The 72,089-nt window shown below is 35.3% G+C and overlaps 3 protein-coding genes and 2 pseudogenes across 3 annotated transcripts; 3 read left to right on the forward strand and 2 right to left on the reverse strand.

Annotated features, from left to right (window-relative positions):
- The first annotated feature begins 16,276 nt into the window (after positions 1–16,276).
- Positions 16,277–17,230, forward strand: LOC112605549 (putative olfactory receptor 52P1). The gene has a single exon (XM_025355116.1). It carries the CDS (start codon positions 16,277–16,279, stop codon positions 17,228–17,230), a length of 954 nt encoding a protein of 317 aa, XP_025210901.1.
- Positions 17,231–22,754: 5,524 nt separating this feature from the next.
- LOC112605904 (olfactory receptor 52K1-like) lies at positions 22,755–28,269 on the forward strand. The gene is made up of 3 exons (XM_025355809.1): positions 22,755–22,866; positions 26,930–27,825; positions 28,264–28,269. The coding sequence occupies exons 1-3, from the start codon at positions 22,755–22,757 to the stop codon at positions 28,267–28,269; spliced, it is 1,014 nt and encodes a 337-aa protein (XP_025211594.1).
- A 9,162-nt stretch (positions 28,270–37,431) lies between these two features.
- Positions 37,432–38,382, reverse strand: LOC112607173 (olfactory receptor 52A5-like). The gene is given in 1 exon segment (XM_025358281.1): positions 37,432–38,382. A coding segment is annotated over 1 exon segment (951 nt).
- A 1,340-nt stretch (positions 38,383–39,722) lies between these two features.
- LOC112606950 lies at positions 39,723–40,264 on the reverse strand (annotated as a pseudogene).
- Positions 40,265–55,943: 15,679 nt separating this feature from the next.
- Positions 55,944–64,510, forward strand: LOC112605905 (annotated as a pseudogene).
- Positions 64,511–72,089: the final 7,579 nt, after the last annotated feature.

The following is a 72,089-nucleotide window of genomic DNA, read 5'->3' on the forward strand; positions in this document are numbered from 1 at the left end:
ATGTTGGCCTGCCCTACTAGGTTGGGGAAGTTCTCCTGGATGATATCCTGAAGAGTGTTTTGCAACTTGCTTCCATTTTCCCCCTCACTTTCAGGCACCCCAATCAGACGTAGATTTGGTCTTTTTACATAATCCCATACTTCTTGCAGGCTTTGTTCATTTCTTTTTCTTCTTTTTTCTTTTGGTTTCTCTTCTCGCTTCATTTCATTCATTTGATCCTCGATCCCTGATACTCTTTCTTCCAGTTGATCGAGTCGGTTACTGAAGCTTGTGCATTTGTCACGTATTTCTCGTGTCATGGTTTTCATCTCTTTCATTTCGTTTAGGACCTTCTCTGCATTAATTACTCTAGCCATCAATTCTTCCACTTTTTTTTCCAGATTTTTAGTTTCTTTGCGCTGGGTACGTAATTCCTCCTTTAGCTCTGAGAAATTTGATGGACTGAAGCCTTCTTCTCTCATCTCGTCAAAGTCATTCTCCGTCCAGCTTTGATCCGTTGCTGGCGATGAGCTGCGCTCCTTTGCCGGGGGAGATGCACTCTTATTTTTTGAATTTCCAGCTTTTCTGCCCTGCTTTTTCCCCATTTTTGTGGTTTTATCTGCCTCTGGTCTTTGATGATGGTGATGTACTGATGGGGTTTTGGTGTAGGTGTCCTTCCTGTTTGATAGTTTTCCTTCTAACAGTCAGGACCCTCAGCTGTAGGTCTGCTGGAGATTGCTTGAGGTCCACTCCAGACCCTGTTTGCCTGGGTATCAGCAGCAGAGGCTGCAGAAGACAGAATATTTCTGAACAGCGAGTGTACCTGTCTGATTCTTGCTTTGGAAGCTTCCTCTCAGGGGTGTACTCCACCCTGTGAGGTGTGGGGTGTCAGACTGCCCCTAGTGGGGGATATCTCCAAGTTAGGCTACTCAGGGGTCAGGGACCCACTTGAGCAGGGAGTCTGTCCCTTCTCAGATCTCAACCTCCGTGTTGGGAGATCCACTGCTCTCTTCAAAGCTGTCAGACAGAGTCGTTTGCGTCTGCAGAGGCTTCTGCTGCATTTATTGTTTACTGTGCCCTATCCCCAGAGGTGGAGTCTACAGAGACAGGCAGGTTTCCTTGAGCTGCTGTGAGCTCCACCCAGTTTGAGCTTCCCAGCAGCTTTGTTTACCTACTTAAGCCTCAGCAATGGTGGGCACCCCTCCCCCAGCCTTGCTGCTGCCTTGCCGGTAGATCACAGACTGCTGTGCTAGCAATGAGGGAGGCTCCGTGGGCGTGGGACCCTCCCGGCCAGGTGTGGGATATGATCTCCTGGTGTGCCTGTTTGCTTAAAGCGCAGTATTGGGGTGGGAGTTACCCAATTTTCCAGGTGTTGTGTGTCTCAGTTCCCCTGGCTAGGAAAAGGGATTCCCTTCCCCCTTGCGCTTCCCAGGTGAGGCAATGCCTCGCCCTGCTTCAGCTCTCGCTGGTCGGGCTGCAGCAGCTGACCAGCACCGATCGTCCGGCACTCCCCAGTGAGATGAACCCAGTACCTCAGTTGAAAATGCCGAAATCACCGGTCTTCTGTGTCGCTGGCGCTGGGAGTTGGAGACTGGAGCTGTTCCTATTCGGCCATCTTGCTCCGCCCCCCCCAGATATTCTTACTTATATTTGCCTCCCCTTTTCTAAAACATATATTTTGACTCATTAATCCCATGACTAATCTTCATAGCATTTATCTTGAAGGGGCTGTGCTGGTTTTGACATAAATGTGAAATATATTAAGGCACACAGATGTGTATGAGGTAAGCTGGCTGGCAACAAATACAAAAATACATAAACTGATAACTCTTAAATCCTAATACAAATCAGAAAAATATACAAGATGGAGATATAAGAAGATTTTATTAACTATTTTACTCAAGGAAAATGTAGGGTTGTTATTAGATTATTTGGGTCCTCACTTATGTTTTGAAAATTTAAGGCTTGAACAAATAATAATATGTACAGTAGACTGATTTAAAAAATTCCACCTCAAGGGTAACACGGCATTCGGGTTACAACATTAGCACTTTTTCAATTTCTAACTAAAATGCATTTAATTGTTTACCAAAAAGTAAAGAGTCCAGAGTAACTTGGAAAGTAAGAAAAATTAGTCAAATGATTAGAAACCTGGAAGCCATTTCCACAGTGTAAATAAAGCTATGACATAAATGTGTCTGGCCAAAGATCTATGGTTGATATGCTTATTCAGTTTGTGAAATGAGTAGAATCATCATCCATAATCCAATTAGGGAAATAGTTTTCACTCCATCTAACTTATAGTAAAAGAAGTGGAGTTTAAAACAGCAATGACTGTTTTGTTTATAAAAATGTTTTTCACATACATTTTTGTTTTTATTTTCTATAAGTACAAAAGAGTAAAAAATAAGAACAGCATAATACTGTAATATTATACTTATTAATCAATAAAATAAGTTAAGAAAATTAAGATATATATGATAGAAGAATGCAATGGAAGAAATGTAATTATTTACTGAAAACTTACTATAAATGTGTAAAATTTAATAGCTTTTTCTAATAATCTGTTAAAATTATAAGCATTCAGCAAGGAATACATTTTTAAAATAAGATTTTTCTTTACAGTAAAAACACTATTTGAAAGTAAGATAGCATGACACATCCTACGCAAAAATGTAGCAACTGTGAGCACAATTATGTGTAACACATGTAGAAATTGTTAACACCCTGACAGGGGCTGGTAAGAGCAGACACTTGAGAGAACAGAAACACTTTCCTCACTCTAACTAGATTTGCTGTCCTAAAACAACTCCATAGCTGAGCTGTAATTAAACAAATGACAATAGGTTTAACCTAGCCAAATGTTTATAGCTTCCTAGGGAAGGTTAAAAGTCAGAGAAACAAGAAAAATTTTTAAAGTACTTTATAGGTAATACATTGGACTAGATTTTAAGAATACTAAAACGTATTATAAAGCAATATTATTTTATATAGTAAAGTAGGTGAAAGAAGAATCCACAAATACTTCGCTGTAACAGAACATGAAGTACAGAACAGTAGATACATAGAAGTCATAGTGAAACATTTAGTGATATTAAGTGATATTTTCTATTATTTGGAAAAATATGTATTATGTAATAGCCATCTGGGAAAATTTAAAGCTAAATGTATGCCTAATTTCTTAACCCAAATACAAATATTCCAATATTCCAAAATAACCTGTAACTAGATGAATATTATATGCGTAAAAATTGAACTTTGAAATTAAGGAACTACTGTTGTTTAAAAAAAAGTATTTTTGAATAAGCTATGCCTTCTACATGAGGACAGAAAACAAGAATTTATAAAGTGAGGATAAATACATTGACCACATACACTCCAGTTATGAGGAATATCAAACTATTAAAATATTTAAAATTTAACACTTGACAAGAATTAGTTTACATAGGGAATGCATTATATACATCGACATGGTAAAAGAAAAAATAAACCCACTGGAACAATGCAAGATATAAATTGGCTGTACTTAGAAAATAAATTCAAATTGTTGACAAATATTAAAGAGGCTCAACTTCATTTAAAATTGAACAACAAAAACTTTTTAAACATAGGTCAAAATTATTGCATATTTTGTTTACAGTTGGAAAAATATATATAATTATCAATATCCATTATTGCTGAGGTTTTAAGATTCTACAGAGAGGTACTTATATGTATTTTAATGTGGATATAAATTAATGAAATATTTTTGAAGGTAAGTATGTCATTGCTACCCAAATATTAAATCATCACACATGTTCACTCTGAAATCCCTTATTTAGGTTAGATGGGGAATGATTAAAATAAATACTATTCTAAATCTTCTATCTCTTTTGCGTTCGTTCCCTAAAATACACTATTATAGCAATAATACAAATATTTTATGGCTTCTCAGAGATTCAGAATGATGCGAAATCTTCTAGTAACTAGAAAAACTTTTGAGTTGTCACCCTAAGTGTTAGTATAACCAGAATATATTTTCCAACCTGTGCTCATTCCAAGTCTAATGAATTAGAATAATGGGCTCATCACCTACATTATCTTAACAATTAACTACAATTCTAGCCTTATGATATTTATTATTTTATATAGAACTTGCATGTATATGTTTCCATATTCATCTATGTTTCCTACAGGGGAAGTGTCATTTTGTTCACGTTGTATATTTTGCTTCCAGCAATTTTTTGAAACATGGTAGAAATGTGATAGATATTTGTCAAATTAGGTATCAGTTGAAAAAAATTAAAAGTTTTTCTTTTACTTTTCTGTTGTTCTAAATTTGAATCTTTAATTTTATTAATGTATATGAAATTATAATTTATAATAAACATAAAAACAGTGAAGAAAAGAGTAAAGTCTAGCACTTGTACTTTGTTTGTTAAAGAGACAAGGTCTCACTCTGTGGCTAAGGCTGAAGTGCAGTGGAGTAGTCATAGCTCAATGCAGCATTGAATATCTGGGATCAAGAGAAATTTCTGTCTCCTGTGGAGACAGAATGTCTCTATATTTCCCAGGCTGATCTCAAACTCCTAGTCTCAAGCAATCCTCCTGCCTCCTCCAGGATTTCCAAAATACTTAGATTTTACTCATGAGCCACTGCACCTGGGTGAGACCCCTGATTTTTAAAGATGAACTTTTTACTTTAAAAGCTTTCCCATAAAGGGACATTAACAGTAGTTTACTTCATAGTATTTTCCCAAATTTTATAAGATATTTGAACTAGATAAACTTAGAAATGTTTTTATTTTCTTCTAAATGGATTCCATATTTCCCTAATAACAAAATGTAACAAGAAAAAGGAATCAACAAATGGCTTAGTAAGTTACAGAAATACTTCCCCCAAAATCTCTTAATCTTATCTGAATGAAGGTTTATAGCTCTGTTTTTCATTTACTCTTTCTCAACAAGATCTCTCAAGGAAATAAGCTTAACTTTAGTTTCAGAAAATAATATGTGGAAAGAAGGCCATGATTTTTCTCTGTACCCCAAGATATCCAAAATTTCACCTGTGGCAGGATGGTCACTGGCAAAGAAATAGTTTTGAAGATTGAGATGATATTTTCTGTCACGGTAAACATCACAGAGGATTTGGATCTGGTCAGCTTATATTCCTTTTGAATCAAACTTTAATCCCTATTTATTTGCTAAAAATGTCTACGTGAGCTAAATGTGGCAAAATTTTTATAGTCGAAATTTCACAAAACTAGTTCTCTGTAGCTCACAACATAACCTGGTAAATTACATGGAATTTATGTGAAACCAAGTGCAGATTTAATGATATCAGAGAAAAGTGTCTTTCAATCAACAGGGTAATTGCCATAAAATATCTTAATTCCTTTCAAACACTAATGCCTCCATATCGCTTATTCAAAATAATGTTAGTGTCATGTGATGTGCATAAAATTAGGTTCTTATATTTATATTACAATCAAATCTATAAAAGAGGCTACAGACTTGTTTCTTTAATTTCAGAGGATATTCACATTATTCCCAGGAAGAATAACTATACCCAAATAAAAGGAGTACAGCATAGTAGAGGACAGTCTCTGACCGATCTAATACCTGGCACCATCACTTACTAGTGTATGTCTTTTGATGGACTCTTAACTGCTAATGTGCAGCAATTTTCTTATCCATAAAATTTGGATACAAATAGGACAAAATTTAAGGCTACTGTAAAGATTAAGTAGTATACTGCATGTAAAATCTTCAGAATCACTGTAGACAACTGTATCAGTTATTTTATTACTACTACTACAAATTATTATTAATATTAATACTATTACATCTTAAAGATGAGAGTGATACCAAATTTTCTCCAACTACATCTACATTCTCACTTTTAATTTGTTCTATACTTTCTTTCCCAGTGAACCCAACTCAGTTTTAGAACAATAGTGCGTATGTGGTGAATACTGGCACTTTCAAATGGACCATGTAACACTAAGGAAACCATTGATACATATCAACATGGGTGTGTTTACAAGGAGAATTTCTCTAGAGCAAGTGAAAAAAAAATCAGAAAAGCGGGGAATACACAAAATAATGTGCTGAAATAGAATAAAGGTAGGACTTGGAGTAAAGAAGAAAAACAAGTGCCTGAAACACCTTTACATTTTCCACTCTGCATCCCCAATCCGGTTTTGTGTCATAAGTACACTGGTAATCATATAATTCAAGATGGTAATTTCTGTAAATTTACTCAGAGTTCATCTGTCTCTTTTGGATTCCTCACAATATAAATCATCTTTTGTTTTCCAAAAAATTGGTTGACATCTTAATTTCACTGGGCAAGATGGAACTGCCTTTGGGGCACACATTCTCCAAGAAATACAGATAACCCTTTCCACCCAAAGAGTCTGTGGAGTTTGAATCCAGGAGTCACTGATGCTCTTCTGGACCTCACTCTTATCCCAGACTTGCTTCAACTCTTGTATGTATCATCTGTGAGTCAGATCTTCTGAAAAACAGGAAAACAAAACAAAACAAAACAAAACAAAACAAAAAACACTTGAAAAGCATTCTCTCATTTTAGCTCTAACCACAGACAACTCAGGCTTGAAACCACAAATCTCATATATTTTCACTGTGAGTGCCTGAATGCAGACACTAGTTATGGTAAAAGGGCGTTATGGGATATTTTCAACTCACAGCTCAAACAAAATATATTAGGTAACTTTTACCTTTAATGCATCAGCAAGGAAGTAACAAAATTTATTAATAAAGAAAGAGGGTTATAATGGTAAATGAACATAGCTTTATACCATAAGCAACTATAACATTGAATAAAATACATGAATAATTTTTTTTTTGAGGGGCAAATGATAATAGACAGTTCTGGAATGGAATCCTTTAAATAAAAACACATGAGGAAAGTTTCACATTCACAGATGACTCAAGGAGAGGATCCCTATTCTACTAGGTGGCAGTGTTGACCTTGATATGACATATGCTCTCTGGACCAAGGGCAGAGTGACCTTTACATGCCATGTGCTCTCCAGACCAAGGGCGGTGAGAGACCTGGAAATGCCATGTGCTCTTCAGTCCAAGGGCAGAGAGTGACACTCACCGTGGAGGGGGAAATCCTCTGTTTCTATAAAATCACAAAGACGCCTTCCTGTGAGCTATCTCCCCAGTTATTAAGACATTCCCCGATCTTGCCAAACAAGATTACTTCCCTGAATGGTAAAACTTTCTGTACAATGCATACACAGACAGGATAAGAGATATGATGATCACAGACAGGAAAAGAGAAATTTACAATGGGAAAGTTGTAGATCCTGTTGCTGACACCCCACTGGGGCAGTCGGAGGCTGGGGTCAGTCCAGAAGCCTTTGGATAACACTGGGGGTAGCCCCGGCCAGAAATCCACAGCTGCCCCAAGACTTCTTCCATTCCTACACAATGACTATTTCCTCCATGAAAGGAAGCTGGTTCGAATGTGGCCAATATGCCTAGCAACCAGTGGGTATTGGGGGGATCCTCCATTTTCTCCACAGTAAACCTGACATCCGAGTCTTTAAGGATGCCAACCTTGATAATTGTATTTTAAAATGACTTATGGGGGCCCATTATTGATTTCATTTGATACTAAAATGGGGGCCGAGATCTTTGGAATGAAAGGACAGATTTTGAGGTTCACTCAATACTTACCACACCAATGATTCTACCTTCCATTCTCGTCTTGATCCCTGATGAGAACACCCAACTGAAACAGCTACATTGTCTGGGGTATATACCATGGGGTTCGTAGTCTCTTGCCAAGAAAGAATTCATGACACGGACATATGTGGGTAGGTTAAGGAGTGGAAAGTTTAATAGACAGAAAAAAGGATAGAGGAGAGCAATTCCTTGCAAGAGAGAGAGGACCGAAAAGGGGGAGGTGGCAGACTGCAGCAGGTTTATAGGCAGGCTGGAGAAGGCGGTGTCTGATTTACATAGGGCTTACAGATTGGTTCAACAGGTATGACGTTTACATAGTACTTAATGAAGGCTAGTGGCCCCACCCTAATCTTATTATGCAAATGAGCTTTCCAATTGATCAGTGCCATCTTGTCTGGTCTCTACATGTGGCTGACAAAGAGAAGGGAAGATGGAGCCACCATCTTGAACATGTCTAAGTCTCTAGTTCCTGCTGGCATTCGCCTGTGCAAACTTCCAGCTTGCTTGTCTATATCTGCAGCTCAACTTTACAGGCTGCTGCTTGTTAGAAAATATTTCAGGGCTGCTTTTCGTTAGAGAAAGCCTTACCGAAGACTCTCACACCCTTACTATTTGCCTAAGTGATTTCTTTTTAACTCCTATATCAGTATGTAGAGTGCTGATAAGGTTTGGCTCTGTGTCCCCACCCGAATCTCATGTGGAGTTGTAATCCTTCTGTGTTGGAGGAGGGGCTTGGTGGGAGGTGACTGAATCATGGGGGCAGGTTTCCCCTTGCTGGTCTCATGATAGTGAGTGAGTTCTCACGAGATCTGGTTGTTTTAAAGTGTGTGGCACTTTAAAACCTCTTACTGGCTCTTTCTCCTTCTCTGATATGTGAAGATATGCTCCCTTCCCCTTACCTTCTGCCATGATCGTAAGTTTCCTGAGATCTCTCGAGTATATCTCGATCTTCCTGTATAGCCTGCAGGACTGTGAGGCAATTAAACCTTTTTTTTTTTTTTTTTTTTGCAAATTATCCAGTCTCAGGTAATTATTCATAGCAATGTCAGAATGGACTACTCCAAGATTGTTCCAGTTTAGCAGCATTTCTGCCTTCACAAGAGTAGTTTCACAGGAGTTGTGCTTAAAAAAAAAAAAGTCTACCGACTCAGTAGGTAACAGAATAAATGATAGATGAGGAAAGAAAATGGGAAGAAATGTTGGGTGATAGGGAACACAGTGTGATTACAAAAATGGATGGACATTGTAATTGGAACAAGCAAATGGAGAAACTAGGGTGGTAGCATGATGGAAAAAGTTTAATCTGAATACATTTTGTGGACATGAAAAGAATAATAGAAGTTCAAATGGAACTATAGAATGTTTGAACCATGTAACAAAGACTTTTACAAATTTGTAACTGAGATCCAGAAGGTATGATGGGACAGTATCAAGGAGCATGAGGAGGGTACTATGAGCGTATAACTGGGAAAAGTGCAGAAAAGGACTCCTATGGGAAAAGCAACATAATGGCAAACATTAGCAACTTCCAGATTAGAGGGATATTAAGATCATGCAATAAGTTTTGGATAAAGAAAAGGATTTTGGGCAAGATTTTTTGTTTTTTGAGAAAAAGTGAGTATTGAATAGTAGTGGTGGTAGTGGTGGTAGTAGTAGCAGCTAGTGTTAGGTAGGGGAGAGAGTTAATGTTTGTACATAGGAAAATATTTTTTGTCATTGTCCTATATTTTTAAGTGCAGTGCCCATGAATAGTTCTTGTTTAATACATAATGTTAATTTACACAATTTTATCTTCTTTCTATTGTCAAATCTTTATATTTAACTTTCTAACTCAGTTGAAACAGAAGGAAGAAGGTAGTTCATCTCTTTTCATTATTATTGTCTACGCTATCCCTGCATTCATGACTTTGGAACATTTTTTGTGCCATCTCATTTTACTTATTTGGAATTTTCTATCTTTTTAATTTATATTTAGGATACATAACTTTTGTTAGATATATGTATTAGAAATAGTTTTTAAAGCAATGGATTGTCTTATTACTCTTTTTAATTATGTTTTTTAAAAAAATTTAGATTTTATTTTGGAGACAGATGGTACATGTGCAGGTTTGTTGCAGGAGTATATTGTGTGATGCTGAAGTTTGGATTGTAAATTCCATCACTCAAGGAGTGAGCGTAGTGCCCAATAGGTAGTTTTCAACCTGTGTTCCCACCTTCCCCTACCCTCTAGCCATCCACAGTGTCTACTGTTCTCATCTTTATGTCCTTGAATGCCCAATGTTTAGCTCCCACTTATAAAAATGAGATCATGTGGTATTTTATTTTCTGTGCAAGTGTTAATCATGCTTAGGATTATGACCACCAGCTGTATTCATCTTGCTGCAAAGGACATTATTTCATCCTTTTTTATGGCTATATAGTATTCCATAATATGTATGTACCACATTTTCTTTATTCAATTTACTGATGATAGGCACCTAGGTTGATTCCATGTCTTTACTGTTATGAATAACGCTGCAGTGAACATATGAGTACATGTGTGTTTTTGGTAGAAAAAATTATTTTTCTGTGGGTATGTACCCAGCAATTGTGCTAGGTTGAATGATAGCTGTGTTTTAAATTCTTTGAGAAATCTCTAAACTACTTTCCACAGGGTCTGAACTAATTTACTTCCCAACAACAATTCATAAGCCTTCCATCTTCTCTGCAGCCTCACCAGCATCTATTATTATTTTACTTTTTAATAGTAGCCACTCTAACTGGTGTGAGATGTTATCTTATTGGTGTTTTGATGTGCATTTCTTTGATGATTAGTGATGAAGAACACTTTCACATATGTTTGCTGGCTACTTGTATATCTTGTTTTAAGAAGTGTGTGTTTGGCTGTGTGTCATGGCTCACACTTGTAATCCCAGCACTTTGGGAGCTCAAGTGAGAGGACTGCTTGAGGCTAGCAGTTTGAGATCAGCCTGGTCAATAGAGTGAGATCCAGTCTAAATTTAAAATAGTTGTACATGGTGGTGCATGCCTTTGTCCCAGCTAGCCAGAAGGCTGAGGCAGGAGGATTGCTTGAGCCAGGGAGGTCGAGGCAGCAGTGAGCTGTGTTAGTGCCACTGCACTACAGCCTGGGTGACAGAGCCAGATCCTGTCTCAAAGAAAAATAAAAAGTGTTCTGGTTCGCTACTAACATTTTATTGGGGTTATTTTTTTTTTGGCTTGTTGATTTGTTTACTTACCTTAGAGATTCTGGATTTTAGAACTTTGTCAGATGTGAATGTATTTTTCTATTCTGTAGGTTGTCTGTCTACTCTGTTGATAGTTTCTTTTGCTGCACCAAAACTCTTTAGTTTAATTGGGTCCCATTTCTGATTTTTGTTGTTGTTGTTGTTGCTGTTGTAATAGATTTCAGGGACATAGCCATAAATTATTTGCCAAGATCACTGTTGAGAAGGGTATTTCCTAGTTTTTTTCCCCAGGATTTTTATAGTCTTACATTCAAATCTCTAATCTATCTTGAGTTAATTTTTGGATATGGTGAAAGGCAGAGGTCCAGTTCCTTCTTTCGCATATGGCTAACCAGTTATCCCACCACCATTTACTGAATGGAGAGTTCTTTCCTTAAAACTTGGTTTTCTCAGCTTTGTTAAAGATCAGATGATTGTAGGTCTGCAGCTTTGTTTCTGAGTTCTCTAATCTATTCCATTGGTCCATGTATCATTCTGATACACTAATAACATTCAAGGTAAGACTCTCAGCTCACTATATGCAAGAAAGCCTATTACCAATACATTTATTGAAAACAATCAGAGGCAATTGCTTAATATTACAGTTGCCTCATTGTTTAACATCACATTTGTCTGATATTGTAATACTAGTTGCGGCAAACAAGTGCCTGGTTTAAAACATAAAAAGAAGACTTTAGAAATGAGATATCCATAGAAAATTTTAGAAAGCTCTGACATATTCTTTGTAATGTACAAGGCAATGGGCATGTTCAGGGCTGTGCATATAGCCAGGAAAGACCTGCAAGTATTTCCTCCTCTCATGTCTGGGTCAACTTGAGGACATGCACAAGGGGCCAAGAAGTCTAAGATGGAGTTGTAAGCTGCCAAAATGTTGAAGGAATGCCATACCACATACACGGATTCCCTTGGCAAAGAGTAGAAAAAATATTGGTTTAAGGTATTTAAGGAGATCTCTGAATAATTGCTAATAGATCACTAAAGTAGCAAAGCATGGACTGTGAGTTCACATAATGTAAGAAAAATACTTTATATATTACTTATAGAATTAATCTAAAGAAGGTCACTAACAGAAACAACAACAAAAAGTAGCAAAACAACAACATCAACAACTGAAATATTATTCCAGAGAGAAAGAAAGTCAACTTTTCCAACTGCACACTATGTTATATGAAAGTTTTCAATATTCGGAAACGTAGAAGACACACAGGGACACCAGAGAATATAGTTCATATACAGAGGGGGGAATGTCAATAGAAACAGTCCTTGGGGGTACCAGATGTTTGACTAAAGAAGGAAATAATTTCATCTTAATCATTACAAATATAAAGGGATAAAGGAAATGATAATTGAAGGATCTTTTAAAATGTATGGCAATAAGAATTCAAGCAAGATTAAATTATTAAAAGTATAGAAAATCTAGGCTTGTAAAAAATAACTACAGTTAAAAATGATTACCTAAGGCTCAACAGCAGATATGAGCTAACAGAAGAAAGAAGCAATAAATATCAACATAGGTCAAATGAAATTGTCCTCTATGAGGAACAGAAAGAAAGAATAAAGAAAAATTGTCTTAAGAAATAATTTGCAATGTGTTTTTCTTAATTTTCAAATAGCTTGCCTGCACTAAGTTAATGTACACTTGTTAGTTTTCTTTTTTTTTTTTTTGAGACGGAGTCTCACTCTGTTGCCCGGGCTGGAGTGCAGTAGCCGGATCTCAGCTCACTGCAAGCTCCGCCTCCCGGGTTTAGGCCATTCTCCTGCCTCAGCCTCCCGAGTAGCTGGGACTACAGGCGCCCGCCAACTCACCCGGCTAGTTTTTTGTATTTTTTTAAGTTTTCTTTTAGATTTCTCCAGTTAACTACACATTTGATTGGCACCTCAGGCATATCATTTGACTGGTCACCATAAGACAGTCTCTGGAGACTCTGGTCTTCATAGGAGAAATGCATGAACACTAAGCACATATAAGCTCCAGGGAGCATACAATGTGAACATGGCTGTGCCAGAGGAACGTTGCTGTATGTTTGTTTCCCTTTTACTTTTGATTTTCTGTCTCCTAAGGGACATAACAGCTTTCCAAACTTGAGGGGGCTCCTGAGCATTTGTGTAGCCTATTACAAAGCAACTATAACTACCAACTTGCCAGAGAGACTTTCTGCTTTAATGATAAATGCTGTCATAGTTTTTAATCGTTTCCACATATGGATATCTCCCTAGATGCTGCAGTGAAAAATGATCTTTTGTGATTTTGCAGAAAATAAGTTACAATAGGTTTTTAATTCCAATCTGCACTATATTATGTACTGTAAGATGGTATTCAAGATAAAGCAGGTGGAAGTAAATGAGAAAGGAAAATGTATAAACATGTAAATAATGTTACACATTTCTAAAAGACATGTGGACATTTGAATTAATGTGAATTTCTAGTAGAGGAGTAAATCATCCTAGAAGATACACACACACACACACACAAATACACACAAACACACACACACATATATACACACACAAAAAGCTATAGTCAATATGCTACTTTTTAAGGAAAAACATTGAAAAGTTATACTAAAGGGTAGTGTCTGGTTATGCAACTCATGCTAAAAACAATTTTATAGGAAGATATTCTAAGAAGGAAGCTGAAGTGAATGAAGGGTAGGCAAAAACTGTAAATAGACTGACCATCTCTAAAGTCGGAAGCTTCAGGAACAAGAGTAAACATCTGTGAAATTATTAAGAGACTAGAGAAGATCTACAGGAACATCTGATCTCCTCTGGAAATTTATTGCGAGTTTGCTGGAATTCTGCACCTTCTTTTTGGTGCTCACAGTCTGATGAAGGAGGCTGACAGAAAAATAAACAAAATGCAAATAATACGGTAAGAGTTCTATGAGACACTTAATGACTGCTTGTCTGAAGTATTAGAGTTAAATAAAGGAGACAAGGATAATGCTGGGATTTCTTACTTTAATGGCTGGGTGGCTGTTGTTTCCACCAAATAAAATACAATCAAGTAGAGGAGAATGAAAGAACTCACTGAATTTAGTTTGAGGTATATTTATGTGATGTCACTAAAATGCATTGATATATATAATATGTAGTACTTTCAATAAAGACTGCATAGAAAATACCATGATACTGAAATAGAGTCATCTATGCTGAACTGGCAGGTTCCAGCAAGGGGCTTTGTGGACTGACCCAGAAACAAGCAAACAATCAAAGCCCAGGCTCTCAGAAGGAATCAGGTATTTATCTGGTTCAGAAACAGATAGAATAATGGTGCCAACATGTAGTTACAGAGGTTTGGGAAGATATTCCTATTGCCTTGGCTGACTGTCTGCTGAAGATAATGTCAAGAATGGCCTTATTGAAACAAATGGATGTCTCTAGAGTTTCATTCAAATTAAGCCTGAGAAGAAACAGAGAAGACTTTCTATGAGGGAGGGTTGACTGCACAAGCAGATCACACTTTGGGAGGTATTCTCCATAAATTTCTTGGTGTCTCACTTCGGACACCCAAATAGAAAGCTTCTCTTGGTTAGCGGGAAGTCACTTTACTTCTTTTCTCTTGGTATAGATTAGAAATGTTGCCATCTTATAAGTAAATTCATGGGAAACTAAATGATAATGGTTTTTAAATATTTATATGTATTTACCAAGCACAATTATGCTTGTTTGTAATCTTAAGCAATGTTTCTTCACTAAAACCTATGTATACATTTCTAGGTGGCTTAAGTTGTTTCTTATAACTACAACTCTATGCTTAACATTATAACATTATACCCTATTATTTTCCACTGGCATCTTGTGTATCTGATTCTCCCAGAAACAAATACATTAATGGTACATGGCAAAGCATAATTACAAATGAAAAACGGCCATTTAAGGAGTTGCAAAGAGCAAAACTTAATAAATACTTTTAAAGCTTTCATGCTTTGAATGTTAAATATTTGCTCATTTTGTGTAAGTTCTTATCTGTGGGGTTACAGGCTTCATCTGTTCCATGACTCTGTGTTCTAGTAGGAGTTGAAGCTCTGAGTGTTTCTAACATGTTTTGTGACACAGTAAATTTTTTAAATTCTTTACTATGAAACACTTCAGTCTCTCACTTACATAGGTCCAGCATAGTATATCTTTAATTGTAGAACGCAGATACCATAAACAAGAAAACGTTCTCCCACACAGGTATTATTTGGACATCGAGGCAAGAAGCATTGTCATTAGAAATACATGTTAATATTTATAACAATATGTCATAAGGATATATTCATCAAGATATCTTAATCTTTTACATCAGTGAAGTTTAGGACCAGAAATTGCCATAATAGGAGAAAATATAAGTGTGTAGCAAGTATTCTACACTCTTGGTGGGAGGTAGACACTGGATTCTAGGAAGAAAGATAGAGAGCTGTTATCAAAATTAAAGGATATGGTCAGAGCAAGAGTTATCAGAAGCTACTCTTGCTGTATATATTTTTTAAAAGGCTGATTTATAGATGCTTTGCTCTTTACTCTCATAATGCAGGTGGATGCAAGAGCCAGAGGCAGAGCTGAGTCTATAGATTAAATCCCTCAATTTGTAGAAAATAAGCTGGACTTATTAACTGATGTTCTTATTTATTGCAATTTTAAACCATTTGCTGGAATTGGGAAATAAAATCTCTCATTACTTTTACATGGTTGTGTTACTCTGTTCATCTTTAAATCTTCTTAAGTAGTTAACCTAAAATACGCATACATTTGCCTTTGATGCATAATAAAGCATATATTGTCATTAATTTTGATTTTTTTTATTCTTTAGTGTTAGGAAATCTTATTCTGAATTACTGATTAAGTTATACTTCCTAAGGATAACAGTATTATTTAAAAGTAGTTGCATGTTGAAACACCTGTTAATCATTTTGTGCATGAATGTGTGTGTTCATGTGTCTTTGTCTTCATATTTTATGTAAATTTCCTTGAAAACACAGCTTGGTTTTTGTTCTAAGACTGTTGGTGTCACAGAATCCAACACTTGCTTTGGCACAGGATGAGGTTACATTATTACTATCTACTTTTCTTAGAGGAAATAGAAATTATGTAGTAGAATTAATAGAAATTATGTAGTAGAATTAAATGAACTTTCAAAACTCAGAAAAAATAAAATAATAAATACACTAAATCTTGTCATTTTCAGAAGAATATGTGGGAACTCCGAATGGTGAAATGGTTAACCAGGAAATGTATGTCAGCTCTTCAGGTAGGCTATTACACAGTATGCCTGGATTCTCCCACATGCAGAATCATGGAAAAATCGCATTGTAATCCTGCTTTGCCTGCCTACTTTGAATTAAACATACAACTTCTCAAGTTTTAACATGGGAGACAATGCTACACATTACCACATCTCATCCTTCTTCCTGATTGGTATTCCTGGTTTGCAAGATTTTCACTGCTGGATTGGCATCCCTGTCTTCCTCCTGTTTGTCTTGACCCTGCTGGGGAACAGTGTAATCATTGTTACTGTCAAGCTAGAACCAAGCCTCCAGCAGCCTATGTATTTTTTCCTTTGCATGCTGGCAGCGAATGACATGGCTCTTGCCTCTTCCACAGCACCCAAAATGCTTGGAATCTTCTGGTTTGATGCTTACAGTGTTGTTTTTAATATCTGCCTAGCACAAATGTATTTCATCCACACATTTTGCATTATTGAGTCAGCCCTTCTTGTTGCCATGGCCTTTGACCGCTTTGTAGCTATTTGTATTCCACTGCGTTATACAACCATCCTGACGACACCAGTGGTTGTTAAAGTGGGTGCCATTGGTGTAATTCGAGCTATCCTAATGGTTTTGCCCTCTCCTCTTCTTATTAAGAGGCTACCGTATTACACCAAATATGTCATCAATCACGCGTATTGTGAGCACATGGCTGTGGTGAAGTTGGCCAGCGCCAATACCTTCATTAACAGAACATATGGAATCTCTGTGGCCCTTTCAGTGATGATATTGGACCTAGGGCTCATTGCCACGTCCTATATCAATATCCTTCAGGCAGTCTTTCGTCTTTCTTCCCAGAATGCCCGCTCTAAAGCACTGGGCACCTGTGCTGCCCATGTCTGCACTATTCTTGTCTTCTATACGCCTGCACTTTTTAGCTTCCTAACTCACCGCATTGGCAAGAAGGTACCTCCAAGTATCCACATAATTTTTGCAAGTTTGTACCTTCTAGTTCCCCCCACAGTCAATCCCCTGGTATATGGTGTCAAGACCAAGCAGATTAGAGACCAAGTGATGGGTCTGTTTTCCTCAAAGAAAAAGATTTCTAGTAAGTAAAACATGGAAATACCAGCCCTAGTTTGTATTCTGGCTCTTAAAGACATGGTTACCCTGCGGAATACCTCAAATCAGATCTCCAAAGTTCTCTTTCTTGCTTCTTATATGCCTTGTAGCAGAAATAGTTGATGTTGTACATTCACTTCGTTTAATACTACCTTTTGTCAATTTTTTATGTTTTCCGTTCATATCTATTTGAAATAAAAATAAATCAGAAATTGTCAAAGTTTGCCACATGGAAGACATTTAATATATTTTAATAATTATTTTATTACTTTCTATATGATTTAATATTGATAATTTTGTTATTATTTTAAATTTCATCCACAAATGTGAAATAACTAAATAAGTGTTACAAAAAAATTGAAGAATTTCAGTTTGTTTGGTCAGACTTCTTTTTGAAAAATGATGTCACCACTGGGCATGGTATATTTAGGATACATAAGTTTTATTAGCTATATGTATTGGAAATAGTTTTTTAAAACTATGGATTGTCTTATTACTATATTAATTATGTCTTTTTAAAAAATTTAAAATTTTATTTTAGATACAGAGGGTCCCATTTCTGATATATTTGGGGGTTTTTTTGGCAATAGATTTCGGGGCATACCCATAAATTATTTGCCAAGATCACTGTTGAGAAGGGTATTTGCTAGTTGTTTTTTTTCTAGGATTTTTATAGTTTGGAATCTTTCATTCAAATCTTTAATCTATCTTGAGTTAATTATGGGTAAATGTAGACAGCCAGTTTCATTCTTTCACATACGGCTAACCAGTTATCTCAGCACTATTTATTAAATGGAGAGTTCTTTCCCTAGTACTTGTTTTCCTCAACTTTGTTAAAGATCAGATGATTGTGGGTCTGCAGCTTTATCTCTGAGTTCTCTATTCTTTGGTCCATGTGTCATTTTGATACACTAATAACATTCAAGGTAAGAGTCAAATCAAGAACACAATCTCATTGATAACAGCCACAAAAATTTTAATACATAGTAATACAACCAACGAAGGAGATGAAAGACCACCGGTATTTCTGTCAAACCTGCAACGTCTCTATTCACAGAAAAAGAAAAAAAAAAAAAAACTATTCTAAAATTAATATGGAACCAGGAAAAAGCTTGAAAAGCCAAAACATTCTAACTAAAACAAAACAAAACAAAAAACACAAAGCCAGAGGCATCACATTATCCAACTTCAAACTATATTATTAGGCTATCGTAATTAAAATAATACAGTACCAGTACAAAAACAAACACAGAACAATTATGTTTTGATGGTCCAAAGTTCATATTTGAATATAGTTCAACGTAGCATTTTTTTCTTTTATGATTAGTGTCTTTTGTGTCCCGTGTGAGAACTATCTGTACACTATAAGTTTTCTTATGTTTTCCCATAAAAAGTTTATTTTTTTATTTTACTTTCTTTGTTTGCATTAGCACTGCATATGGAACCAATTTAGCATACATTGTGGCAGAAGAGTTCTGACTTTTACATACACAGATTCAGCAGACTCAGAAGTATTTATTAAATCAATCATCTTTTTTCCACTACAAAGCCCTGACAATTTTGTCAAAATTACTGTTAGTTATAAATGTGTAAATATATAGGAAATTAGTGAAACTAATACGTATTCAGTACACTGTAATTTAAAACATTAGAAACATTGAGATTTAAAATATTTTATTTCTTTATAAAAACACACTACTGAGAGTAGTTTAAACAGTGCTTGTCTTAGATGTCTTAGAGCAAGCATCTTTTCTATACGTTGGCAAATTGTTGTACTGTTAAGTTTGGATGATGTTCAACATTTATTATTGGCACTTTAATGTCATGAAATATCCCCGCGAATTCCTGAATCACAAAGGATTATCACTCAGAGATAAGGAGGCAATACTTTTTGACGTGGCACTGTCTACGTGTGAAGTGAAGAACAGATGTACAGTAAGCCATTATGAAAGACTTTGAAATAAATGATGTGATTTGCCATGGATCATGCACATCTGTTATTTACACAGTATTTTGTAGATTGAAGAAGTAGCATCAAAGACCATGTATAATGAAATTGCTCACAGTTCATACAGCTTTATTACTGAAACTGAAACTATGTTTCTAGGGGTTAGTTGCTATATAACTCAAGTATGATCATTGAAATTCCTATATACTAGAGTCATGGAGAGTAAATAAAATTGAACACAATATAAGAAGAAAATGTTTCAGACAATGGGCAATATATATACTTATGCATGTAAAATACTATCCTTCCACAAAGAGAAACCCATGAAGTGACATTTACATTCTCACCAGAATTCTATTTGTAGTTTCCTAAGGTAAAAAGAAGCAGAATACACACTGAGACCTTCAGTTGTGCTGGGTGAGGAAGAAAGGATTACAGTATAATGTAACTGTGGTAGCTAGAATCTTCAGGGCAAGGTACTGGAGAGGAAGAAAGCTGCCAGAAAAGAGTTAAGAAATCTGCATATAAATTCCCATAATCTGTAAACTGCACTTGTGCAAAACAAAAGTCTGGGAGAGTAAAGCAACTGGGATGGTGTGAGATACTTAGGGAAGCGAGGAATTACTCAGTGCCAGGAGATGTTAGAGTACTGACCAACTAGAGTGAAGAGAGCTCTCTGAACATTGCCTGCAGTCAGTTGGAACTGACTATCCTAATGGTTAATCCTTAATAATTAAACCATATTAGCAGTAGATTAATGGCAACTCTAGAATTATGGTACGGAAACCTAAAAGGAAACTTGGAAAGAATCAAGGCAATCTTCTAGTATAATTAATTCTCTAGCAGGACAAAATGCGAGTTTACCCGTATCACAGACTTGCACATGTATGCCCAAACTTAAAATAGAAGTTAATAAATCATTTAAAAATGCAAATATTTCAAGAAGAATTAAAAAATACAAACTTTCATTATTGTAGCACTCATAATGTTAAGCATGAAAAAAATGCTAAGTAGGTAAAGAAAGAGACAAATGACTAACAGCAGATAAATAAATAAATAAATACATACATGCTTGCAGATATTACAGATATTTAGATGCTAAAATTATAACATAAATACTGGAATTAGCAGATATACTTTTATGAATACATAAAACACTAAAGAAAAAACTGATTATAATAAGCAAATAAATGGAGAACTGCCACAGATAAATAAGTATAACAAAGTACAAAATAATAACTATAGAAATAAAAATACAAATATGAAATAAATACTTTGCTTGGGCTTCACTGCATATTATTAGATACTAAAAAAGATTAGAAAAATTAGAGGTATTAAAATTTAAAAAATTCCACCAAAAGTGAATGAAATAAAATATTTTTTAATGAACAAAGCGTTAGAAATCTCTGCAACAATACCAAGCTGTCTACAAAATAATTGGACAACCAGTAAAAGGAGAATAAGATTAAGCAATTGCCTATTTCTTTTTAGTTTTAGCAAAAATACTGACCCAGGTTCAAGAAATTCAATAAATTACAGTGAGGATAAACATACAAAAGTGCCACACTTCCATATATGACAGTGAGATAGGTAATTGCTAAATATAATGAGACAGTGAAATAGGTGATGGCTAAAAATAATCTTAATGTACTCAGGGAAAAAAAGGCAAATAATATTCCTGAATTAGTAATAAGGATTACTGATTATTTCCTATTAGAAACATTTCAAATCAGTAAACATAGTAATATATTTTTAAATTTTTAATAAAAATTTATTCTATTAGTCTATATGTTTAAAAGAAAAGTGCTTCATAAATTAAGGTGAGTGAGGAATGACTTCTGAAAAAGCACTTATATCTTGGTAAATCTACTAATTTATAAAATAATTTAAAAATCACCAGTAACAATATTAAAACCAATATTTTCAGAATCCTGGAACTTAAGCAAAAACTAGCAAAAATTTGAGGACCATTTATTCAAAAGAAAACTGCTAAGCTTTAATAATAAGAGAAGTACTTGCAACATTTTAATTTGTCTTACTTCAATTCCTCTAAGAAATACTGCAATATTCTTGAAAACCATCACTTTCAGAAATATAGTAACTGTAAAAACTTGTAGGCATATGGTCAACAAAAGGGGCAGAGCAGTATTGGAACTCCACAAAAATTCTCCTCATCTCAAGCATTATTACTATTAGACCTCTGTTAGGTCCTCAAACAAACGAAAAAACACTCAGGTGCATTGTCCTTTGATCTGATTCTCAGCTCACTGTGTGCAAGAAAGCCTATCACCAATGCATTTACTAAGAACAATCAGAGGCAATTGCTTAACATCACAGTTGCCTGATTGTTTTGCATCACATTTGTCTGATGTTGTCTGATATTGTAATACTAGTTGGGGCAAACAAGAGTCTGGCTGAAAACTTAAAAGGAAGACTTTAGGAATGAGATCTCCATAGAAAATTTTGAAAAGCTCTGACATATTCCTTGTAGTTTACAAGGCAATGGGCATGTTCAGGGCTGTGCATATAGCCAGGAAAGACCCGCAAGTGTCTCCACCTCTCATGTCTGGGTCATCTTGAGAACATGCACAAGGGGACATGAAGTCTAAGATGGAGTTGTAAGCTGCCAAAATGTTGAAGGAGTGCTATACCACCATACAGGGATTCCCTTGTCAAAGAGTAGAAAAATTATTGGATCAAGATATTTAAGGAGATCTCTGAATAATTACTAGTGAATCACTGAGGTAGCAAAGAGAGAACTGTGAGTCCACACACTATGAGAAATAAATACTTTATGTAATTAATATAATTAATCTAAGAAGGTCAATAACAGCAAAAACAACAAAAAGTAGTAAAAACAAAACAACTGAAACATTACAGAGTATACAAAGGAAGCCAATTTTTACAACTGACACATTATATTATATAAAAATTTTTGGTATTCAAAAAATATACAAGACACACAGGGAACAGGATAGTATAGTTTATATACAGAGGGGGAAAATTTCAACAGCAGCTTTCCTGAGGGGTAACAGATGTTTGACTAAAGAAGGAAATAAGTAGAACTTAGTCATTTTAAATATCAAGCAATAAAGGAAATGATAGTTGAAGAACCTTTATAAAAGCATGGCAACAATAACTCAAGAAAGAATTAAGTTAGTAAAAATATTTAAAAACCACAGTTGTAAAAAACAACTAAAGTTATAAATGATTACATAGGGGTCAACAGCAGATCTGGATATCAGAAGAAAGAAGCAGTAAATTTCATCATAGGTCAATTGAAATTATGCTCTCCGAGGAACAGAAAGAGAAAAGAATGAGAAAAATAATGCTTTAGAAAAAGAGCTTGAAACGTTTTTCTCTTAAATTTCGGATAGCTTGTCTACATTAAATTAATTTTCATTTATCAGTTTTCTTTTTGATTTTGAAAGTAAACTACATATTTTATTGGTATCCCTGGCATCTTATTTGACTGGCCACCATGGGACAGTCTCTGGAGACTATGGTCTTTACAGGAGAAACACGGGAACACTAAGCACATACAAGCTCCAAGGAGTTTACAGTGTTAACATGGCTGTGCCAGAGGAATATGGCTACTGCTTTGTGTTTAGACTTTTCCCAGTTCCCTTTTTCTTTGATATTAAATCTCCTAAAGAACCTATCAGCCCTCCAGACTGGAGGGGCATGTTGAGCACTCAAATAGCCTGTTATAAAGCAACCATAACTGCCAACTTGACACAGAGAGCTTCCTGATTCAATGGCAAACACTATCATATTTTTTGTTTGTTTGTTTTGTTTTGTTTTGTTTTGAGACGGAGTCTTGCTCTGTCGCCCAGTCGCTCTGTCGTCCAGGCTGGAGTGCAGTGGCGCGATCTCAGCTCACTCCAGGCTCCGCCTCCTGGGTTCAGGCCATTCTCCAGCCTCAGCCTCCCGAGCAGCTGGGACTACAGGCGCCCGCCACCGTGCCCGGTGAATTTCTTTTTGTATTTTTAGTAGAGATGGGGTTTCACCATGTTAGCCAGGGTGGTCTGGATCTCCTGACCTCGTGATCCACCCACCTCAGCCCCCAAAGTGCTGGGATTACAGGCGTGAGCCACCGCGCCTGGCCAACACTATCATATTTTTAACCGTTTCCACATGTGCACATTTTCCTGAAGGCTACAGTGAAAAATGATCATTTGAGGATTTATAGAGAGCTGTTATTTTTACTATAATCTGCAATATATTATGAATTGTAAAATAGTATCCAACGTAAAGTAAGTGGAAATAAAGGAGAAAGATATGTAAACATGTAAATGATATTAAACATTTCTAAGAGACATGTGGGTATTTGAATTATAATACGACTTGGCAGTGGAGAAGAGTAATCAAATAATCCTGGAGGATTATTTGATTACACACACATTCACACACACACACACACGCACATATGTACACAAACGTATGTATTCAACAACCTACCTTTTATGGAATAACCTTGTGAACTTCCATTAAAAGTTGGTTTCTGGTTTTATAACTTATGCTAGAAACAATTTTTAAGAAACATATTCTAGTCAGGGGCGGTGGCTCACGCCTGTAATCCCAGCACTTTGGGAGGCCGAGGTGGGCGGATCACAAGGTCAGGAGATCCAGACCATGCTGGCTAACACGGTGAAACCCCGTCTCTACTAAAAATACAAAAAATTAGCCGGGCGTGGTGGTGGGCGCCTGTAGTCCCAGCTACTCGGGAGGCTGAGGCAGGAGAGTGGCATGAACCCGATCAGGCCACTGCACTCCAGCCTGGGCGACAGAGCGAGACTCTGTCTCAAAAAAAAAAAAAAAAAAAAAAAGCATATTCTAAGAAGACAAAGTTAATTAAAAGTAGACAAAAAGTATAAATAAATTGAATCTCTAGAGGGTCAGAAGTTTCAGTAACAAGATTACATCTCTATGAAATTCTTAAGAGGCTGGAGAAAACGTACAGGAACATCGGATCTCCCCTGGAAATTTATTGGGGGTTTACAGAAATTCTGTACCTTCCTTTTGGTACTCACAGTCTGATGAAGGAGACTAACATGAAAATAAACAAATACAAAGAATATGGTAAGAGTTCTAACAGAAATAAGAGACTTGATGACTGCTTGACTACTAGAGTTAAATAAAAAAGTAAGGATAATTCTGAGATTTCTTACTTTAATGGTTGGGTGGCTGTTGTTTCTACCAAATAAAATACAGTCAGCTAGAGGAGAATGAAAGAACTCACTGAATTTATTTTGGGGTATCTTTATGTGTTGTTACTATAATGCATTAACATAAAATATGTAGTATATTCAAAAAAGTGCATAGAAAATACCATGATATTCAAATAGAGTCATCTACTCTGAAGTGGCAGATTACAGACATGAGTCTTTGTGAACTGACCCCAAAACAAGCAAGCTATCAAAGCCCAGGCTTCAGAAGGAATTAGGTATTTATCTGGTTCAGAAACAGATAGAATAATAGTGCCAACAGGTAGTTACTGGACTTGCTAACCGATGGGTTTATATGTTGCAGCTTTAATCATTTGCTAAAATTAGGTAGTTACAGAGGTTTTGGCATATATTCCTACTGCCTTGGCCTACTGTCTGCTGAAGATCATGTCAAGAATGGCCTCATTGAAATAAATGGTGTCTCCAGAGTTTCATTCAAACTAAGCCTTAGAGAAAACAGAGAAGGCTTTCTAGAAAGGAGGGGTGACTGCACAAGCAGATCACACTTTGGGGGTATTCTCCATAAATTTCTTAGTGTCTCACTTCTGGCGCCCTAACAGAAAGCTTCTCTTGGTTATTGGGAACTCACTTAAATTCTTTTCTTTAGTATAGATAAGACATGCTGCCATCTCATTAGTAAATTTATTGGAAACTAAATGATAATTGTTAAATGTTTACATGTATTTACCAAGCACAATTATGCTTGTTTGTAAACTTAAGCAATATTTCTTAGCTAAAAACCTATGTGTACATTTCCACGTGGGTTAAGTTGCTCTTATACCACAACTCTGCTTAACGTTATGCCCTGTAATTTTCCACTGGCCTCTTGTGTGTTCAGTTGTCTTATAAACAGATATATGAATGGAACTGGGCAAACCACATTTCCAAATGAAAAACAATCATTGGAGGGGAGTTGCAAAGAACAAAAGTTTAATAAATACTTTAAAATCTTTTATGCTTTGTAAGTTAAATATGTGTTGATTTTGTCTTAAGTTCTTATCTCTAGGGTACAGGCTTCATCTGTTCTATGTCTCTATATTCTAATAAGAGTTGAAGCTCTAAATGTTTCTAATGTATTTTACGACACGTTCACATTTTTCAATTCCTTACTATGACACACCTCAGACACTCACTCACATAGGCCCAGTGTGGCATATCTTTAATAGAAGAATGCAGATGCCATAAACAAGAAAAAATTATCCCGCACAGATATTATTTGGACATCCATACAGGGAAGCATTGCCTTAGGAATATTCATCAATATTTATAACAATATATGATAAATAAATATTTACCTTAATTATATTAATTAAAGATCTTAGATAATATATTTAATATAACATCTGATAATATGTATGAATATACTACATATTAATATTTAATATAAGTATATTAAATAAATATCTTAAACTTTTATATCAGTTGGATTGAGAACCAGAAATTGCCATAATGGAACCAAGTATAAAGAAATCATGTTACGAAGAGTGGAATGAATATTCCACAAACAATGTGAAGTAGACACTGGATTCCAGGAAGAAGGATAGAGAGCTTTTATCAAAATGAAAGGTTCTTATGACTCTAATTTTAGGCTCGTAAGAAACTACTCTTGCTGCAAAAGTCAAAAAGGCTGAATTATGGACGGTTTGGTATTCACTATCATTATGCAGAGGCTGGGCTGATTCTACAGATAAAAGTAATGGCTTTTCAGAAAACAGGCTGGACTTATTAACTAATGGGTTTATATGTTGCAGCTTTAATCATTTGCTAAAATTAGTAAATAAAATCTCCCATTAATTTTACATGGTAATGTTACTCTGTCCATCTTCTGATCTTCTTAAGGAGTTATTCTAAAATACATATTAATTTACTTTCGATGGATGTTAAAGCTTTTATTGTCTTTAATTTTAACTTTGTCATTACCTTTTATAGTCTTTAACTTTCAAGTTTTTTATGCTTTAGCATTAGGAAATCTTATTCTGAATTCTTGATAAAGTTATGTTGCATGAGGTTAACAGTATTGTTTTAAAAGTGATAGCATGTTGAAATATCTGTTAATTATTGTGTGTGTGTGAGTGTGTGCATGTGTCTCCATATTTGATGCAAATTTCCTAGAAAACACAACTTAGTTTTTGTTCTAAGACTGTTTGTATCACAGAACTTAACACTGGCCTTGCACAAATATCAGGTAATTTTATTACTAACCGTTCCTCTTAGAGGAAATAAAAATCATGTAGTGGAATTAAATGAACTTTCAAAACTCAGAAAAAATAAAAAATAAATACACGAAATCTTCTCATTTACAGAAGAATATGTGGGAGCTCAGAATGGTGAAATGATTTACCAGGAAATGTATATTTATCGAGGAGAAAAGTCAACTTCTCAGGTAGCCTATTGCACAGTATGCCTGGATTCTCCCACATGCAGAATTATGCAAGAATCACTTCATAATCCTGCTTTAGAAGCCTGGCTACTTTGGACAAAGCAGTCAACCTCTCAATTTTTAACATGGGAGACAAGCTACACATTACCACATCTCATTCTTCTTCCTGATTGGTATTCCTGGTTTGCAAGATTTTCACTGCTGGATTGGCATCCCTGTCTTCCTCCTGTTTGTCCTGACCCTGCTGGGGAACAGTGTAATCATTGTTACTGTCAAGTTAGAGCCAGGCCTTCAGCAGCCTATGTATTTTTTCCTTTGCATGCTGGCAGTGAATGACATGGCCCTTGCCTCTTCCACAGCACCCAAAATGCTTGGCATCCTCTGGTTTGATGCTCACAGGATTGACTTTAATATCTGTCTCACACAACTATATTGTATCTACACATTTTGCGTTATTGAGTCAGCCATCCTTGTTGCCATGGCTTTTGACCGCTGTGTAGCTATTTGCATCCCACTGTGTTATACAACCATCCTGTCAACACCAATGGTTGTTAAAATAGGTTTAGTTGATATAATCCAAGCTATCTTTATGGTTTTGCCACATCCTCTTTTCATTAGTAAGCTACAATATTACACCAAGTATGTCATCAATGATGCCTATTGTGAGCACATGGCTGTGAGGTTGGCCCGTGCCAGCATCTTCATTTACAGAGTATATGGAATCTCTGTGGCCCTTTCAGTGATGATATTGGACCTAGGGCCCATAGCCACATCCTGTATCAAAATCCTTCAGGCAGTCTTTCGTCTCTCTTCCCAGAGCACCATCTCTAAATCAATGGGCACCTGTGCTACTCATGTCTGCACTATTCTTGTTTGTTACATACCTGCACTTTTTAGCTTTCTAATTCACTGCATTGTCAAGAAGGAATCTCAAAGTATGCACATAATTTTTGCAACTTTGTACCTTCTAGTTCCCCCGACAGTCAATATCCTGGCATATGGTATCAAAACCAAGCATATTGGAAACCAAGTGGTGGGTCCCTTTTTCTCAAATAAGAAAATTTCTATATCAAATAAGAAAATTTCTATATATATATATTTCTATATATATTCTATATAATATATATAGATTTCTATATATATATTTCTATATATATTCTATATAATAATTCTATATAGAAAATATATATATATTCTATATATATATATAGAAAATTTATATATATAGAGAGAGAGAAATTTTCTTATTATATATTTTGAGAATAGCCTGGGCAAAGTGGTGAGACCTTGTCTCTAGAGCACATTTTGGTAGAATCTGTCTGGCTCATAAAGCCATAATGCATTAACAAAAGTCATAACCTTACTCTCAATAGGTTATTTTTTTAATTCAGCTATGCTTTTTAGCAGATATATTTTGCATGTTTTTCCTCTATTTTTTGAAGTTTTTATGGTCTTTTTTTCTTTATTTTAGAAATAAAGGAATGCCTTTTTGTGGAAAATTGTCAATAAATACTAGAAATAATTGTTATATATTGTGATTATTTCTTATTATATATTGTTATATTTTGTTATAGTCACAATTATAAAATGAGTAGGCAAATTATTGTAACTATTTAAAATTTCTTAATACTTTAGACTCTGGAATTTATAATAATATATATTTTTTTCCAATTCAAACTCCCTACACATCCTGATGGAAAGTTCTGGAGTAAAAATAATTATTTTCAAGATAATTTTTACCGATTATGAAGATAATGATAATGTATTATCATTCAAATAATGATTACTGTGTGGCTGGTTGTTTATCAAGCTTTATACATGTGTTCACTTCTTTAGTACAGAAAGCTATGCCATGAGAGTGGTGTTATATTTGTACATTGGCATTGTACAAATTAGAAAATCAAGGCACAGAAAAGTCATGTAAGTTACACAAGGTAACTCATCTAAAGAGTAGCAATGCAGATTTTGAACTCAAGGCATCTGGGTTCAGAATACATGGCCTTAACTATTTCACAATATTGTTTATCACAACAGAAATCTTGAGCCTTTCATTCATTTTGTGAATCAGGAAGCTTATTCCTCTCAAAAGTTTAGGTTGTATTCATCTATATTTGCTCTTCTAATTCTAGATATTGGGGTAGATTTATTGAGTCTCCCTCACCTCCTGCATCTGAAACATTCTATCACAGTATTTTGACAAAGCCACAAAAAAGAATTGCTCCCATTTTACTAATGTTCAATCAATGCAGCCAGGAAACATGAAGACTGTGCTTTCAAAACTTAAGGAAAACTTGAAGAGTCGATAATTCTACTTGTCTGCATGCAATTTTCTTTACTTTAGCTTCAGTGAATAACAATTTTTTGGTCATGTTTTTTAAGTGCCTAAATTGAAGCAATTTACTTAGTTAAGAACATGATTATTATGCTTGCAGCATAGAAACTATCTTTGAGTATCTCTCTCAAAGAAGCTCTGTTCAAAACGCCATTTTATTTTAAGACCATTTTCATAAGTGAGGGGTCTTTGAGTTGGAAATTATTGAATTTTAATAAACATTGGAGTATATTTTTCAAATATCTAATGGACATATGTGTGTTCTCACATGAATTAGCTCCTTACAATTTTAGCTTTTTATGTTTGTACCCTATAACCTTATTCTTATTTGTTGATTCATTGAATATGTATCATGCTAACTTTTGTAGATAATTATATAGCAACTAGATGGTTTTTTTTTATACTAATGACATATTTCTCTACATTTATTCAGTGAGTATATATTGAGTGGTTCTATCAGTCATTTAAGAGCTAGGTTCTGTGGAAAGAAAAGTCAAGTTCAAATCCTATTTTCGTTGTTAATAGCAAATTAATTTTATTTTTAACTTTGTACATCTTTGGTTCCATCACCTGTTAAATGAATAAAATAGTGTATGCACTTTATATGGTTAGGGTAATAATTAAATGTGACAGCGAATGGAACACAATTATCACAATAGTTAACAAACTCTTATTCCCTAATACTAGTGTCAGTGCTATAGCAGCCACTAGAAATATGTTGATCTAGATGTCTAACTAGATATTGCCACTAGAAGGTTCTATTCCTTGAACTCAATGCCAAAATTGGACATTTTGCACTTCTCCCCCTACCCAGACCATCTTACTAAACTTCTTATCTCAGTGAGTAAAACATCAAGTAATCAAAATTAATAAGAATCAATTATTGTCATAAAGCATACATCAAGTAAAATATATGCTAAAGTGATATAAGAAGCTAATAAAAGAATAAACAAATTAATTAAAACACCATCAATGAAAATCCAGCATCTATACCAGATTTTGTAGAAAAAAATAAATTCAATGTAATGTAATTTTCAATTGTGCAGATGATTATGGAATGCCAAAAATAACACTGAGCTGGTGAAAAATTTATAACTATGGCATATGGAAGGAAATGCCAAGCAAGGCTGAGCTGAGTCTTGAAGAATGATGACGGTTTTACTAGGTACAAAAACAGAACAAGGGTTTCCAAGTCGAGGTAACCTCACCATGAATGTGAAAAGAAATAGTAAGAAAAGTGAAAAGACATCCAGAAGTCAGTGATGTCATAAAAGTAAAAGGACAGTTTAAAGGAAATCATACATTTAGGAAAGCAGTGGAGCCATCTAATAAGGTTGAGGTCTGACTGTGTCACTATGAAATTTATTGGTCACCTTGAGAAATAAAGAACAATGCAGTCATAATGGTCACAGGCCTACACAATCTTGGCTCTATTCTAACTCCAAATTTCAATTTTTTATTAAATGGTAATACTGCATTTTGTACTCATAGAGAGTTAATTCTACACTTGATCAACAACACAGAATATGGGTATGTCAGGCCCATGTGACTAACATAGGCAAAATCCAGGTTCTGTGTCTTTCTGTAAATCAAGTTTTATTGCAGAAGTGCTATATCCATTAATTTTTATTTGTCTAATGAAGCGTTTGCACTAATATTATAAAATCTAAGTCACGTGAATCACTGTTTAGCTGTCTATAGTGACCTACCTTTTAGTTTCAAAGATTCTATCAAAATTTCTGTAAAAACCGTATTACACAATCTACAAAAATATTTACAGCTAAACACTTGAAGAAACGAAGGTCTACTTTATTATTCAATGTTTTCTACATACACACATTTATGTGTGTAATTTATTTTTAAGTTTAATTTTGGGAATACACATCGATTTCAATGATTAAATGAGCATATATCATACCAAAACACATGATTGCCCTTGAGAAATTAATAGATTTTCCCTTTAACTAATAGCTACGGTTATGACAATTTACCTTAAAATTTATTAATTTAATCAGATCTTAGCTCAAACTAAATATGTAAACCATGATATAAATGTATTTATTATTTTATCTCCTGTCCTAGTGAATTTCATGATTATGATTCAAATATACCTATATCTATGTTTGTATATCTATCTCCCTACCTATTTATCTTCATCTATATCTATCTATAGATATATGTAGTAAGTTGTGTAAATATTTAGTGGAAAATTTGGGGTTAAAATGTATGCAAGAATTTTTATTTTAGTCCCAATGTATAAAGAGTTTGAAAATAACCAATTCCATCCTTACAGAAGAAAAAAATTTTGAAAAGAAAACCCTGAAAATCAATAAGTTTTCTTCAACTCATCAGATATATGAGGTTTAAAGGCCAATTGCTATCCCCAAATCTGCAGCCAGGCCAATACAGAGAATCAGAGTCAATATCAGTTTACCTTAAAAGATGCCACTAGAAATTTAAACTGTCTCACTCTGCAAATATGTTAAAAGACAATCTTCTGGGAGAAAGAAAAATGTATATATCAGAGAAATCTACAAAAAGAAAGAAAGATTATTGGAAAATAATAAAGGTATATTAAAATATTTAATTTCACTCAGTTGATTTAATAGATAACCCATTTGTCAAAGCAATAGTAGTAACAAGACACAAGATGATTATAAAATAAAGATAAATGAAATAAATAGAACAAATACTATAATGGATGGGAGGGAGAAATTGGAAAAACTTCACTGTAAGGTACTTTCACTACCTATGAAGCAGTACAGTATTATTTGAAAGTGAGTTTAGAGTAACTCTAAATGTGCACTGAAAACTCTAAGGCAACCACTGAACACTTCAAAGCAGTAAAATGGATATTCTAAGAAAGGAGAGAACCCAGAATCATGTAAAATGCTTAATTAAATCCACAGAAGAAAGACAGAAAAAAAGGGAAAATAAGAAAATAAAAAATAAAGAATAAAGGAAAGGAATAGAAAAGCATAACAAATGCTTGGCAGATATTAATCCAACTATATTGATAAATTCTTCAACTGTGAATTGTCAAAATGCATCAATTAAAATATAAAGATTTTCAGAAAGAAAAAAAAACTAAGATAAACCTGCATATTATAAGAAACTCAAGTTAAATATAAAAATACATAAAGGTTTAAAGTAAACATATAAAAATATATACAGTGCTAACTAGCCAAAAGAAGTTAGAGCAAATATATTAATTTCAGACAAGGCAGAAATAAAGTGGGTATCACATTATGATAAAAGATGAACTTTCCAAAAAGACGTAACAATCATAAATGTGTATGAACTTAATGATAGAGAATAAAAATACGTGAGCAACATGGACATATCCACTATTGAAACTTGAACTCTCCTTTTTCAGTAATTGATCATACAGGCAGGGTATCAGTAAAGGTATAGGTAACTTTAAAAGCATAATCAGTCTATTTGATCTGATTGACATTTATAGAATGCTTTGCTCAACAACACAATAAACATTCTTTCAAACTCACATGGAACATTCACAAAGATAAGACTGATTCTGGGCCATAAAAAAACACCTTGACAAATGAAAAATAATAGAAACAATACAAAGTGAGTTCTGATGCCACAACTACATTAAACTACATAAAAACTACTTTTTAAGCAGAAAGTTAGAAAATTCTCAAATATTTGGAGATTAAACAATATACTTCTATGTAATAATAAGATAAAAAAGTCTCAAGTTAAATATTTTAAAAACTCTGTATTTTGAGCTAAATATAAATGAAGATAAAACATCAAAATCTGTGAGATGCAGTGTTATAGGAAAATTTATATCCACAACTGCACGTATTATAAGAACATAAATATCTATAATTAATAATCTAAGCCTCTACATTAGGAGAATAAAGAACAATTTAAATCTAAAATAAAAAGAGGAAAAAAATTAAAAACTTTAAAATGTATCAAATAATTGAATACAGGAAAAAATTCAGAAATTAATAAAACTAAAATATGGTTTCTAGAACAATCAATAAAATTGACAAACCTGTAGCCGAGCAAATAAGAAAATGATAGTGAAAACAGATTACTAATACCAGAAATAAAAGAGGGGGTCATCATGACTCATATGTGGACTTAAAAAAAAAATAAAGACGTGCTCTAACCAATCCTATGCCTACAATTTTGACAACAAATTATATGAACAAATTCCATAAAAACATGAACTACCAAAATCTAGAAAGAATTAGTCCCATGAATTGGTTGACATCTATTAAAAATGAATGAAAAATAATAAATTTCTGGCCGGGCACGGTGGCTCATGCCTGTAATCCCAGCACTTTGGGAGGCTGAGGTGGGTGGATTACGAGGTCAGGAGATCAAGACCATCCTGGCTAACACAGTGAAACTCACGTCTCTACTAAAAACACAAAAAATTAGCCAGGCGTGGTGGCGGGTACCTGTAGTCCCAACTACTCGGGAGGCTGAAGCAGGAGAACAGCGTGAACCTGGGAGGTGGTGCTTGCAGTGAGCCGAGATTGTGCCACTGCACTCCAGCCTGGACAACAGAGTGGGACTCCGTCTAAAAAATAAATAAAATAAAATAAATTTCTAAAACAAAAAACAACAGATTTCACTGGCAAATTCTAGAAAACATTTAAAGAAATGATATAGTTCCCCTAATCTCTTCCAGAAAATAGAAGCATAGGGAATATTTCATTTTATTTATTTATTTTTTTTTTTTTTTGAGACTGAGTCTCGCTCTGTCGCCCAGGCTGGAGTGCAGTGACGCGATCTCGCCTCACTGCAAGCTCCGCCTCCCGGGTTCATGCCATTCTCCTGCCTCAGCCTCCTGAGTAGCTGGGACTACAGGCGCCCGCCACTGCGCCCGGCTAATTTTTTTTTTTTTTTTGTATTTTTAGTAGAGACGGGGTTTCACCGTGGTCTCGATCTCCTGACCTTGTGATCCGCCCGCCTCGGCCTCCCAAGGGAATATTTCTTAATTCATTCTATGAGGCCAGCATTATCCTAGTACCAAAGCCAAATGAAAAACATTAAGAGAATGAAAACTTAGACAAATGAGTCTCACGAATGTAGATGCATAAAGCCCCAACAAAATGTTAAGCAATCAAATCCTACAATTTATAAAAACAATATTGCATTATGTCCATGGAATTTATTCCAAGTGTTTAGGACAAGTTTAATATTTGAAAATCAATTAATGTCATTCATCACATCAATAGGTGCTCATATCAATTAATGGAGCAATAGAATTTGCAAAACCTAGCACCCATTTATGAAATAAACAAATAAATCTTCCACTTTGTAAAAAAAAACCTACAGAACAACCTTATAGTTAACATTACACTAAAGGATGAAACACTAAATGCTTTTCCCCTAAGATCTGAAACAAGGCAATATTTCTCCCTCTCACCACTCCTGATCAACATCGTACTGTGGTTCCTAGCTAGCGCAATAATAAAAGGAAAGGAAATAAAAGGTATACAGATTTGGAAGGAAGAAACACAACTATCTTTGTCCATACATCATGAAGTATACCATGTGATACTGACCATGGCATTATGCATTTGTAAAACACACACACACACAAAAGAACTTTACAGCATAGAGTTAACCTTATTATATGCAAATTAAAAATAATCAGAAGGTAGGGGAGTTATAGAAAGAATGCATATGGTAACAAAATAATCTAACTGTATAATAGATATATGAAACAATCTCACTGAGGGGGGTTGTGGGAAAAGCTACTGACATAAGTAACTTGGGAAATGAGTGGTGTGTAAAAATAAGGGCCAAAGGAACAGTGTGTAAACACTGTACTTACTTGATAAAGTTATTTCCCACAAAGCAAACATCATCAATTCTGATACTGCTTTATGTATGTTCTGGAAATTACCAATGCAGTAAATGCATGACAGATGGTTGAAGCCAGGCCTTCCACTATTAGAGTGAGAATTTATAGATAAGCAAGGAGAAGAGGCTAGAAAAATCTATGTAGGAATAAAACAAAGTTGCACACATTAGTAGGAATTCAAGATTAGCTTAATTTAGGTCCGAATGGTTACATAAAAGAATATTTAGAATATTTATACATATGTGTATATACCTGAGTTAGCATACCCATATACAATTCCTTGCTCTGCCTGCTGAGAGAACCTGAAAGACAGACATTTAAGTCGGAACAAACATACCTGGGACTCAAATACTGGTTCCTATTATGATTCACCAATAAATAAATAAAAGTTTTTGGAGAAACGATTCTCATACTGACACAGGAAATACCTAAGATGATCTTGGAGCATCTTTTAGTTCCATATAAGAGGTGCTAAAACACTCACATACATACATATATATTATAAATACACATATACACACACAGATATGTGTATATACATATACACACATATATACACATATATATGTGTATTCACACACATACACACACACACAAACATACACACCTGCACACACAATGAGTAGGCTAAAGAGGAACAGAAGCCAAATGTAAAATATACCAATGACCAAACTGAAATAACTTGATAATAAGTAACAAAACAACTTTGGATTATAATCCAAAGTATAGTATAAGTATCCCTAAATCCATACTGATATAAATAAATAATTGAATAAATTAATCAAAAGAAGATAAAATCTCCCATGTAGAAGAATTCTAAGTTATTTATTAAATTATGTAGCTATTCCCATCTTTATAAATAAGAAATATATAACTACACTCCTTAAATGTGGATTGCATATAGTTACTTTAAAGAGTACAGTATGGGAATGTTTTAAAATAAGTTTAAAATGGAGAAACCTCGAAGCATTATTTCAGCCAAGTAATCAAGGTCAACACACACCGTGATAAATTATGTTGATGATAGATACCGTTGATATAATGTGATCCAAATGGCACCTTAACTCTTACTTCCAAAATCACATAAGCAAACTCTAATTCTAAGAATGACATCAGATAAATTCCAGTAGGAAGGCATAATACAAAATACCTGAATAATATCAAGGCCATCAGAATTAAGGAAAGTCTCAAAAATTTTCACAGCCAAAAGGAGCCTGAGCAGACATGACAACTAAATGTAATGAGGCATCCTGAATAAAACCTTGGGGAAAAGGGAAATTAGATAAAAATTAAGAATATATGAAAAACACTGTAGACTTTAGTTAATTATAACATATGAATATTAGTTTATTAATTGTAAAAAATATGCATCCTAATATACAATGCTAACAATAGAACAAACTAAGTGTAGAGTCAGTGGGAATAATTTGTACTATATATGTACTCAAATTTCTGGAAATCACAATCAGTCCTAAATATAAAGTCAGTAATAATGCATTCCAATGCATATTTAAACATTTGGTACCTTGTAGTGTGCACATTATCATAAGACACAAAATAGACTCGAGTGGTAATGATGATGATAATGACAATCAAAATTCTAAGAGAAGAGTTGGTTCATTGTTATTAGAATTATCAGCTTTGACACTATGTATATTCTGGTGTTAAAGAACTTCATGAACTTAATATTTTTAACTTCGTGTACTTAATATTTTAAGAGAATAACACTTAAATTTAGGGGTGTTTTTAAAGTTTCATTGAGGTATTATTAAGATAATTTAAGCTTACTTTAAGATTCATTGAGATATTTTAAAGACAATTTTTACACTGAATAATTGAAGAAAGATGTTGAGTAATTGGACTACAAACAATCTTCATGATTTCTGTTTTTTTATGATGTCTATTGACTGAGTACTGATTCAGTAGCATTAATAACTACTGAATCCATTTAACTAAAAATCCGAGGCTTACTGTCTTAAATGCAAACCTGCAACTTTATACATCAGCATATTAATATAGTGATTAGTATAGATTAGTGTGATCATAGAAATAGTACAAATGATTTAGTTCATATTTATTAGAATTATAATAATTAGACTAAATTTTTATGCAGTGGTGACAATGTAATAAATTTTTAAACAGAGATTAAAATATTAACATTCAGTGTTGCTTTTTAAAAATATCTGTTATTGAGAGTTAATTAAATTATAAAAAGATCTTTATAATTTGTGCCTTCATGTCATCTATTGATTAAATGTTATTAGCTCTGTGTGCTTCAATCAATTTTGTAACCAAAACAAGTGAAATTGTTTAAGTAGGAGTCAAAGTCTTACTGTTTCAAATGCAAAAGTAAAGCTATTTCAGCACACAATGAACTTAAGAAAGCACAGATTCTCATCAAGATAGAGGCTGCTTCAAAGTGACTTTTTGTTATTTAAAATGAGATAAATGAGAAATCAGGAAGGATTTTTAGAGTAGAAGATCTTGGACACTCCATCTCGAATTTGTTTGGTCTTTACTCCATAAACAATAGGATTGAGCAAAGGTGGGACAAGTAGGTAAATGTTGGACAGAAGAATATGAATATAGGATGGAATATGGAACCCAAACCTGTGTGTAAAGAAGGAAAAGAAACCCAGAAGATGAAACTCAAGGAAGACACAAATGTGGACAATACAGGTGTTAAAGGCCTTGAACCTCGCTTCCTTTTGAGGCAGACTGAAAACAGTTATAAATATTCGAATGTAGGAGAGTGTGATGAAGATTACATCAAGTCCAAGTATACTGAAAGCCACAAACAGGCCATCCATCTTATTGATTCAAACATCATCTGCTGCCAGCTTCACGATGGCCATGTGCTCACAATATGAATGTAAGACCACAGTGGTCCTGTAGAATTTCAGCCGACACTTAAGGAGAATGACACATGGAGCTGCAAACAGGGCTGCTCTGAGTGTCACCCCAACCCCGATCTGAGTGAGAAATTGGTGGGTAAAAATGACTGCATGTCTCAGAGGATCACAGATTGCCACATAACAGTCCAGGGCCATGGCCAGCAAAATACCCCACTCAATGCACTGAAATGAGTGGATGAACCACATCTGCAAGAGACAGGCATCAAAGTATATTTGTGGCGGATGAAACCAGAATATTCCTAGCATTTTGGGTAGGATGCAGGTACTGAGAGCAAAGTCTGTTGCTCCAAGCATTGCCAGGAAGACATACATGGGCTCATGAAGGCTGCGCTCAGCTTTGATGATGACCAAGAGCAGGAAATTCCCAAACACAGCAATGATGTACATGGCGCGGAAAGGAATTCCAATCCAGAACTGCACAGACTCCAAGCCAGGGATCTCAATCAGCATCAGCACTGAAGGCATGAAGACTGTGCCATTGAGCTTGAGCATGTTGACTTACAGCTGCTTTAGAAAGCCTTCTGGTTTAGTTAGCTTTTTTGTTTTCTCTCTTCTGCTATCTGTTCTCGCCTAGATTTATAGAAATGTATATATTCAGAAATTAAATATGGCTTTAAGGGCATTTTGTCAAGCATACTCCTGTACTGGTTAAATAGATCCAGGAATACCTCCTAAGAGCCTCTCTCTCTTAATCTTTCTCTGTCCCATTTTGTCTCTATTTCAACACAAAAGCATACAATACACACACTATTCAATAGACAAAGACCTCCTCATAATAGTGTTGTGTCTGTATTTCTGTGCATTTATCAGTTGAAAAATATCAGTTTGGTTTTGCAATAGGTTTAGAGATAAACAAATACAAAATAAAATTGATTATATGTCAAATGGTAAACAAGTCAGATGGAAATGACTGAAACTTGATATATGAATAAAATCTTATCAAAGTTTAGACCTGAAAATGTTGTACTGACAAAATTGTACTCGATAGAACAATAGCCTAAAAGAGAATAATAGCTTAAATCGTAATACATTTTATTTATCTTGAAACATTTTGTCATATTAATATATCAATAAATAATAGCTTAAATCATAATACATTTTATTTATCTTGAAACATTTTGTCATATTAATATATCAATAAGTAATCTTTTAAAAATATATAAGGTGATTACAAATTCTTTAGTAAAATAAATCTGAAAGCATCAAACAAACAAACACAATATTTCAAATGTTCTAGAAAACATTGTAAAGATAAATGTATTTGTTCAATGGAATTTAAAATTCATGATGTTATTTGTTAAAAAGAATAAACAATTTTTATATATTTCCTTTTTATATATAGAACATCCATTGATCTTTATTTGATCTGACAAAATGTGCACTATTAAAACAGGTAACAAAACTTGAGCTTATATTGAATTTGACAAATTGGGTTCTATAATATCTAGAATATCATATAAGAAATGTCAACTGAGGGAAAAGAGAAGTACCACATGCAGATGCTCCTGGCAAGGAGGGAAACGTATCTGCGGGTGACGACCAGAGTATGCATTAAAAAAATCCTAGAGAAAATGGCATTAACTTACTTGGGTGAAATGTTTTTCTTTTGAGGGGGAAGAAGAGGTAGTAAAGAGGGGCAGGAATTCAAAGGCTTGTGCAGAATGGCTTCTCTATTTCAAAATGGTATTTAAAATATTTAAATCATTGCACTAGGGCACCTTTGAGGAGAAGAACATCTTAACCAGAGTAGGCTCATTGCATAATTCTTTAGCAACATGTACAATTTTCAAGTAATAAAGCAGACTTAAAGGATAATTTCATTTTAACAGCAGCTATCTATTTTTCTTCTCGTCTTCTGAAGTTTGATCTATTTTAGCATCACAGGCATACTTTTCCATACATTTTCTAGGGAACCATGCCCTTATCCTTGAAACACTTTCTTGTCATCAAGAATTTTGTCTCCATATAACCAATATCGTAAACCTCTTGTGGCTAAAATGAACTTCCCTTTTCGTAGCTCTATTTGAGGCTCTTCAGTGCAGGGCTTGTGAAGAAGGTTTTGGTTCATTTATTCAGTGGACAGCAGGCATCACTATAATCTATTAGCTCTGACTCTCTTATCTGCTTTTTGTTTCAACTGTTCTATTGTTAAGCTGTACTGGTGACAGCCTTCTCTTACTGGCCACTCAAGTCCATCTCCTTCAGGGACCCCTGACCACATAAATACCTGTTTAAAGCTCCTCCATCTACTTCCTATATCATAAGGAAAAACAAAGACTTCTTCTAGTTGATAATATTGAATTCAATCTTTAGCCTTCTCCTCAATCCATGATTCAAAAGAAGTTTTGTTTCTGAGAATTATTTTCATCTGGATAAAAAAACAACATCCCACCAGCTATATTTTTTCCTAAAGTTAATCCCAAGGCAAACAAGATGGCAGCAAATGCAGCTAATCCAAATGGAACAATTGGAAGAGGATCTCTCCAGGCTGCACTCATGTCAGTCTTCACTGTGTTCCACCCAAAGGAGAGCCCATTGATTATAAAGCTTTGTGTACGCAGTCATCACAAAAATGAAAGCAGCATGGATATTTATTTCTTATTGCAATACTTGTATGTCTTATATAAAGTCTAATTGATCTTTGGTTTAATGGGTAGGGTAAAATGTATTTATGACAAGATGGGCACCTAACCTTGCGGAAGAAGAGAGTGAAGTTGTTCTGAACTGGGTACAAAATTTTAATAGAAAATTTAGTTTTTTCTGATATTGTTCTCTTTTTTGATTCCCTTTTGAGAAGACATGAGTTACGCATTTATGCACATTGCATGGTTTCCTCCAATAATATCTCTGTATTAGAAAATTAATTCAATTAATTAAACCCCTGCCCCTTCTAATGCCTTAAGCTTGTGTTTAGGTGATTGCCGGGTAATCTAGGACTGAGATGATTATATAATCGTTGGTAAATAGCTTTCCTATCAGTTTAGCTCTCTGATATTCCCAAGTGCATGAATGGAAACCACTTCTGAACTTTTTGGACTGATCTAATTATTCTTTGCCTGGCTCTTTATGTTCTTCCTACACAATCTTACCTCCCTAAATACAACTATCCCATTAGCATCCCATCACACACACGCACTCACACACACACACACACACAGAGAGCGAGAGAGAGAGAGAGAAACAACTTTTGACAAATTTTTCCCATCAAATCCATTTTAATTAAAGGCAAGACAATATGTATAGGTATACATAGATACTTTTCTTTTTCCAGTGTGAGATGAAACAGCTTTGTTCTCCAGGAAAACTGTCATTTGCATCATCTCCAGTTTTTCATACTTGCTGATCACTATCTGTGATATTTTCTATTAGCTGTGGTAGAGCCCCAGTGTGGCTTGTGACCACGTTGTGCAAAATACAGAACCACATGAAGGAGCTTTTTTCCAAAGTTTGCTTAATAACTAAGAGAAAGCTGATGTCAACTTTGATGGGCATTTCTTCCGTCCTAATGTCAAAGAATCTCTTACATGGAAAAGATTCAAACACTAGAAATGCTTTATATGTTTCACTATAGGAACCTTCAATCTAACCTCTTAGCTACCTTGTGTGCTATTAATTCCACCAAGAGGTAAACATCTGTGGATCCAATTTATATTTATACAAAGTATTTTAGAGAGAGTTCTATTAAAGGATCATTTTTCCAAAAAGACAGGAGAGCTCTAAATTACCCAGGGTGAAGATTTATTTTTACTCATATTGGGTGACAATAGATTTTTTTCCTTCAGTAGGCTGTACCAAATTTTTTTCAGAGGCATCATGGAGTCAGAATTATAAGTGAGCCCCAAATGCCATCTAACTCCCTTAGTCTCTTAAGAAACATAAAGACAAAGGTTTTTTTTGTCTGTTTGTTTTGATTTGCTTTTTAATTTCAACACTTATCCTTGCTTACTAAGGAATATGCCAATCTTTCTAACCATGTATCTATCTGTCATTAATTCTCACGATCAACTCTCCATACCCTTATGAAGGTCCTTGATGTGAAGCCATTATTTTGTTACTTTTTCATTGCTGCTTATTCAATCAGGCAAAATCTCCTCTGCATAATACCATCCAGATAAGTTACCTTCTGCTGATCAATGCCTAAAAACAGCCTATTCTATATTTCTCCCAGAGAAACCCACTGCTCAATGTAGTTTCTAAACCATTGTTTTTCTATACATTTCATTTATTTTAATATTTTTGTCCCCTTGTATCTGTGTTGATATGTCACCTAGCAAATTCCTTAGAATTTTTTTTTTTCTGACAGTGTGTAGAATCTAACTTGAGGAATGAGATCCCTGGTTTTAAAATCACATACATCTAAATTTTCATAATTAAAAAAGTAAAGAAATAAAAAAGCACATCACATTTTATAATTAGGGTACAAAAAGTTAAGAGAGACAAATATTTTTGTGTCTGGATCTTATTTTTATGTCTTGGTGGATACACTAGAATACCAACTTTTCTTTATGCGTTAATATGAGGACAATAGCCATGTCTCCCTCCATGAACAAAAGCTTTCATTCATGTTTTACATTAGCTTCACAGAACTGCAACATAAACTTGCACTTTACCTTGGAAAATTATGTATTAGACATTACTCATATATACATGTTACTTACAATTTCATATCCTGACAAATCTCTCATTTTTCTATCCAGCATATTGTCATGTCTTTTTCTTTCTTTCTTTCTTTTATTCAGAGCCAGTACTTCATCTTAATGATTCACATTCTTTTACTTTTTGTTCATGGTAAAACACATTAGTTACTCCTTTGATACCTGACACAATAACCATGCTCCCTCTGTGCCTGAAAAATCCTACATTTCAATCAGTACATTCAGCTTTTCTGACAGAGAAGCTCAATGATAAAGAGAAAACTACAATTCTGAAAAGGTTGCCACTACAATTTATGCAGCTCTGGATTCTCTGGCTAAGTTCCAGAATTTCTAGTCTTTTCTTTTTTGAGACAGAGTCTTTCTCTGTTGCCCAGGCTGGAGTACAGTAGCCCAATCTTGGCTCACTGCAAGCTCTGCCTCCCAGGTTCATGCCATTCTCCTGCCTCAGCCTCCTGGGTAGCTGGGGCTGCAGGTGCCCACCACCACACCTGGCTAATTTTTTTTTTGTTGTTGTATTTTTAGTACAGACAGGGTTTCACTGTGTTAGCCAGGATGGTCTCGATCTCCTGACCTCGTGATCCGCCCTTGCTGGCCTTTCAAAGTGCTGGGATTACAGGTGTGAGCCACTACGCCCGGCCTAGAATTTCTACTCTTAAACTTCACCTCTCTCTTCAAATTGTCTATTATAACTCCTCTCTTCATCATAAAATGTTAGTTACAATTATACAAACTCTCAACTCCTTTTCCTCATTCCCTATCCCATCAGGAAGGACAGCTCTCCTCCACTTCTAGGATAGTTTTCCTATCTATGTTCTCTATGTGCTTGATTATTGTCTTTTCATTAAAGCCTTGTAATATAAGCATTTAAAATACATTTGTTTTTACACTACTAACAAAATATTCATGCTTAAACACATTATGTTATACTATAAGCGGTAATCTCCTCCTAATATTCTCTGTTTTACATTTTATTTACAGCTAGGAAGTTCAAACGTGGATGAAAAATACGTATCTCAGATTTAAAGTTCCTTTGAATTAAACTCACTCTTCACATTGCTGTTGGCAGAGAGTTTCTCCCTTTTATCCCCAGTTCCTTCTGATCCATAAAGTAGGAAATGCTTCCGCTGAAAAATTTGGGAACGTAAACTACTCTTAATTCCACTTAATCACTCATTCTTCCAAGAAGGTGAAGATGAATAGTGACTTATATGGTTGTTGAGATTGGGGAAAATGTTCATTTTATGAGAGTCACTTTATTACTTCTGGTGGTCTAGGTCTAAGTTCTCTTTCTTTCTCTCCTTTTCATGCGCTCTCTCTCTCTCTCATATCTCCATCTGTATCCATTTCTATCTACCATCTTTATCTATCTCTATCTCTATCTCTACCTTTCCAGTACACTCAAGACCAGCTTGTCTTTCTGCTTCTGCTGTCACAGAGTAGATAACTTCATTTTGGAATGACTGTAGCTGGTTGGGGAACTCACTGCAGTTCAGGGAGTAGTGAAATAGCTGATTTGGACATGATCTTCAAGTATTTTGATTTAATGTGGCTTCATTAATCATGTAGACAACATAGCTCAGTAGATTGAGGATTCCTATAAAGAGATATTTGTGCAATTGCACGTGGGAAAAAAAATCGTATTTCTCTGGAATAAAACTGGATAACTACTATTCATTTAAACCCAGTCTACATTCAGTGACTAAATGCTTAGCATATACTTGTTTTTACTTTATCTTAACATTGCTAAAATACTTATTTTCACTCTTAACAAAATTGTATCTTAGAATTTTAAAGACTATTTTTGAGTTGTACACTTTTCTTAGACTTTGTAATATTTTCTTTAGATTTTCATGTCCTTACCACCTGACAAATACCAATTTATCATTCAACTTTCAGCTCAAGAATCACCTCCTCTATGAAACATTCCTAACGTTTTTAACAGAGCTGAAAATTCTTCCTTTGGATCTTAAATGTAAGAAAATTACTATTCAGTGCATCCTAGTAGGAATTAATTTAATCTGTTATGTTTACTGGATCTACTTTACATAAAAATGCATAAAATGTAATACGGTTGCAAATTCATTTATTCTATTGCCTGGAGTGTATCAGAATGGAGAAGGGATTATGGGGAATTAGAAAATGTGAGGAACCAATCTAAGAAACATGCTAAATATCTTGATATTTAAGCTTTCTTTGTTTCCATTTTGGCATTATCTTTATATGTTTTCCTGAGTCAGGGTCAAACCATATACCTGCTTTAGTCAAAAATCTGAAAAGATACACCAAAAACAAGAAAAGGAAAAAAAAGAAGCTGAAAATGCTTACTAGGCCAAGAGAAACTGGTATCCTAAGTCAAATCCTGACAATTGGGTTATTATTTTTCTTTAAGAATTTCTGCTCAGAATAACTCCTTATGCAGAATTAAATATTCAGTTACCATATTCTCCTTAGATTCCATCTAACCATTTCTCTATCTGCATCTCAGAGGAACCTAGAAGAACACATACTCATGAGTTTAATTTTCCAATCTTCTCATGTGCATGCACCTACTCATGCTGGTATAGCGATACATGCAGTTATAAATAAACCATTTTTAATGAGACAAATATAGCATCAGCAGTTGGGCAACAGTATGAGCCAATTCTCTCGAGGAATGAAAGACTGATAAATTTTATTCCCTATCGTGAACCCTATTTAATCCATCTGCCTTTAAAAAAATGTCAGCATGAAAATAAGATGTATAAAAATAAATCTAAAACTTCTTGGTCTCTACTCCCTGAATATTAATGATTCTTATTACTTATTACATAGAATTTTCACAGAAGAAATTTCAGTCTTCTGTTTTCCTTCAAGCTTGAGTTAATAACAAACAGGTCAAGGGATGCCCTCCTATAGTATCACACACACGTGTGTGTGTGTGTGTGTGTGTGTGTGTGTGAGCAAGAGAAAGAGAGAGAGAAAGAGAGAGAGAGAATTGAATGCATTCATGGTGGGAAGAAGTCAGAATCAATTCTAGGAAAGCATTTCCATTATATTCAGAGATTTATAATTCAATTTCAAGTAACATGAAAACAAGTAAAACTAGTCCTTCCAAGAGCTAATCTGAACAACACTGGTAGCATTTATTTGGAATCCGTGATTATTTTCTTTTACATATAACTGGCCTTTAATTCTCAAAACTACCTGCTCCCATGTTTAATATTCAGCTCTCAGATCAAGCATGATGTCCACGAAACAACCCCAGATGTTCCTTTTTCAGCTTTTATTTTAATTACCAGGGTATGTGGGCATAGCTGAACAAAAGGCAGCAGAAACTTCTGCAGACTTAAACGTCCCTCTCTGACAGCTCTGAAGAGAGCAGTGGTTCTCCTAGCACAGTGATTGAGCTCTGAGAGCAGACAGACTGCCTTCTTAAGTGGGTCCCTGACCCCAGTGAAGCCTAACTTGGAGACACCTCCCAGTAGGGCCAACTGACACCTCATAGAGCCAGGTGCCCTGCTGAGATGAAGTTTCCAGAAGAAGGATCAGGCAGCAATATTTGCTGTTTTCCAATATTTGCTGTTCTGCAATATTTTCTGTTCTACAATATTTGCTGGTGATACCCAGGCAAACAGGGTCTGGAGTGGACCTCCAGCAAACCCCAATAGAGCTGCAGCTGAGGGACCTGACTGTTAGAAGGAAAGCTAACAAATAGAAAGGAATAGCATCATCAACGACAAAAAGGACATCCACACCAAAACCCCATCTGTAGGTCACCATCATCAAAAATCAAAGATAGATAAAACAACAAAGATTGGGGAGAAACCAGAGCAGAAAAGCTGAAAATCCTAAAAACCAGAGCTCACCTTCTCCTCCAAAGTATACCTGCTCCTCGTCAGCAATGGAACAAAGCTGGAAGGAGAATGACTTTGATGAGTTGACAGAAATAGGCCTCAGAAAGTCAGTAATAAAAAACTTCTCTTAGCAAAGGAAGGATGTTCGAATCCATTGCAAGGAAGCTAAAAACATTGAAAAAAGATTAGATAAATGGCTAACTAGAACGAACAGTGTAGAGAAGACCTTAAATGACCTGATGGAGCTGAAACCATGGCATGAGAACTACATGATGCATGCACAAGCTTCAGTAGCCGATTTGATCAAGTGGAAGAAAGAGTATCAGTGATTGAAGATCAAATCAATGAAATGAAGTGAGAAGAGAAACTTAGAGAAAAAAGAGTAAAAAGAAATGAACAAAGCCTCCAAGAAATATGGGACTACGTGAAAAGACCAAATCTACATCTGATTGGTGTACCTGAAAGTGACAGGGAGGATGGAACCAAGTTGGAAAACACTCTTCAGGATATTATTCAGGAGAACTTCCCCAACCTATCCAGGCAGGCCAACATTCAAATTCAGGAAATACAGAGAACGCCACAAAGATACTCCTCAAGAAGAGCAACCCCGAGACATATAATTGTCAGATTCACCGAAGTTGAAATGAAGGAAAAAATGTTAAGGGCAGCCAGAGAGAAAGGTCGGGTTACCTGCAAAGAGAAGCCCATCAGACTAAGAGCTGATGTCTTGGAAGAAACTCTACAAGCCAGAAGAGAGCGGGGGCCAATATTCATCATCCTTAAAGGAAAGAATTTTCAACCCAGAAATTCACATCCAGCCAAACTAAGCTTCATAAGTGAAGGAGAAATAAAATTCTTTACAGACAAGCAAATGCTGAGAGATTTTATCATCACCAGGCCTGCCTTACAAGAGTTCCTGAAGGAAGCACTAAACATAGAAAGGAACAACTGGTTCCAGCCATTGCAAAAACATGCCAAATTGTAAAGACTACTGATGCTAGGAAGAAGCTGCATCAACTAACAAGCAAAATAATCAGCTAAAATCATAATGACAGGATCAAATTCACACATAACAATATTAACCTTAAATCTAAATGGGCTAAATGCCCCAATTAAAAGACACAGACTGGCAAATTGGGTAAAGAGTCATGACCTATCGGTGTGCTGTATTCAGGAGACCCATTTCACATGCAGAGATGCACATAGACTTAAAAAAAAGGGATGGAGGAAGATCTACCAAGCAAATGGAAAGCAAAAAAAAAAAAAAAAAAGAAAGAAAGAAAGAAAGAAAAGAAAGAAAGCAGGGGTTACAATCCTAGTCTCTGATAAAACAGACTTTAAACCAACAAAGATCAAAAGAGACAAGGCCATTACATAATAGTAAAGGGATCAATCCAACAAGAACAGCTAACTATCCTAAATATATATGTACCCAATACAGGAGCACCTAGATTCATAAAGCAAGTCCTTAGAGACCTACAAAGATATTTAGACTCTCCCACAATAATAATGGGAGACTTTAACACCCCACTGCCAATATTAGAAAGATCAATGAGACAGAAGGTCAACAAGGATATCTAGGACTTGAACTCAGCTCTGCACCAAGCAGATCTAATAGACATCTACAGAACTCTCCACCCCAAATCAACAGAATATACATTCTTCTCAGCACCATATCACACTTATTACAAAATTGACCACATAGTTGGAAGGAAAGCACTCAGCAAGTGTAAAGGAACAGAAATTATAACATACTGTCTCTCAGACCACAGTGCAATCAAACTAGAACTCAGGATTAAGAAACTCACTCAAAACTGTCAAGTACATGGAAACTGAACAACCTGCTCCTGAATGATTACTGGGTACATAACAAAATGAAGGCAGAAATAAAGATGTTCTTTGAAACCAATGAGAACAAAGATGCAACATACCAGAATCTCTGAGACACATTTAAAGCGGTGTGTAGAGGTAAATTTATAGCACTAAATGACCACAAGAGAAAGCAGGAAAGATCTAAAATTGATACCCTAACATCACAATTAAAAGAACTGGACAAGCAAGAGCAAACACTGTCAAAAGAAGACATTTATAAAGCCAACAGTCACAAGAAAAAATGCTCATCATCACTGGTCATCAGAGAAATGTAAATCAAAACCAAAATGAGGTACCATCTCACAACAGCTAGAATGCCGATCATTAGAAAGTCAGGAAACAACAGGTGCTGGAGAGGATGTGGAGAAATAGGAATGCTTTTCCACTGATGTTTTGAGTGTAAACTATTTCAACCATTGTTGAAGACAGTGTGGTGATTCCTCAAGGATCTAGAACCAGAAATACCATTTGACCCAGCAATCCCATTACTGGGTATATACCCAAAGGATTATAAATCATGCTGCTATGAAGACAGATGCACACATATTTTTATTGCAACACCATTCACAATAGCAAAGACTTGGAACCAACCCAAATAACCATCAATGATAGATTGGATTAAGAAAATGTGGCACATATACACCATGGAATACTATGCAGCCATAAAAAATGATGAGTTCATGTCCTTTGTAGGGACATGGATGAAGCTGGAAACCATCATTCTGAGCAAACTATCACAAGGACAGAAAATCTTTCTACTGTAAAGACACATGCACATGTACGTTTATTGCAGCACTATTCACAATAGCAAAGACTTGGAACCAACCCAAATAACCATCAATGATAGATTGGATTAAGAAAATGTGGCACATATACACCATGGAATACTATGCAGCCATAGAAAAGAATGAGTTCATGTCCTTTGCAGGGACATGGATGAAGCTGGAAACCATCATTCTCAGCAAACTAATACAGGAACAGAAAACCAAACACCACATGTTCTCACTCATAAGTAGGAGATTAACAATGAGAACATATGGGCACAGGGAGGGGAACATCACACACTGGGGCCTTTCGAGTGGGTGGGAGGCATTGGGAGGAATAGCATTAGGAGAAATAATTATTGTAGATGACAAGTTGATAGGTGCAGCAAACCAGCATGGCACATGTATACCTACGTAACAAACGTGAACGTTCCACACATATATCCCAGAACTTAAAGCATAAATATATACATATATATATATACACACACTAAAAATTTCAGCAAACATAACCCAGTTATTTTTAACATTCAAATGTCAGTCAATGTAGCATACCATACAGAGAGATTAAAATATATGTGTGTGTGTGTATATATATGTATATACATGTATATGTGTGTGAATATATGTATATAAAGATATGTATACACAAATATACATACACATAGGTATATGTGTGTGTACATATGCTTATATATATACGTATACATATATATACACACACACAAACACATATACACACACATATACTATAGTAGTCTTTTAGTTGCTGGAGAAAAATATACCTGACTGAATTCAACACCCAAGCCCAAAATCATGCATATTGTTTCCCATGTTTTCTATCTTAATGATTTGTATTTAGATCTGTGATTTACTTTGGAAATAGTATGTAGTCTGTATCTAGATTAACATTTTTTTTTTTTGCATACGAATGTCCAATTGTTTCAGCAGTATTTTTAGCTTTATTGAGGCTTGGCAATTAAAACAATTGTTTCTATCTAAGACATACAAAGTGGTATTTTGTCACAAGTATACTGTGCATAATGATTTCAACAATTGTGCTAATTAACACATCCTTCATCCCATGTAGTAGTTTGTGTGTGTATGTGTGTGTGTGTGTGTAGTGTGAGAATTTTTAGGTCTACTCATTTAGCAAATTTCCAGTATATAATGTGTAATTATTAACTATACTTACCTCACTGTACCTTAAATATCTAGAATGTATTCATCTTATAATTGAAAATCTTCAACTTTGACCAATATCTCCCATTTCCTTCACCCCTCAAGCCCTGGCAACTACCACTCTACCCTCTGTTTCTCTAAGTTTGGTATTTTAGATTTTACATAAGTGATAGCATACAACGTTTGTCTTTCTTTGTCTGACCTTTTTAACTTAGCATAATGTCTTGCAGTTTTATTCATGTTGTGACAAATGGCAAGATTTCTTTCTTTTTAAGGTGAATAATAATCCATTGTATAAAGATACTATAATTTCTTCATCTACTCATCTGTTAATGGACACTTAGATTGTTTGTTTATATCTCAGCTATTGGGAATAATGCTGCAACGAACATGAGAATGCAAACATCTCTTTCAAATTCATATTTCATTATGCTAGATATAAATCTAGCTGTAGAATTGCTGGGTCATACGGTACTTCCGTTTTCAATATTTTGAGCAACCTCCATTCTTGATTCCAGAGACATATGGAGAGTCTCAATTATTCTACAATGGAAGTGATGTGCAGTGATTTACACATTAATAAAGACTTCTAAACCAGAATGTGCTCCATAACTTTAAAAAACAGTATTATTGAAGGGGCCATAGAATTTACTATAAATAATTTATGTGTGTGTTCAATAAACAGATATGAAGGATCTACTTACATCAGGTACTGTATTTAGATGCATAAAAACATAAAATATCTTTCAACCACAAAGTGTTTACAATATAGTGGAGAGACACACATTGAAAAATAGTTGTACCCCTACATAATTAATATTTTAGGAGGATAAAAGTAAAGTGTCTTGGGAGGAAAGGATTTACTGTGTCCTTGGAGGCTGGGGAAGGCTTCACAAATACCACATGTTCTCATTCATATGTGGAACCTATAAAAATGATCTCTTAGATGCAAAAATATAGCAGATGATACTAGAGGCTGGGACTAATAGAGAAAAGGGGAAAGAAGGAGAGATTTTTTTTAAGAAGTACAAAATTACAGCTGGGTAGAAGGATATCCAGCTGGATATTACAGCTGGATAGAAGGAATAAGTTCTATTATTCTACACCACTTATGTTCCAGGCACCATCATAAATGCTTTATTTATAATTCTTCAGTAAAAAATCAGTGGTCACATAGATAAAATGACTTCCTTAAGGTTTTGTAATAAGAAGAAGTGGAGCAGAGATTTGATTATTGGCAGTCTGAGTCCACAGATTGCCCCGTTAGTCATAGACTATACTTTGTGCTAAGTTTAATGCCAAATGTGTTTCCTGATTAATTATATTATATTGCACTCAATAAAATTATTTGAAATCCCACATTTTTCCATTTTAAGTTCTATTATGTTTCTACAAATTCTAGTCATTATTTTGTTTTGTAATCTCCAACAATAATTACTCCTTTTTTGATTCTTCAATAATAGCCTATTTTCTGCATTTCCCTAATTTCCTTCTGATATGTCTGATGCACATTCTAAAGTTCATTTTAAGTAACATTATATCCAGATATCTAGAACAATTCATTGAATGTTGTATTGAGACTCCTAAGCAAGGAAAGGAGATGATTCTGAGTCATCTAGGTCTCTAAATTACCCTTACATAGTCCCAGGATACATTGACTGACCTTGTGCCTTGGAGAATTCCAGTTTTTTCCTGAATCCCTGCCAACTTTTCTCAGGCTGATATTTGATCTTGGAATGATAAACCTGATAGATTCACTTTGGTGGTACCTGACTGATTCTGTCCTTCAATCATTGACTCTCACAGCTCTCCCTGTGTCTATGAGTGTGAAGTCATTTTGCCCTTTACTATGCCAAATCCATCATTGTAATGGCATGCAGTCAGACTTTGTACCACCTTTCTTGAGAATTATTGCTTTAATAGCTAGCAGTCTATTTCTTTAAACTGAGCATCTCATTTTAACTAAAGTACCCTTACATCCTTGTTTTGATGTATTATCTTACCTATGAATTTTTTTTTTTTTTTTTTTTTTTTTGAGACAGCATCTCACTGTCGCCAGGCTGGAGTGCAGTGGTGCGATCTTGGCTCACTGCAATCTCTGTCTCCCGGGTTCAAGTGATTCTCCTGCCTCAGTCTCCCGAGTAGCTGGGACTACAGGCACCCACCACCACGCCTGGCTAATTTTTGTACTTTTAGTGGAGACGGGTTTTCACCATGTTGGCCAGGATGGCCTTGACCTCTTGACCTCATGACCCACCCGCCTCGGCCTCCCAAAGTCCTGGGATTACAGGTGTGTGCCACCACGCCCGGCCTGAATCATCTTTTTTAAAGGTTTCTTTAGCCCCTCTACAAACCTAGAAGATCACTGAAGAGTCACTTTTGGATTTTATAGATTTGGAAAGAACATCCAGAGGGTTCATACTGTGCCAGATAAACAGGATCTTTGACTGTGATCCATGCTTTATCTATTTAACTTGATCTTCAAGAATAATGTCCATGAGATTCTGGGTCTGGGCATTAAGATGCCAAGATAATTGGAGATCCTAAGTCTGCTGACACAGTATCTTGATGTAAAGGGAAGTTCCTGTAACTTTTCTCCTGCCCTGTAAGTCAATGTTGTAGTGCCCATCCAAAGCTATAACTTAAGCTGATCTGTGGCTGCAGAGGGCCTGTGCTTGTGAAATGCTTTTGTTTTCAATGTGTGTGGCTGACCACCTGGCGAGAAGTTAAATCTCTGACCTAATGTGTGAGTGGGTGATCAGAGCTCATGGAATGCCTTCCCCACAGGAAGACATCTCCAAGAATTTGAAACATGGGAAATTTCCACAATGGTAATCAGCAAACGGGAAACTCAGTATTATTTGGAAAATAAAAATAAATTGCATCTGTAGAGACTTCAGTTATTAAAAGTAATCTGGAGATGATTTAAAGTTTACAAGAGTATGTGCATAGGCTATATGCAAACACCAGGCCATGTTATATCAGGGACTTGAGTACCCATGGATTTTGGTGTGTGTGTAAGATCCTGGTACCCATTCCGTGCAGACACCAAGGGGCAACTCTATAGTGTTTATCTTTTGAGGGTGATGGAAAAGGTGGAGGAAGACAATAAACAATAAAATTTATAAAATAATTACACATTTTGACCAGTTCTCTAGAGGAAACAAATAGTGCATTAGGATAGAACAAGAGATATAAATAGTTGGGATCAGAGAAGATCGGTTTTCAACACACTATGAATTCCAAATGATTGGCAGGATTATGTGACCTTAGTGTTCAGATTATAACAGGTACACTTTAATTAATTCTGCCATTTAAAGTATTAGTTAATATTTTTTGAAAAATACATACCTAGAATTTTGAAAAAACAGATCATGAACAAATAGTTCTATGCCATATAAGTGTTTTCATTGCTCATGTTTGACAATGAGCTAATAATAAACATTTTCAGGCTGAGGCGGGTGGATCACAAGGTCAGGAGTTAGAGAACATCCTGGCTAACACGGTGAAACCCCGCCTCTGCTAAAAAAAACACAAAAAATTAGCCAGCCACGGTGGTGGCGGGCGCCTGCAGTCCCAGCTACAGGAGACTGGCTACAGGAGGCTGAGACAGGAGAATGGCGTGAACCCGGGAGGCAGAGCTTGTGGTGAGCAGAGATTGCGTCACTGCACTACAGCCTGGGCGACAGAGCGAGACTCCGTCTCAAAAAAAAAAAAAAAAAAAATTTCAAGCAGGCATAATATTGTTCTCTGGCAACCGTCTCACAAAAATGCCCTGAAAATATCCTTCATCTGATAATGAAAAATTAGGATAAAAACTTACAAAATAATTTCAGGGGTCAGTGAAAGCCTGAATAATTACTTAATTAGTTATTATGCAAGATTTTACATATTATAATAACTTGGATGTAAGATTATATGTTATATAAAGAAAACAACAGAATTATCCATAAGACAAGTAGAATAAGATTAAAAAATAATAATATACATCTCATTTTGAAAAGGAAAGAAATGATAGATATGTTTTCATATTATTAAATTTATTTTTAATTAAAATGTTATATTTAAACATTTACACAATATTGCAGATTTTTAAATATTCTTTCCTAATTTCTATGCTAATATCATGTATATGTGGGTCTATATATGTATAACTATACACCTATATAATTGAGATAACATAATATGTATCATTCTGCAACCTCTAATTTATTTTCAAAATACTTTTATCTCCATATAAGCACTTAATTGTAACTTATTCTGTAAAAATTGCACTACTTTATTTTTTGGATGTATTTTAATATACTCAACCTGGGCATTTATGATGCTTTAGTACTTCGCTGTCATCAATGTTATGAGCATCTGAACATGCATTTGTGAGTTTGTGTGCATACTTGTACAAGTAAACATGCAAAATACTTTTATTACTTAATTATTAATTATTGTTTTATTATGTTCTCTGGCATCTCATTGTGGCTTTGATTTCCTGATGAATACCTTTTACTGTTGCCAAAAACAGTAATAATTATGGTTTCTATGGTATAAAAAATGCAATTCATTGTGCTATCATACAATGACCAAGAATATAATTGCTACTTTTACATTTATTAAGGGAGCATGTATGAATTTATCATCCATTTCAACAGCTTTAATTAACATGTCTGCTAACAATATTGAACTCTATCTCTGATGAAATCTTTCTTCTGGCTCCCCACTAAGAAACTAAATTGGTTTCGTGTCCCAAGATTACCTAAAATCATTATATTCCATAACATTATAAATAGGAAGGAAGAAATAAAGAGGCCTCTCTCTTTCTCTCTCCTGCTGGTCCAGTGTTTGTGAGATGCAGCCTGGTTATATAATTGCTAATAATGACAATAAGCAGCATTATTTGATTTTCATTTTATGTGAAGCTCTGTTTTAGGAACTTTGCATTGATCATCTTACTTAATCTTTTTAATAACTTTGTAAGGTAGATAATATTTCATGACCATTACAAGTATAAATATACAAAAGCTAGGAAAGAATAAATATTCTTGACAAATTTAGACATCTGGAATTCAAAACTTGAAGTCAGAGCACAAATGTTCAATTGTTAGATTATGATACTAAATATATGAGTATATTTTCTGTGAATTATAGATGTAATATTATAGGAAAATAAGCTTAAATTCTGTTAGGTTAATTTGGGATTTTTTTGCTGATTTTTCTAATGTGTGAGAATGGGCTGTATCTTTAGGTAGCCTTTTTTTCTGTGTCAATAAAAAATTGAAATTAGCTGTTGAATTATTATACTTTAAGCCTGTTGTAACAAGGCTGAATATCACACAGCAAATAAGGTGTCCTTCCTCTAATATTGTCATGAACAAAAGCAACATAAACAGTAAGACTGTAATGTTGACTCATTCACTCAAAAACATTCTGTTATTGTCATTAGGTTCTCTTGAGTTGTAGAGTTACATTAAAAAATTTTTAAAATGAAGGACTAAGCTCTTTAGTCTATATCAGTAAAATGTCTTGTTCAAGGAAGAGACCTGGATAACTCTCTCTCTTGAATTTGTTTGGACTTTACTCCATAAATGATGGAGTTGAGAGTGGGTGTTACCACCACATAAAGATTAGCAAGAAGGATATGTATATGGAGTGGTATACTGTGGCCCCCAAACTGGTCGGCAAAGAAGGAAAAGAAAGCTGGTGCATAGAAGGATGACACACACATGGGAGCCACAAGTACCCAGAACCTTGAGATGAGCACCTTGGGAAGGAATTCTAAACACGGAACAAAGTATAAGGACATAGGAGATGATGATAAGCACCACATCCAGACATGTGAAAAACAAGGCCACAATCACTCCCTGGTAGATGCTGATTTTGATGCTATCACAGGCCAGATGAAGAAACTCCTAGTCACAGACGTGATACCCATTTTTCCACTGACTGTGGTAGTCAGAAGGGCAGTATATCTTAGTGGATAACAGATAGCCATATAATGGTCAAATCCCATGGCCAGCAATATGGCAGACTCTGCCATAAAAATGAAGTGTAGGAAAAGCATCTGAGACACACAACCACTGAAAGAAATACCCTCCGCTTTGAACTAGAAGATTGCTAGCACCTTTAGTGTGGTGACTGTGGAGAGAAGCATATCTGCTAGGGCTAACATGGAGAGAAAAAGGTACATGGGTTCATAAAGACTTCCCCTCAGTAAAGATGAATAATAATAAGAAGGTATTGCCTACAACAGCTGCTATGTACAGGGGATAAACAGATGGGATGGAGATTCATGTGTGTGCATCTTTCATTCCTGAGATACCAAGCATGGTGTACCAGATGTCTCCAGGGTTGCTCTGCTTTGAAAAAGTCATCTTTTACTCTGTGCTCCAATACTAGACCTTGGAATGGAATAAAGAAAGGAAAGAGAGAGAGAGAGAGAGAGAGAGAGAGAAAGAGAATGAAGAACTACAGTTATTTTATCAGGGTAAGTGTGAACTTTGGCATTGTAGGAAAGTAATTGCTTTACAAAAGAATTGGTGATCACTCTTGATTCACCAATAAGCCAGAGAGACTTAATTGACATGAAAGTTATCATGGTTTTGTAGGGTTATTGCCACTGGTTATTATGGTGATGGTAACAACAATAATTATAAACTTTAATGGATTTCAAATATGGTCTAGGTATAATGTTCAATTATTGATTTGACATCAAGCATGAAGTCTCTAGTAGGCTCTTGCACATCAGAGAGTTTTCCTTTTCTGATTCATTATATCTGATTCATTATAGTAATTTATCACATTATCATTCCTGGAGCTCCAGAAATACAGATGTGGAATACTGTTGTGGCCTTTTTAGGAGATTAACACCACTGAATCAGTGATAATGATTATCCTTATACTTTAAAATGAAGTCTTCATAAAGGAGTGCCTTTTTTCTTTCTTCAATAGTATACTTGGAGATAAATACAGTAAAAGTGCAGGTAGTCTTTGCTTTTCACAGTGCTGTATTAACTGAATATTGCATATATTAGAACCATGATTTCACTTTACAGGTTACAATAGGCATGTATTTCAGTTAAACAGGCAATGTGCGAAGTGAGCACTCATATTGCTTTATTCTAACTTAGGAGATAGTATCCACTCATTGTTCACACACATGAACTATAGCTCCCACTATTCCCTCCCACCTACCCTAACATTTGCTCATATTTTTTCTTCTATCATGTATTTTCATATTAGCTCATTTCTTTCCTCCTCCTTCATTTCCTTTTCGACTCAAACTTCCATAATATTCCTGGAGAAAGGAAAAAGGTAGGTAACAGATAAAGCAACAAAAGAAATGAATTGTCAATGTATACAGTAATTAAATAAATTAATGAAAGTGTATTAAAGGTCACTCTGTGTATAGTACTATGCTAAAGAAAGATTCAAATATAAAACATAAATATTCTCTACTTCAAGAATGTCTTATCCATGTGAAGACACCAAAACATGGACAAAATAACCACCCCTCAAAGCAGATCAGAACAAGAATGATGGAGATATTCAAGCATACATGTATAGCAACACAGAATAGATATTATGTTTATCAAGGGACTTGGGACAAAGACTCATGGAGATGATGTTTTTGCTATCAATATAAATAAATATTTTCATTAGAGAAGTTAACTAGAAAAATATGAGGTGTATTGAAGTACAGTTTTATATCTATTGTAAACTCTTTATACAGAAGGCCTAACTTTGAAAATATTATAAATTTGATTAATAAAGACAAAATGAAAGCTTACACTTTGCTCAAGACAATATAGAAAAAAGATATTAATTTTGAGGATTTTGTAATTTTAAAAATCAACCTCACAGATAATTGGGCAGAAAAATTAAACACATTGAATTTAATGTGAACGCAGCTGACTCTTCACCTCCCTATTCTGCATTTGTTTCTCTTCAGTCTACCTACCCCTTTAGTTTTCCTTTCCATTCTGAATTATTTAGTCCTAAAACAAACAGTTGAAGTGCGGCAATGTAGACATCTATACTGGCGTGTATGGCGTTGGTAATGGGCATCACCAGAGAAGGGTGTGGGAACCTGATCATATGAGGAGAACATCCCTGCAAGTTGTTTCCTGGCAAGTGATGCACAGACAAGACAACATAAAAATGATTACATGGGAACATGGCAGGGGGTGTCAGCTTGGCAGGGAGGATTCTAAATGTACTATAAATAGGAAGGATGGTGAGGACAGCCAAAGCCTGAGTAGTACCTTTCTTGTGCATCTGTCTCTTCTCCAGTGCCATGAACTCTAGATACTTTGGTCTCCTGGAATTCTCAGCAATAATTTTTTAACTCAGGTGGTTCACAGACTCTATCTGGGTTTCTTCTCCATTTACCACGGTCTACAGATTATCTCAAAGCAATCAGCTGCAGCAGTTATAGGACCTAGTTTATTTATTTATTTTTTTGTCTCTAAGAGATCATGGTCCTTCATTGCTAGATACTAAATATCTTGGAAATCGTTGCTGCATATATTTTGTCTAATTATTTTCATTGTTTTAGATGGAAAGGTAAATTCTAATCCTCTTACTGCATCTTGTCAGACAGCAGAAGTCCCTGTCCATTCATTCTACATTGATCAAGTATAGGTTGAATGCCTTCTCTATACCAGTCATTGTATTAGGCATTTGGATGCCTGCAATATTTTACCATTGAAACATTCAAGAGAGAGGAAGAAAGATACAGTAAAATTTTGAAAAGAGTGGGCAAAAGTTATAGGCAACAGCTTTACAGGAAGAAAAGAGGAGAAAATCTGAAAAAAAAAAAAAACAACTTTACTGAGGCCACACTAACTCAGACTGTCATATATGGCAGTACACCTCTCAAAAAATCTACAACATTGCAATGTTCTGAAACAATATCATAATAATGGGAATCTATTACAATGGTAATGAAGGAGATGGTTTCCAACACTCAACTTCTCAGAGAAAAGTAGAGAATCATATTTCAAAAGGATTCACCTAAAAAAAAAAAAAAAAAAAAACCAAACCAAGTATCAGGAACAATCACTTATAAAGAAAAGCTCATCAAGTGTTTGTGTTGAACAGTAAGGATTCAGCTGCTCTCAGGCATGAATGTGTGATTAATTAAAAGGACTTTAGGGTATTAAGAAAAGCAAATTTGCCATGGTTTTAGTTCCAAGTTATTTCTTTTTGTGACACTGTGTGTAAATAGTATTTAAATTAATATCTCATGGGACTATGTTGATAATCTTCCTCTAGCCACCTTCCATCCACAATTCTTTATTTATTGCAATAAATAACTCTGCTGTGATGCAGGTGCCTCTATAAGAAGTTTCTGACATCTTATAAGAGTCTATCCACTCCCTGTCAATGCCAAGGAGGGTGAGACTGAAAGGGCAGAACTGTGCTGCTGAATTCTCTTGTTAGTTTTTTAAGATGGTGCTGGTTTCATGGAGAGAAGATTGTACACTATGTGGAGTAACTCTACTTTATTTTCACTAAAATAATAGGGATGAGGCATTGTTTTTAGGAGATACTCAATTGAGGGCTCTGGGGCAGAAAGGATAAATTATACATCTTAAAGTGATTAGGGGTGAATTTGGAAGTGGGACATGCTAACTGAAACAGTTAAATGTCTTTGTGATATACAGGAATAATCTGTAGGATATATTTCTTAATGGAATGGGTAACCCACAACAAGATAAAAGTAAATTAGGATGAGAATACCTGGAAATTGAGCCAGTTGACAAATACTAGAATTAATATTTACATAGGATGATACACTTTTCTTCCCCAACTTTCAAGATAATAGCACCTACTCTTGAATTCTAAGTGAGCCCTACTGGGTAATAACGACCCCCAAAACTTTCTATACCTAAAAGTTTAAAATGAATCCTGGATTACTAGTAAGTTTTATGCCTTTGCTGGAGATTACCAACTATAGGCTGTGGTAGGAATCTCTAAACTATTAATTTATTTGTTTAAACAAAATTTGCCATGTGCCTTCTTTTCCAAACAGAGGTGAACTATCCTTATGCAGATACGTGAAGGGTGAAATCTCAACATGAAAGGTACTTAAAGTCAAATTTAGTAAGGGAAAACAGTTGGAAGATAATATGAAATTATATGTGTCATTATTCATAAAGAGGAATTAAGCAATACATTCAGTGGGGATTTGATGGCTGGAAAAATTCTGGGGATTTAAAATAGGCATTGGATCATTTTTATAGATTGTTGAATACAAAGTGTCTTTTAAGTGTGGTTTTAAATTACTATTGGCTACGATGAAGCATGATCACAGTTGAGAATATATTAAAAGGTATATACACATCTTTATGTGAGAATGAGTAATATATCTAGTAATACATCTAGTGTAATAAAACAACCAATCTTACTAGAGAGTGAGTAAAAAATTAAATTAATTGAAAAAAGACATTCTTATTGAAAAGGAACAAAAATATAGGCACAAAGCATATTTAAAAATGAAGCACACAACAATATGGACTAAGTACACATTTGACTTTTACATTAGTTGTTGCAGTATTCTTGATGGTGGTCTTGATGCTGATAGTGGTTGCAGCAATTGCAACAGTGATTAAAAAAAATAAAAGAAGGGAAAGATGGATACAAAGAAGTGAATTCCAAAGAGTGAATTCCAAGATATTCTGGAAGAAAATTGAAGCCAAGGGAGAACTGGTTATGTGTGCATATATGAATCTGTAGCATATTCTACGTTTCTGCTTAAAAGACATACATGATATATTATGGTGAATAAGACATTTATGTTTAGAAGAGAGTTTTCTTAGTATTGCAAAAAGCAACGTGTTCAGTGACTGCGTGGGCAGTGTTTATGGTGGGATTGGATGTTCTACTGTATTATTCACAATAACTTTCTTTTTTTAAAACCATGTTTTTTTAAAAACAATGAATGTTTTTTTAAAAACATGAATGACTCTCATACTCCACATGTACAGCTGAAAAATTCTTTCACTTAGTATCCTAACTCCCTAAGAAGTTGACCTCCTTATTAAGGGCTATACATGTTCATTGTGACTCTTCCTCCTCTAAAAGGACATGTTTTGTAAAATTCTCCTTACTAGTCATATAATGAAAGAATGTAGTAGGTTGTAGTAAACATTCAGTGCCAGTAATGTATGAATGGAAGACTAAACAAGCATAGGTCTACACATCAATAGATGGAAATATACAAATTATGAGTCCTCTGGAGTCTGTGTTTTAAAGACATATTAACATTTATGGAAAGATTATTTTGTTTCATTTAATATTTACATGGTTTTAAAACAACACAGAAGTTCTAATTTTGGCTGAGAGTAAAAAAAAAAAAAAAAAAAGAATAATCTCTTGTTCCAGTCCTCCCTGCTGTTAGCCCTTTTTCTGAGAAAGGGTCCTGCATTAATTTCTGCTCAAATTTTCTTCTGGTGTTTTTATTTTGGTGTATATTTTTAAAGTATCTGATTTTACAAAAGATATTTGCTTGGATTTCATGCTCTTCTAGGTAAGAGTTTAACTCAGTTTTATTACCTTTGTTCCTACTCCATCCTTGTTTCCAAATGTAGCTGAATCAGTATTTCCTGTTTTTGCATGACATTTTGTAATTTTAAACAGAATACGTAAATTTTAATGTATTCAGCCAGTCACAGGTGTCCTCCTGCCTTCTTTGTAGGATAAAGATATGACTTAACACCATTTTCTCTAATCATGAGATTTTTAAGACAGTTACCAAGGTATTTAATGTTAACTAAGATATATTTTGAAATGGATATATTTCAAATTTTTTCAAGAAATTATTTGTTGATTTTTTTTGCATAATCTGTCCCTTAATTTTCTTTTTCTCTCTCTTTTTTTTTTTTTATTACACTTTAAGTTCTACGGTACATGTGCACAATGGGCGGGTTTGTTGCATATGTATACATGTGCCATGTTGATGTGCTGCACCCATTAACTCATCATTTACATTAGGTATATCTCCTATTACTATCCCTCCCACGTACCCCCACCACACGACAGGCCCCAGTGTGTGATGTTCCCCACCCTGTGTCCAAGTGTTCTTATTGTTCAATTCCCACCTATGAGTGAGAACATGCAGTGTTTGGTTTTCTGTCCTTGCGATAGTTTGTTCAGAATGATGGTTTCCAGCTGCATCCATGTCCCTACAAAGGACATGAACTCATCCTTTTTTATGACTGCATAGTATATGGTGTATATGTGCTATATTGTATACATGCTCATATATATTGCACATATATATGTATATGTGCTCCATGGTGTATATGTGCTATATTTCCTTAATCCAGTCTATCATTGATGAACATTTGGGTTGATTCCAAGTCTTTGCTATTGTGAATAGTACCGCAATAAACATACGTGTGCATGTATCTTTATAGCAGCATGATTTATAATCCTTTGGGTATATACCCAGTAATGGGTTGGCTGGGTCAAATGGTATTTCTAGTTCTAGATCCTTGAGGAATCGCCACACCATCTTCCACAATGGTTGAACTAGTATATAGTCCCACCAACAGTGTGAAAGTGTTCCTATTTCTCCACATCCTCTCCAGCACCTGTTGTTTCTTGACTTTTTAATGATTGCCAGATCACCATTCTAACTGGTATGAGATGGTATTTCATTGTGATTTTGATTTGCATTTCTCTGATGGCCAGTGATGATGAATACTATTTTAGATCCAGTGGAAAAGTAATATCAACACCCACTTCAGTGATTTATCACTGTTATATTTTGATGAGCAGCTTCCTTTGAAAATATCAGCACATCATTTAAAAACAAAGCATTAACTAAACTAGAAATTTATTTTAAAAATGATTAGTATCCCATGAAGTTGGAAAGTACGACTTGAGTTTTATGTGGGTTGTTGAAATATTTTACACTTTATTTCCACAGTTAGAAATACCAAGAAAAATACTCATGCTTCCAGATCCTTAAATATGATGTTGATGCCAAAGAAAGTGCTGGAAAGTCTTTTGAAAGTTCACCAAAGATGAAAGTAAATGCAGATAAGAATGTAATCTGAATAAGTTATCAAGACAGAAAATACGTTCTGAGACTAGTTCTTTTTCTGAGAACTTGGATAAGAGAGAAAATTATGTACTTAATTTTCATTTTCACTAGATTAATGATTGAGTGTTCTTGGCCAATGTAATTCCACTAGCGCTTACATTTTACCAACAGTTATCTCTTGACCAAACATTAGATAGTTATTCCAATAGTGTTGAAACTTTTTAAGGATAAATTCCTTGATGTAAACTGCCTAGGGTAAATACTGCCCCAGGAGAGTTAGACGTATTAGCTATCACTATCTTAAAAGTTAGATTTTATCTGTACAAATAGAAACATTTGGAAGCTTACCTGGGTTACATTTCAAGACATTTGCATGTGGAACCTATAAAGAATAGCTGGTTTCAGCCACACATTCTTCTTCTAACAGACATCCGTGGACTGGAGTCTGTACAAATATGGATTTCTATGCCCCTGTGTGTCATGTACCTCATTGCCATCCTAGGAAACTGCACTATCCTCTTTGTCATCAACACTACCTCCAGCCTTCATGAGCCTCAGTACCTCTTCCTGTCCATGCTGGCAACTACAGATTTGGGTCTGTCTTTGTCAACTCTACCAACAGTACTCAATGTCTTCCTCCTGCATCACAGGGAGATTGAGTCAGTCATCCTGCTGGCCATGGCCTTTGACCGGTTTGTAGCTATTCACAACCCGCTGAACTACACCGTGATTTTAACTCCTGCCAGGATTATTCAGATGGGGCTGACAGCTGTGGTTACGACTGTGATGGTGATGGTACTTGCCAATCCTGCTCAAGCGACTGCCCTTCTGCAAAGATGTCATTCTATCCCACTGCTACTGCTATCACCCTGATGTAATGAAGCTGGCCTGTGGTCCTGTCAGAATCAACATGATCTATGGGTTGTCCCTTGTCATCTGCTCCTTTGCAATTCATTCTATGTTCATTTTCATTTCATACACCTTGATTTTGAAAGAGTGCTGGGTATTGCCTGCAAAAGTGGTCAGCTCAAGGCACTTATTACTTGTGTTTTCCACGTCTTCACTGTCTTCCTTTTCTATGTGCCACTCATTGTGCTGGCCCTAATTCATAGGTTTGGTAAATTCACATCTCCTCTTCTCCATGTCACCATGGCCGATCTCTTCCTCTTCTTGACTCCTGTCCTTAATCCGTTGGTTTATAGCCTGAAAACCAAACAAATAAGGTCAGCAGTGCATAAGGTATTCAACAGGAGAAATTTGCTCAAGTAGTAAAGTATTGCCTTACTGAAAAAGACGCTCTGTCTCCCTCTTCCCCTTTCATCTGTCTGCTTCTCTCTGGGGAATATGTCATCACTTCAAGGCATAGTCTTATGAGAATTGAGATATTTTATTCTTGTCTGCCAAGAAGATGATAATATACTTAGTTGTTGTCTAAGAAGTAAATTTCCAAATATGACACTTTACCACATTGTGAAGTGAGAATATGTATATGTGGAAATCGGTGAGGGATGTATGTATTTTTCTTTTCTTGTTTAAAGAAACACACAGAATATGTAAATTGAAATATTGTGGAAACAAGGCAGTTAACAATTGTTTTCTGGAAAACAACAATGAAACCAGAATATACCAACAGACGGGAAATAAGTTCCTTGTACTTTTGTAACCCAAACTTCAGCATCATGCAGTATACCAAAATAAAAAAGCTGTATGCATACCCACTGCATCTAAAAGTTGAAATTTAAAACAATAAAACAAACAAACAAAACTCAAATTATTTTTTTCAAGGAATCATCCACTAACACAAAGGAAACATCTATAAATTAGGGAAGGTGTACAGGATTATTTTAGTATTCATTAAACATTAGAAATTAAAAGTTGATTATTCTATAAAATTTGGTCATTTCATTGAATGTTGATCCATCATACAATATATGAATGAAAAAACAAATTTGTCAGCCAGAAAATGGAATGAAGTACTGATGTGCTACAACATAGATAATCTTCAAAAACATTATGCTAAGTGAAAGAATCGAGATAGTACATAATCAATTTATGTGAAATAATTAGCATAAGTAAATCTATAGAGACAGAAAGTTGATTGGTAGTTTCTAGATGCTGGGTGGAGACAGGAATGGTGAATAGCTGCTTAAAGAGTATGAGGTTTTATTTTGAAGTCATAAATATATTCTGTAACTAGATACAAGTGGTAGCTTATAAAATACTGTGAAGGTATTAAATTCCATGAATTAATCATCTTAAAGTCATTAATTTTACAGTATATGAATTTTACCTCAATTAAAAAGGTGGTGAAATGCACCACATTAAATAAGATTAAGATTAAGAAAAATGACAACAAATTAAATGTCTGATCCTAGAATGAATCCTGACTGGAGGTAAAAAGCTCTTAAAGAATGTTATTGGTACATTGACAAAATGAAAATACACATGGGAAATTAGATTTAAACATTTTCTAGTTATGTAAGGAGGTATCTTTATTCTTAGAAAAAAAACCACACTGAATGGTTTAGAAGTAAATGTCATGATGTATGCAACCTGCACTCACAGGGCTAAGAAAAAATATGTGTGTGAAGGGGTGGCCTGCCCCTCCACACCTGTGGGCATTTCTCGTTAGGTGGACCGAGAGACTTGAGAAAAGAAATGAGACACAGAGACAAAGTATAGAGAAAGAAAAAGTGGGCCCAGTGTACCAGCGCTCAGCATACAGAGGACTCGTGGTCTCTGAGTTCCCTCAGTATTTATTGATCATTATCTTTACCATCTTAGAAAAAGGGAAGTGGCAGGATAATAGGATCCACTAAGACATATGAATAAAGATCTCTGTGATATAAGTTTAAGGAAAAGTGCTGTGTCTGTATATGTAAACATCTCCATAAACCTTTTTGGTGCATAAAGAGCAGCATTGCACTAGCAAGTCCCACCTTTCGCCCTAAGGTGGTTTTCTCCTTTGTCAGTAAACAGAATATACAATCGGGTTTTCCACCCAGATGTTCCATTGCCCGGGGACAGGCAGGAGACAGATACTTTTCTCTATCTCAACTGTCAAGAGGCCTTCTTTCCTCTTATATTAATCCTCCTCAGCACAGACCCTTCACGGGTGTCAGGCTGGGGGACGATCAGGTGTTTCTCTTCCCACCAGGCCATATTTCAGACTATCACATGGGGAGAAACCTTGGACAATACCTAGCTTTCCTGCGACCTTTGGCAGTGTACGTGTCCCTGGGTACTTGAGATTAAGAGAATGGTGATGACTTTTCACAAGCATACTGCCTTCAGGCACTTGTTTAACAAAGCACCCCCTGCACAGCCCAAAATCCGTTAAACCTTGAGTCACCACAGCACATGTCTCTTGCATGGACAAGGTTGGGGGCAGAGTCACAGATTAACAGCATCTCAAATACAGAACAAAATGGAGTCTCTTATGTCTACCTCTTTCTATACAGACACAGTAGCAGTCTGATCTCTTTCTTTTCCCCACATGTGTTGAGGGGAGAGTGGGCAGATAGAGCAAGAAATAACTCACAAGAGAGAGTACTCTAGTGCATGAGTTCAAATTTTAAGGCAATTGGAATGAAATTTTAACAATAGATAAATTACAGTAAAGGCAATATGGGCGCTCTACATGCTATTCTTATCCTTGTAACTTTTCTATAAGTTTTAAATCATTTCCAAAGACATCCTAAAGAAAATCCATATATTCATGGTCCATCTTTAAAATACAGCATCATAGAGTTGAAACACCTTCCACATACCTACTCCTCCCAGAGAAAACACCATTATGAATTTGGTGTTTATTACCCCCAAACATATCTCTATACTTTGACTACATATTTAGATATGCCTAAGCACTATATCTGCATAAATAACTCTCCAAATATGTTGAGTGAAGATCGAAGGGTATACAATAATTACATAGTATTGCATTTATATAATATTTTAAACTATGCAAAACATTAGCGTCCAAGTGCCTCTCCCAGGACAACATATCTATAATTCCTTGCCACGGCAGGGCCAGATCTTCTTCATTTGGGAATACATTGTAAAGCAGAGATCTGTTTTACTGTTTTAAGAGGGAGCAATTATGTCTAGTTGACGTTCAGCCTGAGCATACACTCAGAGGAGACGTAATAGATCTTGCTCGTGTATAGAGAGGGCGAAAGTGAACATGTGAAAAGAAAGGTCTTCATATTCATATAAGAAAATTACCGGCCGGGTGCGGTGGCTCACGCCTGTAATCCCAGCACTTCGGGAAGCTGAGGCAGGCGGATCACGAGATCAGGAGATCGAGACCATCCTGTCTAACACGGCGAAACTCCGTCTCTACTAAAAGTACAAAAAATTAGCCAGGCGTGGTGGCGGGTGCCTGCACTCCCAGCTACTCGGGAGGTTGAGGCGGGAAAATGGTGTGAATCCGGGAGGAGGAGCTTGCAGTGAGCCCAGATTGCGCCACTGCACTCCAGCCTGGACAACTGAGCAAGACTCTGTCTCAAAAAATAAATAAATAAATAAATAATAAAATTACAGAGACAGTAATCCTGATTGAGCCAACAGTTCCACAACGTGGTTTATCTTGATTTTTCTCTCTTTCCTTCCTTTACTACAATGTAAATTCCACAATAGTAGGAATATTTTTTCTCCTGGTCATACATTTATTTCTGGTACGTGGCATATAGAGGATGGAAATAAATACGTATTCCCTGATTTTAACAAGTTCCATTATGCCTGCCAAACTACTAGTCTTTTTCCCTTCCTTTTTTATATCTTCTTTATTTTTATAATTTCTTAGAGGCCCACTGATATATTTCATATTTGCTAGAATCTAGAACTCTAAAAATAATCCAACAAATTACTTTGGATTTTAAAAGTGTCTACTTAGGGAGGTAGAAAAGCAAATGGTTGATATACAGTGTATATCATGATAGAGGTAAGGTCTGAGTCCTATGGAACTCTTAACTTCTAAAGTCTGTTTTAGTTGTCTATTTTTATACATTTTATACATTAGGATTTAAGAGTTAAGAAAAGTTGACTGGAGGTACTGAGATGAGAAAATGAGTGAAAAATGAGATAAGAAAATGAGTAAAAATCACAACAAACAGCAGTCAGAGGAAAGTGGATTGGGTATATCAAGTAAAGTTAGCAGCATGTACTAAGACGTGGAACAGAAACAGGATAAAGAAAGTGCAAGTAATGGAACATAACAATAGAAGACATTCTAGAGGAAGGCCAAGGAAAGGCAATGGCAAGGAGTGGATATCAGAGCTTTAATCAAGGTTTTACATTTAATTAATTTGTATATTTATTCTATTTGTTAAGATTAATCTTCTTCAGCCAATTTTATATTTCTCAGGACATTGAAATGCTCCTCTTGGAGAAGGCTGATGCCCACCACCATAATACTACTCACAATAACCAGGGTCACTCTGAAGATCTGCTGGGAAATCATTTCACATACATTTTTAAAAATTATTCAGCAGTCTGCTATTATTAGAGTTTTTATTTGTGAATCCCCTTAAATGAAGAGTATTTTATTTTGCTGTTTTCTCTTTATATTTTATAAATCTCTCTTCCTATTTTTCTCTTTATGTCACACATGTGCATGCACACACAAACACACACACACACCCCCCACACTAAAGTGGGGGGGGGGCGGGAAACAAAGTGATTTTTCCAGTTCTCACATAGTCACTCAACACAGAACGGAACACTCTGACACCAGATATCTAAGGGTTTTTCTTAACACAACTAGCAATTCTGTAGCAGACATCAACTGGATGTCCTCTAATTCCATTCAATTCTGACACTATCCACATGGAGATAGCATAAAGTCCTACTGGGTAAGGGTTCAGTCCCATAAGATTGCCACCACTTAGGGGTCATAAGACCAACACAGAAGTTATAATCATTGAGACTGTGATTAAAATTTTACATGGTACAAAAGGTTTATCTCTACTAATCTAGTTCTTAAAAGATAGTCAAGAATTTTCTCAGAGAACAATGAAAAGTGCATAACAGGTATAGGGAGCAGCAAGTACAAAAAGTGTCTGACCTAACATGCATTGTTCAGAGAACTGAACAATGCATGTTAGTAAAACTGGAGTGTGGAAGAAATGATAGGTCAGATCATGGACCTCATATAACAAATATGTTAGGATAAATTTATCATATCAAATGAGGATTCTATTGCAAATATTCCAAAAAAGATTCAATGTGGGCCAGGCACAGTGGCTTACACCTGTAATCTCAGCACTTTGGAAACCCAAGATGGGAGGATCACTTGAGCCCAGGAGTTCATAACGATGGAAGAAATAAGAGGCAGCAAATAAATTAACAGTGGTGTAATAGATAGGAAACAGGAGTAATGTCTTTTTGTGTAGAATATGAGTTTCATATATTGTTGGGGGATGGAAATATGAGTTTCATATTTTGTTGGTGTTTTGGTTGATATGACTCAACTCTTGAAAAAACAAAAAGCAAAAAATAATGTATTAATTTATGACTGTGAACCAAGCACTCTTCAATTTGGTGTAGTTAAAATAGTATAAAATATACTTTTCTCATAGAGATGCCAGTGCAGAACAGAAGAGAGATAATTTAAAAATAAAATATAAGACAGGGGAAAGAAAACTAAAAAGGTAGAAGGTTCAGAGAATGGAGATGGGTGATTTTCTGAAATGTCTGGACTCTACTAAATTGCCAACTTACAAACTGCCTTTAGAAATATGGAAGCACTTCAGGACCTTTCTTATGACAAGGTTAACATGAATATATTCCAGCCAAGCATTCCTTATTTGTACAAATTTTGTTTTCAAAATATCTCAAACCACATGTAAAGAATTTGGGGAAAAAAGAAAATATTATGAATATAAAATATATGTCTTTATTTATACAAACCATAATTTTCAACATTTTATTCTAAATACTAGTGTAGATCCACATCTGAGATCTAAAATTAAGTGAAGGTCAACTATTCTTAAACAACTACAATTTACGTTCTCCAAATTTCAGAGTTCTATTTTTTCCCAACCTAAACCACCATTAACTTCTCCAGTTCTTCAATTTCTCTTTATCTTGAAAGATTTCCTCAGAGAAATACAGATCTGCTTGGTCTTCAGGCTGTACACAATTGGGTTTAGCATTGGGGGCAGGAGGAGGTAGATATTTCCCAGGACTGCAGGTGGTAATGGAGAACTTCTGTGGCTGACTCGATACATCACAGTTATTGCCAGATGATGTCCATAGTAAATCAGAACAATAAAGATGTGAGGCAAACAGGTGTTGAATGCCTTCATCTGGCCTTCTCTGGAAACAATGCCCAGGACTACTTGGAATATCAGAGCATAAGAAATAACTATTAGCAGAAGTAAGCTGCAAAAGAAAAGATAACCAAAACCAACCCATAGAAAATACTGATTTTAACTTGGCCACAGGCTAACTTCATGACATTTGGATGGAAACAGTAGGAATAGGAGAGTGGTGACCTTGTAGAAAGGAAGCCTCTTGAGCAGGACAGGCAATGGAGTCATGAGTACTGCACCCCTCAGCAAGGCTTCCAGCCCTACTCAGGTAACACATGAGTTGGTAAATATGGTGGTATATTGTGGGGAGTGACTGATGGCCACAAAGTGGTCAAAGGTCATGGCTGACAGGATTCCTGAGCCCATAGAAAAGAATGTATGGATGAAAAAGGGTTGATTGAGGCAACTATCAAATGTAATTTTACAGAGGTCATGGATAAAGACCTTAAGCACAGAGAGAAGTATGGAGACAGGACAATATCATCTCCATCCAGCATGGACAAGAAGTGGTACCAGGGCTTCTTTAGATAATATGCTCATTCTTCACCAAGTATATGACTATACAGTTCCCTGCCATTGGTGTCAGATACATCAGACTCAGGAGTGGTTCCAGCTACGGGTGGACTCACCCTAGCCCTTGGAGAGCAGTGAAGATTAAGAGAAAGGGCTGAAATGTTGTGGTATTGGGTTCTGACAGAAAAAACTGTGGAGAAGCCCTGCTCAAAACAGTCTTCCTGACATGGATGCTAAGGAGAAAGAAAATAAAATGTCACATTCAGGGGATTCCACTGACTTAGCACAATGCTGCCAATGAGTGAGAAAGACTAAGAATGAGGGACTTAGCCAGAAGAAAATGCTCTGAGTAATTTTTATGCTTGGGATGAAAAGTTCACTTTTTATTCTGAGATAGTTGTGGGATCAGACAATCCTTTTATTAAGAATATCCATAAATGGTCCCGACGCAGTTGCTCATGTCTGTAATCCCAGCGCTTTGGGAGGCCAAGGTGGGCAGATCACTTGAGGTCAAGAGTTCTATACCAGCCTGGGTAACAAGGTGAAATCCCATCTCTACTAAAAATACAAAAATTAGATGGGCATGGTGGTGTGCACCTGTAATCCCAGCTACTCAGGAAGTTGAGGCAGGAGAATTGCTTGAACCTGGGAGGCAGTGGTTGCAGTGAGCCAAGGTTCTGCCACAGTACTCCAGCATGGGTGACAGAGCAAAACTCCATCTCAAACAAACAAACAACAACAACAGCAACAACAAACCACCATCACCACCACCACCACCACCACAACAACAAACAACAAAAAAGAATACCCATAAATGGCGTGGCAATTTGTATACCCAGAGGAAAAAAGTTTGAGTTGAAGATTAGTGTACTTTGTTTCAAGTTCATTTTTAAAGCAGTCAGATTCGGGATCTTAAGATGAGAATTGTTCAATGGTAAAAACAAGTAGCTGGTTAAAAATACAGTCCACTTAAGATTCTGGTAAGGGAAGACACTGAAGATCTTGGATAGCCAATATTGGAT

Source organism: Theropithecus gelada, chromosome 14, assembly GCF_003255815.1.
Source record: "Theropithecus gelada isolate Dixy chromosome 14, Tgel_1.0, whole genome shotgun sequence".
Lineage (NCBI taxonomy): Eukaryota > Metazoa > Chordata > Mammalia > Primates > Cercopithecidae > Theropithecus > Theropithecus gelada.

Bases quoted from the DNA above. Each gene is read 5' to 3' on its own strand.
- LOC112605549 (XM_025355116.1), top strand. From the start codon at position 16,277: ATGGGAGACAATGCTACACATTACCACATCTCATCCTTCTTCCTGATT.
- LOC112605904 (XM_025355809.1), top strand. From the start codon at position 22,755: ATGGCTGTGCCAGAGGAATATGGCTACTGCTTTGTGTTTAGACTTTTC. The intron at 22,867-26,929 runs GCATGTTGAGCA...ATGGGAGACAAG, and splicing joins CAGCCCTCCAGACTGGAGGG to CTACACATTACCACATCTCA.